The sequence below is a fragment of the Fusarium keratoplasticum genome, chromosome 9, assembly GCF_025433545.1.
Source record: "Fusarium keratoplasticum isolate Fu6.1 chromosome 9, whole genome shotgun sequence".
NCBI classification, from domain to species: Eukaryota; Fungi; Ascomycota; class Sordariomycetes; order Hypocreales; family Nectriaceae; genus Fusarium; species Fusarium keratoplasticum.
In genome coordinates this window covers 1477626-1530198 of record NC_070537.1, presented here as the reverse complement: position 1 = coordinate 1530198, position 52573 = coordinate 1477626, and the positions used below count along the sequence as shown (strand labels likewise).

Below are 52573 nucleotides of genomic sequence, written 5' to 3'. Positions count from 1 at the left end.
CAGGAACCACACGGCAAATCGTGGCGGAGGCCCGGAACGTCCATGTGCCGTCTTCGTCCACGCGGCGGCGGCCGTGATGTTGAGTGCCCAGATGATGATGGTGTATTATTGTATCCGTCCATCAGATGTACATTTTACAGCACATGACGACCATAGTAGGATCGAGTATCCCACTGTACAGCCACCGAGTAGCATAGTCATCCACATGCACAATAGCTTATCCAACCCAGAGTCTTGCGAGTACAACACCAACCTCGTGGCTTCTCTGCAACACCATTGGGCTATTTGCAGTTCTCTTCCCAACTTCGCCTCCCTTCTGGGTCTTGGGTGCGCTGTCTGCTCTCGTCATTGTTGCCCAGCGTCGTCATCCGCCAACATCATCAAGTGTAATCCCTAGTTTAACCCAGCCTCCTTATTGTCCCCAACTTTTTTCTCTCGGCGATACACTGTTTGATTTCGTGCATCCCAACGCTGTCGATTCCCATCCGTCTCCCCATCCTCATCCCTCCTCCAGCCTTCAAGGGTCCTGGGTAGGTCAAGGTCAAGGTCCAGGGCCCGACGGACGGCATCGACCAACACAACGACAACACTTCTCTGTGCTGTGCGCTAGCTCTCCACCAAGGATGCTTGACATCATTCCCCCCCCTGGACTCCAGCCGGAGGCTGCCTAGCTGCTTGCTTCGCTCTTCCTCTTTCCCCTCCAAGAGACGGACCGGCCAAGCGTGCGTCTGCAGATGGATATGAAGATGTGCTTGATTGGGCGCGATCCGGGGCTGGAGGGTCTTGATGGAGTTTTGCTCCTCGACACGGGCAGCAGCCGGAGGAGCGAGCATGCAGAAGCGGCAGCATCGTCGTGATGCCGCAACCCAACCCACTCACCCACGGACTGTCCTGATTAAAAAGGTCAGGGATTCCTTGACGGGAGACACACGGACAAGAGGATTTGTTCGTGCTCCCTCTCGACACCGCTTCCTCGCCGGAACCCGTCGATGATCTGCAGAGCGACAGGTGCTCTCAAGGGGATGTTCCCTGGGGTCAAGCGGCGGAATGAGTCCAGAAGGGGGGAGACCCGGTCACTTTTTTTTTACTCTTCCGCAATCTACAGGTACGGGCGGTGACACATCAAACATGGCCAAACGAGGAATTGCACATTTTCCGACACCGCAATCAATCTCGGATGGAGATGACAGTCCGGGGTGGCAAACCCAACCCGTCAATTCTCAATGATCTTCAGTGTCAGAGTCTGGAATAAACAAGCACAAATCTCGGTTGCCTTGCCGCCGTAAAAAGTCGGTCGCATATTCGGTCGACAGACCTATTGGAGGTTACCGTGGCAAGCAGGCACGAGAGCTGAAAGTAAGAGAAGGGGTTCTTGTTGGGCTTGGGTGATTGTGTGCCTTGAGCCTTGTACCTGTCTGTGCCTGGCCTGGCCTTGAACTCTGCGACCGCCTATTCTCGCGTATCACGTCTTGCCATCCATTCAAATCCCTTGATCCATCCATCTTCAAGCCCACACACACATTGGAAATGCAGCAGGGCTACTCTTGAGAAGCTGCAGCACGCACTTATACACGACCCTCCCAAACCCATCCGCCGACCTGTTGTGTGTGTTGTCGTCGGCTGGCGCCTTTGCCGGTGTCATGATCTAAACAAGAGATGGAAGCCACCAGAATGGATTTGGATGCATCGCTGCTCACCTTCTTCCAGCTCCAGCTTAGAACGTGGGCGCCAACCTGATCTTCAATCCATTCCTGGCATCGCCTCGCATTGCGCCCCCGCTGGGTACTCCATCTTCGTGCCGTGCCAAAGAGCGTCCGCTTCAACCTGGCCAAGGCACGACGTTGCATGTGCCGAGTGCAACTTTTTTTTTTATTCCCTCTTGATCTACCTCTCTCTTCTGCGCCAACTTCGGCCAGCTCAGCAAGCGGAGTCCTCTAAAGGGCGCTGGCGTGTAAATCCTCGCGTGCTCAGTCAGGGCACGATGCGATGCAACAGTACATCACCATCTCTTTCTGTACCTACGTGGGCAGACGCAGGCACGCTGCGACTTCGGGTCTGCAACTGCAACGGCACAGCTCTCGTCCTTGAGGAATATCGGCCCTGAACTGGACTTGGACTGGGCTCGGCACAGCACAGCACAGGCACAACGTGAGATGTGAGGCCCCTCGTGTATACTCTCTGCTGCATCAGAGCCTCTCACACTGTTTGGTCTCTTCTTCTTTCTCCATCCCGTGCCTCGCATTGGTCGGGGAGTCGTGGGTGTGATGCAGGAACTTGACAACGCACAATCGAGATTGGGCGAACAGGCCCTCCTCTTGAAGCGCGCTGTCTGCCGTCTCTCAAGCAAGCCTGATCAACTCTTCTCCTCCTCCAACTGGTTCCACCAGAATCGGTGATCCGCCGTTGGTCAGGCATGGATGCCATCGTACCAGATGCGACGGGGCCTGGCCAATCACGTCTCGCAGCGCAACCAACTCCCTGCGCGCGCCAGACACCCGTCCATCGCCTCAAAAGTCTTTCTATCGCCAGACCGACATTTGTGTGGTTCACAGGTCCATGACTACCGTCTTGTCCTCCGGCAGTCTCTTTTCCAGAGGGGTCAAGAGTAAAAAATCCCCTCATCGCGCGTGGCATGGCATCCTTCACATTGGAGGATGACGGGGCGCCCGCCTTGCTCTTCTCGGTCATATTTCCCTCGGAGGGAGCGCAAGCTGAGTCTACAGTGTGCGTCGTCCTCCGATGACTTCTTTCATGATGCTTTCCGATGAAGCCTTGCCCTGCGCTGCGACATGGATCAGAGGCAGCATGGGAGTTTACAAGAGGCGGCGGACCGTCGTCGCCCTTGAGCGCTTCACCCTTTGCGGCTCGAACCCTCAAGGCCTCGAACCCCTCCCACCTCCATCCAAACCCCTTGCCATTTAGGTCTCAGGTTGGTCAGGCATGTCGACAGGGCCTCCCCCTCCAAAAAGCGCAAGAGGGCTAGGGTCCTCTGCCAGGGGCGCCAATGATGAGACGTAGATCATGCCGTCGCAGGTTCGTCTGATACTGGATACTTGATGGTGATGGACACGGAGAATCTTGTTCCAGTCTCGAATGTGCAGCACCTGACAGCGGTCGTGTTTTACCATGTCATCCGTCCCGTAGGGCCAAGCGAACTTCCTTTCCGCTGAGGACAGATTGATGACATGGGGCACAGTGAGAGATACTCGGGGGCTACATTGACGGGAATTGAAGCTGGCCAAGCCCGAAGATGATGCATCTCGAACAAACTCCGTCCGAGATGAGATGGCCTACACACTCCACTTCTGACAGCCGGCCCTATACTGCGACCGGCGACACCCATCACCATCAGAGCGGCTCTGGAGCGTGCCGTCCGGCTGCTCGGGAATTGCCCCTCAACTCTATTGAGATAGTGCTGAGGCGGGCGGTTAAGCCTGTAAGCGGCCATTGTTGCCGGGCAAGACCGACGAGGCGGCCCTTTGGTGAGAGATGTCAGCAATGGACGGCGCCTCGCGATGGAATGTCTGGATGACAGAGTTTACACCAGGCGAGTCGAGAGCATCGGAAGTTGACGGTATGAAATGTATCTAGAGTTAATTCGATAACAAATGGTCTGATATCGAATAGGTTGTTGACATATGCCGTCGAATCTATTAATTAATATGCTCCCGATATTGAACGATTTTCGATGTCGGGAATGGATTGGCGGATGGTGCTCCAACCACATGGCGTCATTATTGGAGCCTTGCAGGAAGCGAGGAGCGGGAAGCAAAAAGGGCGAAAAGAAAAAAAAAAAAAGCTAGAGAGCCCATGGGAGCTTTCGTTCCCTTCCCCAGGTCTCCACTCAAAGTACCATGGGAATGTCCAGAGCGCAAGCCACTTCGACTGTGCACCAGCCACATCTACAACAGCAACGTCACAGTGGGGGACGAAAGAAGCAGAGACAAAATCACCAGCCACTTCTACCCATGCATGCGCGTGCCACTCAAAATCCCCCGATAGGTCTAGCGCCATCTGGCTCGGCTGTCTAAAAATGGCTGCTGTAGCACCCAAATTTGGGTCTGTTCTAAGCAGCCACACACGGGACCCGCCCCTCTTGGGTTCCCGAGTATCCATTATCAAGAAACTCAAACCCGAGGTATTCTAGCTGAAAAGTTCTAGCCCGTGAACTCTACAAAGTGTTGAGAAATACTGTGAGTACTTGTTCACATATGGGGGCTAGAATACGACACTGCACTCCTTGTGACCACGGAGAGGCTAAGCAAGAGATACCAAGAATTGGGGACCAATGTTTCCAGCGTAGACATTGTCTCGAAGATAGTGCTCGCTACGGAGACGGTTTCGCCCTTGCAAGGGAACCAGTGCCCGGTTTCTCGGTGCGATTAACTACTGAGCGGGGAAAAGACTTGACACTTGACTCCCTGGATGATCGACGGATGTGAAACTTGATGCGCCCAAGGAGAGTTATTGACACAACTATTCCTTTACAAGTTCCAGCCTCCCGTCTCTTGACTCAAGGGAGTCCGAGTACGCGATGACGGCTAGTTTAACGACGATGCCAAGGCTATGCTCCTCCCTGGCTTAAAACAATTGTCCGCGTCGCGCGTGGTCGCTATAGCGTGACTCTACTGTCTCGTCCCTTGCTTCGTCCCCATTCCCGGTTGTTTCAAGACCGGTCTCACGTTCTTAATGCGTCCCCATGTCGATAGCATCCCTCACATAGATGACATTTTTGCATTCTTTTCTACCCCGCGATCCTACGCGACAAAGTTGTCAATGCACAGTGTACTCGACTCTCTTCCGGTTGAGGGAGCTATGGTCAGAGGATGAAACGAAACAGGTTGTTCGGGACACTGCCTCCCGCGGGAGCACGGAGGGGCGCAAGCTTCCGGTGGACTGCGGAGGTGGGATGCTTGATAGTCTGTAGTTGTGGTGGGAGAGCAAGACATCCATCCACTATCGCGGCTGCGCCTACGTCGGGCTTACGAGATGGTTGCTTGTCTCTCTCAGGTGCCAGGATGACAGGTCGGCACAGGGAACCAATGGCAGATGATGCAGCCACAACCTCACGAGCTGAAAATAAATCAAAATATTCCAAAGAATCCTTCGTCGAGAAGAATCCGTGCAGATTTTTCTTCCTCTCCTCAGTTTACATGTCTTGTCGTCCCGTCCGTATTGCGGGGTCGCCGCCGTTGTTACTATTCTCGTCCCCAACCCCGCGGGAGAATGTGCGCTGGCTGGCAAGAAAAGGCCCGGTGCAAATGCAAGCACGTAACACGAGAAGACGAGCGTTAGTCAACGTCGCCACAAGATGAGCCGCACCCAAAAAGCTGGGGTGGTCCCTCGACGGGTTTTTGATTGACGGTCAACTGACGTGCTGTTATTCGTTCATGCTCAAGGGGGGGGAGGCTTGTGCGTGCGTGCGTGAGTATGTGTTGGCAGTGTGGTTGGGGAGAGAGTGTGAGTGGGAGACCTTGGGTTGGTTCTCGGATGACTTGCTTTGGGATGCTTCTGTTATGCTTCTTGGGGTTCTGTTATTATGAGGGCGGCATGCTTGAACCTTGGGTCGTTCAAGGTGCTTACTGGCTTGGTCGCTATTCCTGAACATGTTCTACGTGTTGTTACCAGTATGAGCCACTTCCTATGGACAGTTATGTTACAGATAGACCTCTGTATAAAGATCCAAATAAGTGGCACAGCTCAGGGCATTAAACAAAACACGTCAGGTGATTCATGAAACAAACAACTCAACCCAGGTCAGTCGAGCCTCTGTCCACGGCTTCTGGCCAGGTACAGTACCGGCGGTACCTTGCTTCTCTAGAGCTCTACTTGCATTTCCGAAAAACCCTTCGCATTCGGGATTTCAATATCAGACCATATTATACACACATGACCTTGACGGAATTTTTTTCTTTCCTTTTCTCCCTTGCTTGAGAAAAATCCACCATGTTCTGCAGCATCATCAGCCCACGCAACCCGTGGGTCCTGCAACCCAACAAAAAAGAAAAAAACCATCGGTGCAAACCGAAGCCGTCGAACCTGCATCCAAGAACCGTACCATGTTATTCCAATAATCAGTCCGTCTGCTTTATCCCATGGTGTGACACAATTCGTCGAGAACCTTGGAGCCGCTGATGTAGGGTAAGTTGAGTTTCGCTCACCGACAAGGGTGTCCCCTCCTGCCTGGGATGCACAACAACGTCATCGGGCCGCAAGCAGTTCAGAACTTGATGAACATGAGGGCGATCGACGGGTTCGTTACAGGTTGCACAGAGGGCAAAATCTTGGATTTTGCGACGTGGATGTGATGCAATTGGGGATAAGCGAGGGACTTGACACAGTATCTCGCGAATGCGGATGTACAAGATGAAACAACACATCAAAGATATCAAAGCAAGGCCGTGGCAATGGGAATTGCATCAGCCTAGTACAATTGCGTTTCAACATGGACGGAAGAGACTGAAAGGAGTATACATTGCTCACCCACAGGTGTCGTCATGATACAGAATGAACACTACCATGCCAACACCAACCTTCACTCATCAGAAGAAACACCAAAGCTACAAAGAAATATAGATTACTCTAGGTCTAAGTAATAATCTCCTAGTATCAATCTAGGTCTGCCCGCAAACTCGCCCGCTCGCTAACTACTAACAACACAAATGCAATTCTCCATGTAACTGCTAGGGTATTTTGATTCCAAAAATGCAACCGTCACAAACAAACACATAAAACAGATCAGCTTCAAGCTGTCCCCTGTCCCTCCCCCGTACCCTCAATGTGTACCATCGAAGCTGTCTCCCGCCGGCTCTGCCGAGACTCCCTAGCCGGAGGACCAGGAAGTCGGGAGGGAATGAAAGGCAAGGCTCATACCATAAAGATCGTGAAAGGGGCCCTCGAGAGGATACACCGAGATGAACCCCAAAAGCTGCGTAATGCCGCGTATATCATCATCTCCACAGATCTCGACTGCCTCGAGGCTCCCCTCCACTGCTTTGAGGCCGCCATTCCCCAGATAGCCCACTGCCCGTACTGTCACGATCGCCCCCCTGACCTGGCACGGCTAGGAAGCCACCAGTTCCGTTGCCAACCATGATGCTTCGCCGGGCATCACCCTGATCCCACCCCAACCCCGTAACGTCGGCCGCCAGCCCATAGCTACTGATCGGCCGACGAGACGGGGCTGCGGCAGACCGAATAGGGTCAATCCGAGCAAAGTTCCACTTACCAAACTCGTCACTCTTGGTGAAGACTTCTAGATGATGTGTCGGAGGAGGAGAAGAGGGGCCGCGGGCAAAGGGGTTGTTGGAACTGAAGCGTTTGTTGGAAGGAGGTACGTTGGAAACTGGCCGCTTAGGCGCAAAGGGAGGGAGATTTCCACCAGCTGGCGAGAGATTGAATGCAGGAGTCGACTTGGTCGACGATGTAGAGCCGGAGCGGACATGGCCTCCAGCAAAGGCGGCGTTGGGAGGTGGGAGTCCTTGAAGCTGGTCCGGGAAGGTGTCGTCATGAACATATAGTCTCCGAAGCCTGGGAAAGCCTCCTCCTAGGATAGACGAGGCAAGATAGGTATAATAACCTTGCGTTACGCTCGCAAAGGGACCGGATGAAGCTCCGGAGATTTCGAATCGTAGTGTCTCCAATGTCCTGGATGCAAGAGGACGGATTTTGGAAGAGTTGGGAAACTGTTCGACAACGTTTGTCTGAATAGCAAGCGTCTTGAGAGACGAGGCCATTGTGAGAATCTCCTGCAGAGTGGCAGGGTGAACGCCAGTATCTTTGAGGGTCAGGACCGTCAGAGCCTGCTGCGTCTCCTGCCACGCCAGATACTCAATGAGCCCCCTCAAGGTCACACCAGGCGTGTCCTTGAGCACCAGTTCCTTCATTGGGGGTAGGGTGGGCATCCCGTCTGATGATGATAGAACCTCGTCTGTGAGGCCTGGAGTTTCAGACACCTTTAGAGCTTGCAAATGGGTGAGGTTCCCAAGCACAGCTCGGATGGTCATGGGATCGATGTTGAGATTATTAAGCTCAAGCACCTCAATGCGAGGCCAGACCTGCCCTGTGGCAAGCATGGTAAAGCTCCGCTCGGAACCGCCCACGTATGTCATCTTGCGGAGGTTGGGGCATCGGGCTTGGACTTCAAGGCGTAGGGTAGCAAAGCTCGGGTCGTCGCAGAACATGCCCTCGGGCAGGTCGACGTATTTGAGGTTCGGAAGTACAGCTATGGTCTGGGCAAGCTCGACCTGGGAGGACTCGCGCAGCATGTAGGGCATCTTGAGGTACTCGACCAGCTTGCCGATGCGTGTCGGGTCGTCGCGAACGGTACGGCGGAGGAGGCGCAGACGGGCCTGGGCAGGATCCTCTGGGATGCCATTGCGATCGAATCGGTGTGTCTTTTTACGTCTCTCGGCCAGCCATGCCTCAAGGGGACAGTAGTGGACGGCATCAATGCGGACGCTATGGTATCTAGAGGGAAAGCTATTAGTTACGGTACGTTCAAGACAACTGTCACGAGACTTACAAGACCTTGACGGCGTTTTGACGCCAGACGCGGCAGACCTGGGCGCAATGCGCTAGGTCGCGCAAGTCACAGAGCATACATGTGCTATCGCTTGCGCTCGCGCTACCCTCGCAAGTCTCGTAGCTCTCATCTCGGGCGTGCGGGCAGACAAAGGCGAATATGCGCTGGAGGACGTTGGGCGGGAGGTGAGCGAGTAGGTAGGCAGAGCCGCGAGTCGGAGGGAACAGAGGCGGTCGGCCGGCGCCCGGGGGCCGGAACTCGTCGGGGACGACACCGGCGTCGGAGCCTTGGCGGCCGTTGGCGAGTTTATCCTTCTTGTTCCGGCGCCGAAAAGGGTTCCGCATCTTGGCAGGTGTATTCGATGGGTTGCAGCGTCGAGAGAGGGTGTCTGTGAGCGACTAACTGGGCGCTGGAGGACACAACGGTGGAGGACGGAAGGAAGTTTGAGGCAATAGAATTGGACTATGAAAGGCAAAGAATGAGGAAAAGAGGACGAGAAGGAGGAGGATTCAGGTCCAGGTTGAAGCCGAGGGAGAGGGAGAAGTCGTGGAGAGGAGGGGAGTTGGGCGCGACACGGACGGTGGAGGGACTGAATGATGGAGGGACTTGGAAATAATTGCAGGGGTACCAGCAGGGTACCTTCCTCTTGGAACGCGGGAGGGCACGTGGTGATGTACCTGTTCAGTGTCCTCTTATCAAACAGGAAGGGACCTACAACGTAGTAAGGGGAATTACTGACAGGTTGATGGCAGCTCAGGAGGTCAATCATGCAATAAACGCGCTGGATCCAAACGTCGGCGGGAGCTGCTGAGCCAGTGAATCGTTGCCAAACAGCGCCTGTCGATTCGCTGCCCCGCAAAATCCAGGCTGAGTGGCGTCTGCCCTTGCTTTCTGGAGCCCAAGCGCGCGCGCTCTGATCAACCGGCAGACAGCAGACGGAGTTGAAGGCAGGGGGAAAATGGGGGAGAAGCAGGTGTCAAGGGGGGGAGAGTCTTTGTCTGTCTGTCTGTCTGTATCACGGATAGCCGGTAGTGCTTATCCACGAGGGGTTACCCGTGTATCCCTTGGGTCTTGAAATTGAAAAGGGGCCGATATGGGTAATACACAAGACTACGAGCCTGCGTCCATCCATCTCAGTTAGAGACCAACAGGTGCCACTGCTCCATCGATGTAAGCGCGAGCGCGAATGGCCCCTCCCGGAGCTTTTCCTCGCGTAACCCTTGGCGAGCAACGGTCCTGCAGTGACCGTACGCCAAGACGAGGACTGCCAGCTCGAATGGCTGACACTTGGCCGGCGAATGCATATTCAACACGTCCGGAGCCTACAAAGGTCTCCCCTCCCGGATATGCGGCCGACATTTCCCTTTATAGCAGTTTGAGGGATGCGGATCCATGTCTTGAACCAGCTCCAACGGGTATTGGCAGCCAGCAAATTGGACAGACTAACACTCATTGGAATAGGGATGCCTGTCCTGTCGTCCCTCCTTCACCCTGTCCCTGTATAGCCGACCCTATCAACCCCAGACATGATGTCAATTCATCTCTATAAACTTTGGGATTTGGAATTAAGGCATCGTGCAGTGTTGCAAAGTGCAAGATGGCTTTCACAGCTTGAACGGCCTTGGCACGATGCAGAGAAAGGCTGAATGAAAGTCGTGGAGTGACATCTATGGGCTGAAGTCTTAGACCCCCCTCCCTCGCTAGTACATGCCAAGCCCTGTGATGCCAAAGTAAAAAGGGATATTGGCCAACTATACAATTCCCATTTTGGCCAGTTTGCCATCTGTCCGACCATTGAGCGCATGTGGCCATATCGAAAAGCCAATGGTGAACGCGGTGCACCGCAAACAAGAGTGCCTGGACTTAGGGTGGTAAGCGTTGAATGGCCAATGTTGATGGACGCAATCCATTTATCATTTTCCCATGGGAGAATCAAATAGTGACAATTTTAAAACAAGCGTAACTCTTACACACAATCGCGCTCGAGCCTAGTTCTGTCTCTTGTTCTAATGCAAGCATGTGCCTTGTCTGTGGTGAAGGCTGTCGTCAACGACATCTAGGCTCAGGTGGTAATTTAATCTTGGCCGTGGCGAGCAAGAGAATTATACTTGAAATACAGTAGAAGAGTTTTATCGCCAAGAGCTCGTAAAATAGCGAGCTTTAAGGAAGAATGCACCTATGTGAGAGTGAGTCTAATGGGACCCTTACCATGGGCACCATCCCAGCAGAGGTCACTCAGACGAACATAATAGATTAAATAAAAACACCACACCAAATCTTGAGGAAACAATGCCTTTCGAATGTGCAGGCTTCACCTCCAACGGTGATGTTGGCGAGTTTGCAGTGCCAGTTCCACCATCTATCCGGCCGTCATCACGTCACTAATACCAGGTTCATGCCAGACCAGGTACTGACGTAGCTGGGACTGCTTCTCGATTGCTCCATTGATACTGAAAGTGCTATAACCAATTAGAAACCATGATATCCGCAGGCGTCGTGTTCAACACGTACACCATGTTGTCCATCTAGTGTAGGGTTGCCATGCTCTGGTAGCCTACCCGATCTCCAACCATGTCCTTGCATAGTTCTAAGAATCTGTTTAGAGTATGATCACGCTGTAAGTTAAGCGTCATGTTTTTAATCATGGCTTGAGATAGCTAGAGTTCATATGGTTTGCCTAAGGTGTTCGGTTCCTTCACTTCTCCAAGCCTTTGGCTACCATACTTTGATCGACGAGGATGGTCTCCTTGCACAGGCCCTCATAGAAATCGCTGGACTAAGGGATCCGGGAATATTCGTCCTCTCTGTCCTTGCTCCTTGTTAACTACTATCTTTGATGTTTTGCTCCGTGGATCCCACCCCTTTATCGTCCATCGCCCACTTAGTGATAGGCGTTGGTTGGGGAGACGTCCAGGTAAAACTGCTTTTACTCTCCAACTTCTACCTTCTTAGCAGGTTATAATTTCGCAAGCCTAGAAATAAATCATAGCGTTCATTTAGTGGCCCAGTTTCTAGACAACATCATGACGGGCTGTTGTTGCTCGGCACACGTCTTGACACTTGGTCTTAAATACCAAGCCCGAGCATTATGAACAGACTTGCAAAACCTCTCAACTATGGGCTGTAGGCGTGCACCAGTTCAAGCAGCAAGGAATTGCTTCCTCAGAACTAAGGTCAGATTCAGGGTCTTGGCCAAGTCCAGTTTCAAGGCCAACATCGAAGCACCTCTCAGTCCCAACCTGAGAATCACAAAGAATCTCAAGTTCCTAGGTATTCAACAGTAGAATCATGGCCACCCTTAAGATTATGGTCAACCTCAGGGTCGTGACCAACCTCATGCTTGTTCGGTCATATATAACCACCGGATACCTATGACTCTGGAATCGATTGGTACACTGCAATGTTTCTACAGCGTTCGTCGACCAACGCAGTCATCACGTTCTAAATACTTGGTAATAGAATCACGAAGTGTATCATTGGCCGCTATGGCTCTGGGTCCCTACCACATCACTTTACACTCATGTCATGGCTCAATCTTGGACTTATACATCAATTAGCATCATCTATCACACCCCCTGTTGGCAGTCCCGAAGGGACCATCCAAAATATCTATCATACATGACCCGCGAAGAGTGATTACAAGGGTTCTAGGTAGATCGTCGTAGCCTGGGGCCGACTGCTGCTAGTCGCAACGTCGGCCGAGACTGTCGTCCCAATAACCATGCCCGCCCTGCCAAATATGCCCCATGTTCGCCCGGTAAACACAAAATCCATGAGAAGCCTCATCAACACCCTCCATCATTATGACTGCCCATAAAGACAATATTACTCGTGGCGGATCCCAGCCCTGAAGTCAATCGAGCCGAGATGCCCAATTCGGTAAAAACGAAATCTCCAAACAACTGTTTTATATATGTCGGGGTGTCGCCGAGATCGATCCGGATCCAACTCCAATGCAGATTGCCTCTGGTTTTTCGTACCGCACGCCGCAGCTATACCCTCAAGAACCAACAGGTATTAGAGACCTGGGAAGTCCTCCTGCTACGACGGCGCGCCAGGCTTGGCAGTGTCGTCAGACACCGTTTAAGCCTTGCGAGATCGGGTGGTGGCGCCGTTGGTCTTGGAGCCAGTAGTGGTGGCACCGTTGGACTTTCCCTTGACGGGGGTGGTCTGGACCAGGTGAGGGTCGGGAAGAGGAGCCTGGGACATGCGGCGAAGGCTTTGGCGACCGCTAGGCGCCTTGCCCTGCTTCTTGTATGTGGCGAAGTAGAAGGAGATGAAGAGGACCAGGTAGGAGCTGAGGGTGATGATACCAGCAAAGGCAGCGAACTCCTCGCCAGCGCACTTGCCAGCGTTGGGGATCCAGGGCCAGTAGGTCGAGGTGAAGTAGGTGTACGAGGCGAAGTAGACGAAGCCTGTATTCTGTTAGCCATGCTTTATTTCGCAGGAATATGCAATTGGGCTTACCGAGATCAATGACGAACTGGATGATCTGGAGGCGGGTAACCCACTCCTTCCACCAGCAGCGGATACCACGGGCGCTCTGGAAGTAGTACCAGTACATGACGACGTGGACGGTGAGGTTCAGGCAGATGACAACCCAAGAGACCGAGGTGGAACCAAGGAGCTGAGTGTAGCAGAGGAAAGCGGTGGCACCATGGTGATAGCAGTGGAGGAAGGCTGAATAGGGGTTAGCCAATGTTTCGGGATTTGGTATTAGAAGAACGTACTCAGAGGCTTCTTCTTGAGGAACAGGAAGACGGTGTCGAGGAGTTCGAGGTACTTGGTGAGGTAGTTGAGCTGTGAGGGTCAGTACGAGCGTATGACAGATCCAAACGAGAAGTACTCACATAGTACAGGACAACCAGGGGCTGAGTCCAGCCACCCTCAGCATCACAGATGGCATGGAAGATGCCGCCGCGAACAACAGTGGGGAGAAGCTGCTCAATGAAGAGAGCCAGGAGGATACCGCTGATGGCGGTCAAGTAGAAGTTGTGGATGAGGAAGAGGGTCTTGAGCTTGTAGGGCTCACGGTTGCGCATGAACTCACGACCACCGAAGATGATGGCGTAGTAGATGATGATGAAGATCGAGGTGGACTTGAGGGTCGACATGGGCGTCTCAAACGGCACGAACTTGAAGTCGTTGACCGAGTAGCCCACGACGGCGGTCCATGCCTTGTCGAAGATGGGCCATAGGTGGATGCCGAAGGGTCGGTCGATGGTAGGCAGAGGAAGCTGCTCGTAGAAGGTTGCGGGAGACGAAGACATGATGGGCGATCTAGAGGCTGAACCGACTCGAATGGTGACCAACAAGCTCTTTAATTACAGAACAAAGGCGCCGAGTGACGTGTCGACGTGGCTGATTCTCGAGGCAGTTCTGTCTGACGTTGTGGTAGGACGCGACAGGACAGAGCCGGCGACGGCGGAGGACACGTGAAGGTGCTCGAGCAAAGACTTGGAAGGAATGACAAGAAGTAGAAGGACCTCCGGAGAGAGAAGGGGGAGAAGGAAAAAAGCCAGGCAGGCGGCGATTGGGGAATGAGGAGGATTAAAAAGGGAGAACAAAGGGTTGAAAAGAAGGGGAAGAAGGAGAAGAAGATTTGATTGAGGAGGAGGACGCGGCGCATCAAAAAGGGGAAATTTCCATCCGATCGAGTTGGCTCTCTCTCTCAGGCTCAGACTCTGGGCGTACGTGCACTGCAGCAGAGTGAAAGTGGCACCCTGCACCTGCACCGCGCCTTCCATGCCCAGGTGTGGGTGCTTCGAATTGCGCCGCTAGTACGTCTTTGTAGGGGCATCTTGGCCTAATCTCCAGACAGGCAGGCCCGCCCCGGACCGCCAGCCAGCTGGGCATGGACTACTCACGCAGCAATTGCCCGCCTGGGCTCGTGCGCGACTGCTGCACCTGGCGCTGCCTGCCCTTGCTCCTGGAATTTCTAGCACAACAAGAGGCAGGAGTATGAGGGAAAGGAGGTCACCTTTCACATGTGATTTACCGAGTCCTCCGAGACCGCCAATCATAGCGGGTCCTCCGCCTGGATCTATGTTCAATCTCCGGGGGGGAAGGAACACTATGGCACGTGATTCTCAGGGAATGAAACGGGGTGGTCGCCCAATCCAAACATGCCCCTAGGAACGGTGCTAAAAGAGCGGAGGCCAGGGGTCATCGTTGGGGACGTCTTCCCCCTTGTGCCTGAGCCGTTTATTCGCTGTGTCCCGAGGTTCTCGTGGACGCCAAGACCGCGGTGATGAGGTGGCATTGTTGGTGGTTTGAAGCGGACTTTGATCTACTTCATCCCGACTTTTTATTCCACCAAGAAGAATGGTTTCCAGAGCATGCAACGTTGTTGTCCGGGCTGTCCGTCGTTTGGACCGAGGAACTCCCCGTTGGTGATGCAGCAGAAAAAAAGTTGCCGGCAATTTCGGCGTGGGTATTGGTGCTCCTATCGTCGTGTCTGCGCCGGTTGATTGGTCGTCTCCATATGCGTCTTACATCATTTCAATTTCAAGAGGCAGGCTTCATACCTGACTCGAAACCTAGCATTAGAGCCTCGCAAAGGCCGTCGGAGTTTCAGTAGACAGAACCTCTATAAATCTGATTGAAGGGGTTCACAAACATCGTGTGTCAATCACGCGGTGAAGCAAGAGTTGATATAGGTTGAGAAGTGTAATAATTTGTTGTGGCCAGATATTAGGTCCGTATTGGTAGCTGATTTCACATGTTTCGTCATTGGATGTTTACTGAACAACATAAAACCTGCTACAAAACCCAACACATTCTGTTTTTTCTAAAACCTCAACATGCCTCTATCACAAAACATCTCGTCAACCTCTCTCATCGTCAACCGTGGCCTTAACCGTGGCCGTGCCATGACACCTGTGGCCGTGCATCATTGTGGCGCGACGTTCATGTCAATTGGGCGCCGTAATAAATTAATTACGACCAGGCCATTGGACAGTCTGCATTTTTCTCATCCACGTCCCTGGTCCTAAAGACAGCCTTGCCGATTGAGTGCATGGACTCTCCAATTCGTGCCTCGAGAGGTTCTGCCGTCTTGGAACTGTCGAACTGTGCAATGCTGGAGTCTCGGGATGCAGATCCCACCCTCGGGCACCTAATTCCTCAATCACCAACTCCCTTCGCTCCATGGGCTGCCATCTGACCTGATTGCCGGGGACCTGACGGGAATGACCAATGGAAGAAGTGGTCAAATAAGCTCGCAGGAACTACAGTGCGTAGAGATGTCAAACACAGTCCATTTCTGTGCGGCCGCCCACCAAACCCAGCCCTAGACGACGCAATTCGCACGGCTGCCTCGTTCTGGTATAGCCGGGCCTTAGTCATCATCCCAAGGCCCTCAGCCCATCCTTTGCTCGCCCAAACATCTCTGCAGTCATCACCCGAGCCGACCCCCCCAGCTTGCTCACAAACCTCTAAATCGCCCTTTCGACGACCCATCGCCACTCTTCCCCCAGGAAACCAACTCCTCCCGTCCACAATGTCCGCCTTCCTCCGTGTCGCTCGCGGCGTCCGCGCCGCCTCCGTCCGCCCTGCCGTCCAGCCCCTTGTGGCCCGCTCGGCCGTCGCCCACTTCACCACCTCGATGCCCCGACGAAGCGAGCACGCCGAGGAGACCTTTGAGGAGTTCTCCGCCAGGTAGGAACACCCTCGCGGCCTCAATTGAAGGGGATACCAAGTTCTGGAGGCTTCGCAATGGGATCCTGAGCCCGGCTGCTTTTGCGTGGTTCGCGCCCATGGGCAAAAAAGATGCCGCAAGATGCCGCAAAATGGGCCAGAGCTCTCCCCACGCGATTTTTCCCGAATGCCTTCAATGCGGCCGCACATTGTCTCTGCTTGGTTCAATGGCTAAACCACGACGCTCTACAGGTTCGAGAAGGAGTTTGACGGTGTCCAGGACGTTTTCGAGCTTCAGGTAGGCCCGCCCCACGGGCTTTGAGCTTCGACGCTCTCCGTCCCGCTTCCGAAAATGTCGTATGACTTTTTGGCTTATCACCAAACCATAGCGCAACCTCAACAACGCCTTCGCCTACGATCTCGTCCCCGCCCCCTCGGTGATTGCCGCCGCCCTCAAGGCCGCCCGAAGGGTCAACGACTTTGGCACTGCCGTCCGTATCTTCGAAGGTATGCTTTTTCGTCAATTGAAAGCTAGCCTCGCCGTCCGCCCGACCGACCGGATCCACTTGATTCGTATCAATTGACCAACGTCAACTGCTGGACCCGGAGAACGACGAGCGAGACGGCGGACGCGAGTGCAGCCCACGACGAGTTTCGAGTTACTGACTTTCCACAGGCATCAAGTCCAAGGTCGAGAATAAGGGCCAGTACGAGCAGTACCTCGAGGAGCTCAAGCCCCTCCGGGAAGAGCTCGGCGTGCCGCTGAAGGAGGAGCTGTACCCCGAGGAGAAGTAGACGATGTGTTTGAGCCCCGGGCAAGCCCCGATCAAACCGGGCAAGCCCCGCGTGTACATGTTAGCCGAGACGGAAGGGAAGAAATCCAGTACAAGAGGTAGACGGGGGAGTTTGGTTGCGGCAGCCCCAAATCGATTGTGTTATAGCCCCAGGCGCGACTTGGCGACTCTTGCTCTTTGCTAATCTCCTCCAATGTTGAGAGTATTCTGCATCTTTGTATCACATGGTGACTGAGAGTTGATGTTGTACTACCATGATCCACGGCTCACAACTCACAACTGAGTTGAGAACTCGGCTCTTCGGGATATAGTTGTGCTTATTCGCTTACAACAACCACCTTGATCAGACCACTTTTTTATTCGGTAGACCATATGCCTGCTGCTTTAATCTCACTGTCAAGTCTCACACAACTCAACGCTCAAGCTCGCCAAACGGTTAATCGTTCATTAACAGTTCTCGCTGAAATGATATATATACATCCCTGTATCCCTTTATCCTCAGTCCCATTTCTGACTTTCCTTTCCTGCCTGCCTTGCTACCCCAAATGCTATCGTATCGCTTCCAAAACAAAAGTGGTATTAACACAAAAAGAATCTTGCTCGGCTCCTCATCGTCTACCGTGACCAGCCTGCATGTGCTTCTAACTCAATCATCTCCTCTCCGATCGTCGTCAACTTGCCTAGTCTTGGAGATGATTACCCCATCTTCCGTTCCTAGATTGCTGGCCCATAAACTGGGCTCCGGGTCCCATGAAGCCTTCATGACTCGGCGCTGTAGTCGGGCTTGTTCCTCTGCTAGCAGAACCGGTGAATCCACCTCGACCTGGCCGTGGGCTCATCATGGGCACGCGAGGGCTCCGTGGCACGCTAGTCCCCCGAGTCTGCGGACGCCCATTCCGCAATGTTCGTAGCTCTTCGTGGGCCAAGTTCAACAGGTGCTCTCTCTCATTGACCTGAGCTGTGAGTTGTTTGATTTGGTCCTTCATTGCTTCCCATTGCTGGCTGGCGTTGATTTCTTGGATCTTTCTAAAGTTATCGGATGCCTTTGTCCGCAAGTCTTCGTGCCGACTCTTGAGCTCCTTGTTCTCAGTCGCCAGTTCTGTGGCTTGGCCATCGACCTCTTGGTAGCGGTGTTGATAAAACTCGTTTGTTGTTTGAGCGTTGCTCAGCCTCTTCGTCAGAAGCTCCACTTGACCCTGCTCCTCTCTGAGCATGTCTTCCAGTTTCGACGCTTCAGGGCTTGCTGTCAAGTGCGCGATCTTGGATTCGAGTTCCTCGATGTGCTTCTGTAGCTTCTTTCTCTCTCTCTCCGCTGTCTCTGCTGCTGCCTTTGCATTACTCTCAGCCTTTTGCTTCTCCTTCTCAAACATTGTTCGATCTTGGAGGGCAGTGCGATTTGATCTTTCGATTTTGTTGACAGTCCGTTTGTAATCCTTGAGTTCTTTGTCAAGCCGGTTGATGACGGACTTGTAGTCGACTTCGATCCCTCGCCCCAAAGCAATTTGACGCTTGTATTCGTCGTGCTAGTCATGGTCAGCCCCTGACATCACCTGTTTCTTGTGCGCAAACTTACCTTTTCTCTGATCGACTCCAACTGCGAGATGGGTATCTCGATCGTGGAGTCGTTCTCCTTTCTTCCTTGCCCCCGAGGCGTGATGCTTTCGAGGAATTGCCGCATTGCGAGGGTTAGCGGAGGATCTCGAGTGTCAACTGGCAACTCTGTGAGAGGGAGCACGCGTGATCGCTTGGAATACTCGTCCTCATCATCGTCATCCTGGGACGCTGTCAATGGCTATAGTCTTCTTGCTTGGTGTCATCACTTACATGCTTTCGCTTGAGGTTGTTTCCAGATGTCAACCTGTCCTCGGACAAGGATTGCGATTGAGAGTTTGTCGCAAAAACATCAAGTACGTCGTCTGGTATGCCTTGAGGCTCCCAGTTCACCGCATCAGTAATGCCATTTAGATAATTTGAAAAGATCTCTGCGACTTGATGCGGGTCACCGTAGCCACGTTCCGGATCTTCCAGATAGCGCCTTGCAAGGATGATACTCGCCAGCAATGAATTCTTGCTCTCTAGTGTCGACATGTCTTGCGATTTGCGCAGTGCGATGTGCTCGATCGTGTGTGTCGTCGTGAGCAACAGCACCAGCGGTGGCTTTCGGACGTTTTCTTTTGACAACTGCTTGGCCATGGATGAACTGCTGAAGCCATAATCGTATCCGATGACAACATCGAATTTGTATGGATCGAACTCCTCAGTAGTTAGCGCCAGAGTGATTCTCGTCACTGATGGATAGTCGCTTTGCTTTCCAATGCTCTCTGCTGAACACTCGATGCCCACAGCTTCGGTGACGGCAAAGATAAGCCGCAGGAGTTCAGCACTGCGTGCAATGATCAGGATTCCCGTCTCCTTTTCTCCAAGGGCGGACAACAGTTCAAACAGAAAGTTGAACTTGGGATTGGCATCACAGCAGTATTTGGCTAGGTCGGGGGAAGGGAGTCGTTCCAGGGGGGTTCCGACGATGTCCTGAGGATAGTCGCAAATGTTCAATAGGCGATTGAAAAGTTTGTCGATCTTGTCCTTGAGAGCCTCGCTAGGTTCTTCATCCATGCCTTCGGTAAACATCGAGCCGAACTCGTGGATATCATTCTTGTGATCCACGATGATCGCCTCATAGTATGGTCGCCGACTTGCATGCATTGGGAGAGTAACGATATGAGGCGAGGCATTTTCATACCGATGAGAAGACTGTGATGAGACATCGGATTCTTGCTCGTCGGGAGCCTGTCCCATGGTGATCTCCTGCCCTGAACTTTCATCGATCCTTGAAGATAGTGTACCTTGGTTCGAGAAGTCTAACGTATGTGTCGACTCAACCGCATCGACCGACCTGATGATAGCAGCCGGAGAGATGGTTCCTGGAGGCATCATCTCGGGTTCCTGGGCAATCAAGGACTGTGAAAGAGAGCCTGCCGAATCGCCAAATGACATGTTTACTATTTCTTGCATTCGTTCGACCGCAGACTGGTTGGGGTTGGCCATGATAGACGCCGGCGAGATGGACGGAGCTGGTTCTTCTGGTGTATTGCCCAGAACTTCTGCTTTCCATGGTTCCACCGAGTAGGCCGGCTGAGATTGTATCGGTAACTCGGAGGAGCTCACCATGACTTCCGGGACCGCCGTAGTAGCCATGGGGTCTTCATGGTTCGGCGCTTCTGAAGATGTGGGAGGCTCTGCTGACTCTTCGGCCTGTGTCAGAAATGAATCCTTGCCAAAGTCTATGTAGCGTTTCAACTCATCGACTGCCGAACTCTGTCGTCGGCCGGGTGAGGACGGATCCATTGTGTCGGGTTCTGGTTGCGATGGCAGTGAAGGCCCACCAGACAGCGAGCGTCGGATTATAGCTTGAATAGGACAGGTCGTGAGCTCTTCGTCTTCTGAAGGCTGTGCTCTTTCCGGTTCTTCTTGAGCCACCTGCGATGCTTGGGGAGTTTGAGGTTTGTCGGGAGACCGTGCCCGAAACCCTAGACTAGAAGCAGGCCGTTCGGGCTCAGAAGGTCGGGAGACTTGGGGAGAGTATGAGCTTGGAAACTCAGAGGAATGGCGCAGCGGCCGTGGTTGGGTCAAGAAGACCTGCGAGTTGAATGTCACGTTCGAGGCCAATGGCTGTTCAAGGTTCGCGGCTTCAGTCAAGGGATGGGCGCCCAGATTTGTCCGATCACTTTCTGTTAAAGCCTGGCTGTCTACTGAACCTGATTGTGACTGATCGGGTTGATGGGATGGAATTCCCGAGCTGGTTGTCACGGAGTCTGGGACAACCTCGATCTGCGATGGTGCCGGAGTGACTTGAGGCTGTGACAATGACAATGAACCTTGACTCTGTGCAGCCACAAGCTGCTGGTCCTGGGTGGTTAACGACTGGTCCTGGGAGTCCGGAATAACCAGAGAGTTAATCGAGACTCGGGAACTCGGCGTGGGTTGTTGTCCTGGCCCGGATGCTTGGGATGACAATAGCGATCCCAGAGGCGGAATTGCACCGGCTTCGTTGCTTGGCTTGGAGAAATGACTGTCGTCAGAACTTTCGGGGACTGCAGTTGATTCGGGCTCAGGCACGTAATCGTTCCCAGTATCCGTGTCTTCTTCAGGACAAGAAACTTGTGACGCACCCTGGGATTCAGCGTGGTCAACCAGTGAATCTTGTCTGTCCAAAGAGTCGTCAATAACCCTAGGGCTGCGATCTCGGTTCGACTGTTGCTCCTGTACGTCTTGGCTCTCTTCAAGGCTCTGCTTCTCCTGGGAAGCTCGACTGGTATAAGCGCATGAGCTGTCTACAGGAGACTGGGTGTCCTTTGACCTACCGACGTCGGTCTTTGGGTTTCCTTGGTCCACAATGTCCTGAGTGTCGTCGTCGTCTGCAGGCTCTGGATCGTCTTGAACAATTTGATTGTCTTCAGAACTATCCTGATCCTGGGCGAGTTCACGCTCAGGGGCGATCTGCTCGTCTCCGAGATCTTGGCTGTCGACTGCAGTATCGTGATCTACCTGGGGGTCTCGATCATCCAAAGTACTCTCGATGTAAGAAGAGTCCTGGTTGTCGGGAGCACTATCAACGTATGTGAGCGCGGAATCGCCAGGAATGCTCGCGGTTTCTTCGATATCGGAGATTGTCGAATCGTCAGAGATGTTTTCGAGGTCCAGCACGATAGGGGAGTTATCGGTATCCTCGTCGTCCTGGCAAGCCTCGTCGTCCTGATAGTCTTGGTCGTCTTGGTTGTCCTCTTCAAGCAGAGGGCTGTCTTCGTCCTGCTGGTCCTCCTCAATGGCCTCGTTGTTGTTGGACAGGCGGTCGTCTTGTGTGGATTGACTCTCCTGCAAGGTGCTGGGATGACTGGAACTTTCCTCCTGGCTGGGTACAAACGAGTCTTCGAGTTCCAAACGCTCGCGAGGTTCAGGGGATGTGGGAGCTTGGTGCTGTTCGGGCGGGAGAGATCCGAGTTCAGGAGACGCGGGAGCCCTTGACTGGTCAACCTCTTCAGCAACAGAGGGAGATTTAGGCTCTGCGCGAGCCCACAGGTGACCGGAAAGATCTTGCGAATCGGGGACGGTACCTTGGCTTAATTGCGACGCAAATGCAGCTCGCTGGTCGTTCTCCTCAAGTTCAGATACCTTATGGGAACTGGTCTGGCTGTTGCTCACACTCTGGTACTCGGAGGCGTCAAAGTTGTCGGGCTTAGTGAAAACAATGGCAAGTCTTTGAGCTTGGAGTCGAGCAAGATCGTCCTCGGTTAGAGAATATGTGCTTTCCGCATCCAGATCAACAGATGAAGCTGAAACAATAGACGGGACAGGTTCTTCAGACCCTGCGATTGCTTGCTCAGCCCTGACCTTCTTCGTTGGTCGCGGGTTGGGGTCAAAAGAGTCAGACCGACGTCGGGTCAGGGGTGAAGCATTTGCGCGCTCTGATTCCGTGGTTTCTGTGGTTTCCACCGAGGCTATGGGCTCCTGGGTCCCCTGACGAGCCTTCTTCTTGTCCTCCCACTCCTGAAGAGCGTCGTCGGTCACTTCTTCAATCTATAAGCTGTTAGTATAATGCGCCAACACATCAGCAACACTGCGGAGGGACAAACCCAACTTGGAGGGAAGCTTTCCCCTGTATGAATTTCGTCCTCCCACTGAACCAAGTATTCGACTTGTCCTGCTTTGCCAACCCTCTCATCAAGAACTTCGCGGATGGTCCACCAGCCTTCTTCCTGAGTCACTCTTCGCTTTTTGGACTTGGTCTTGGATTTCTGTTTCGGCTTCGGTTTTGGTTTGAGCTGGGGGGTGGTTGATTTCTTGGGACGTCCGCGCGGTCGGGGCATGGGCACTATCGTACGGCGTCCGTGGGAGATTAGTCGCGCGATGGAGGGAGGACGACAGGAGCTGTGGTCGCTGTCGTATAAGCCGCAGCCTAGGGCGAAGCTGCGGCGGGAGTTGGTCGTCGATGGGGGCCTCGCGACGACCAGGCTCAGCGATCAACGCTGGGTGTAAGTCGGGAGGTTGCGCGCGCGCGGCGACGGGCGATGATAACGAGGCTGCCAACGAGAGCTCGGCTGATGATCTGGGGGGAGACAGGCGATCCAGTCCCACCAATTGCACGTGATTATTGCTGGAGTTCGCTGAAGCTCAGGGTCCAGTAGGGGCGATGGGAGGCAGTGGGGGCAGACTTTAGCGGGTGGGTGGGTTGTAAGGGAGCTTGGTGTGGTGATGTTGGTGGTAGAGAGCTTGGTGAACGTTGATCAGCGAGAGAACTGTGAATTTGCATTAGTTGCACAGAAGATGTCTGTGGGATGAAAGAAAGAAAGATTAAGCGGAGGTTCTTCTTTGAAAAGAGCAGAGATTTTTTATTTACCCGAAATGGATTTCTCCTTCTCGATTGTTCCTCACCTTGAAAGTGCCGTGCAGTGCACACGACCCCACCTCCTCCCGCCGCCAGGTTCGGAGCTCGCTCTTGAGGGACAAAGAACAATCATTCGAATGCCGGCAACCGTGAGAGAACTGGCGCATTGGGATTAACCCATTAAGATCCCTGCTCTGAGTTACAAGACTCGGTTGAGTGGTAAAGAGGCGCCTCGGAGCCAATGGAGATGCAGTATGATTGTTTGCTTGGGTGCATATATATGCTGTTGACCGTCGACTAAGGCAGCCCATCCCATGCGTTTGACGTTGGCGGCATGTTGAGGACGGGAATCAAGATGGCACAGTGTGTCAAGTAGTTCAGGTCTTCATCTGGCTACACTTTCACCTAAAGATATTTCTACGGGATGGAAGTGGAGGAGTTGTGTGTAACAGAGCTCTATAGGTACGGGCACTCTTCAACATCGAAGTCTCTCCAGATTGGATACCAGTAGTCAACTACTACCATACCTAACCAGGAATTCTACAACACCGCTAGATATCCACTTCTATTCAAGGTTATTCTTCAGGCCCCCAAGGTGGTAACCAGTGCGGCTGATCATGGAACGCTGTGCCTGCAGCCACTTAAAACTGATGGCCCGCCAACTCGCTGCAGGTCCCCGTAGCGTATCACCGTACATTCTGCAGCACCTGACCCTGACCGGCCGGAGCACTCGCGCGCCAGCTTCAGCACGTACATTCACATTCATCCATTCACACGCATCCTAGGAGAGACATTTTGTCGCCGCCAGTTCTTGTTGCAGATTCGGCGATCTCGATAGTGACAGGTTAAATTGCCAAGTAACCCTTGCATCTTCAGTCTTGAGCCCTAATTGAACACGACATTGGCCGCCATCCATGTCGGCGTCCTTCTCCATCCAGCCCATAGGCCGCTTCGCTGGCGAAAGCCAGGCTGTCAAGAGACCCAAGGTATGTATCCGTGTCCTTCATCTACTCACTCGTCTTCCCATATACTTGCACCGTCATTTGGAGCCAATTGCATGCTCATGTTCTCTAGGAATTTGCCTGCTTCTCCTATGACGACAACCATGAGTTCCACCTGGACGCTTCATCCCTCAAGTACTACTACACGCCACAGCTTGGCGCAGACCTCTCCAAGGGCTTCGACACCTTTCAGAAGCAGGATGATAGCGGTGATGAGCACCTCGACAGCTTGCTCAAGACCATCATCGCCCATGAAAAGGAGACGGGCAAGAAGATTGATGCCCATCTAGTCACTTGGAGAGGCATGATGACCAAGGTTCGAGTCTAAGCTCAGTTTCTCAAAAGTCCCCTAAAAGCTAATAGCCTCACAGATCATGGCAGCACCTTTTGAAGATAGGGACGGGTAAGTCCCTGTTTCGTCAGTAACATACAGTCCTCTGACTGACTGGCACACAGCTTCGAGATGAATGCCACGCTATATCAAGTATGCCCAAGATGACGACCTCTCCCTCCCCGTCTAGTTCAATCCACTGACATGTATACCTCATCAAGGACTGCATGTAAGAAACATCACCCAGCCTTTGGCTGAGGTAAACGCTGACCCAATAGCTTCATTGAGGAAAATCACGCCTACAAGGTCGCCTCAAGGGCCAACGAAGGGAACGGCAAACGCAGAAGAGGCCCCCCTCTGGAGGTGATGCAATTTTGGGGTAAGAGCTCCACCATTATCAACAGTTCTTTTGATCCATTTGTTGATGGCTGTGTAACAGGATACAAGTTTGAGACGCTGTCAACACTGCCAAGTCCATGGGCAGAGACTTCTCGCGAATTTATCGAAAACCGCGAGAATGAAATCGTCAACAACAAAGCCCAGTACTGCTCTGTTGTCCGTACAGGTATCGGCAAAACAGTCATGTGCCTCGGGGGTGAAGTCGATGCCAGTATGTTTCTTCCAATTCCTTCTAATTCCCTGGGCCGAACACTCACTTACCCCTGACAGTCTGGGATTCAAAGCCCGAAGAGCCAGGCAAGCCCATCAACTGGGTAGAGCTCAAGACATCTGCAGAGATCCGAAACCCCGGCGACATGGAGGGCTTCAACCGCAAGCTCATGAAGTTCTGGATCCAGTCCTTCCTTCTCGGCGTCCCACGAATCGTCGTCGGTTTCCGCACCCGTGACGGTGTCCTGGTCAGCACCCAAGACATAGAGACGCACAGGATCCCCGAGACGGTCAACGCCCAGCCGAATCCCAAGTGGAACGCCGACATGTGCGTCAACTTTGCCGCCACTTTACTCGAGTGTATGCCCCCTTTCATCCTGTACAGACAAGGCGTTTGACGAACTAACTTTGTTTGCCAGGGCTAACACAGAACATCAACGACGAGGGCGTCTGGAGAATACAGCGTCGCCCGCAGTCGCCAACTATCGAGCTGTTCAAGGTTGAGGAGACGGGCCACGGGGATATCCTGTCTGACGAGTTCAAGAACTGGAGGATCAAGCTGGCTCTTGGCCCAAGCGATGAAACGTAACACAGCATTGAGCGAGTTTTTGCATCTCAAACAAGCAAACACAGCACACTGTAATACCAGCCCCCTTTAATCAAAACTAAGCCTACACTTGCACACTACTTGTTCTCGTGCGTATTACATCTCAAACTTGATGCTCAGAGTACAGATACTCGATTTGTGATTCTAGATACTGCCTATATCTATCTATCTACGTGCCAAATTCCCACACCAATGCCCATGCCAGTAGAAACAATCAAAGCCAAATATGCCTCCCTCCCATCCCATCCCAAGTCCAAGTCCAAGTCAAAATGCAATGCCTTTGTAACGCCTCCTAGCCTTGGCTCCAAAATAGCAGAAAACAGACAACATGTGCAAGTGGCAGAAGTGAGAAATAATAGGCCAACCCAGTAAGGCCGTCAAAGATGTCATGAGCGCCATGCGAACCCAGGATCTCCCGAGCCATCGAAATGAAGATGAAAATGCAATGAGTCATGAATCAGCCTCGATACCTTGCTTTTCCCTTGTAAAGCACAGCCAAATGCAAAATGGGGAGTACAAGTATCCTCGTACAAACATCGTACAGCCGATCGGGTAGAGCACGAACCGTGACCAAGTCGTTCGTGCTGTGCCATGGCGTTATCTCATGATTCCATAAGGTGTAGGTGGTTCCGTCTTAGACAGCGGGCCACCGGACGTGAAGATTATCAACCCAGCGGGAGTAGAGGACATCAGACAACTGCTTGCAGTGCTCCATGCCAGCTTTGGCCTCTTGACCAGGATACTTGGATTCGATGGTCCCCTTCTGCTGGTCAAAGTTCTTCTCGTACATGCTAGGCGTATCAGCATGGCGGCGTCGGTGGCTTCGGAGATGAGGGTTGTTGGAGCTCATCATCAGTTTTGACGGGCTGCTCACAGGGGTGGAGCTCTTGACAATCACAGTACCCTGAGGAGTGCCGTCATCGGGGATCTTTTGGGCAGGCTGGCGGAGGAAAGCAGCGCTCAGTTTGTTATCCTGGGACATGGACGACATCATGCTGCTCATGAGATGGTAGGCTCCCTCGGGGTCAACCGCGTCCAGGGCTGCAAAGGCATCCGACAACTTCGCCAGCGCTTCTCGCTTCTGCATCGCAGAAGTTTGAGCATGCAGCTCGGCGAGCGAGGGCTCTACAGCCTTGGTGTATAGTCGACGGCCGAGAACGGCCTCCTTGCCGTAGGGCTCAACAGGAGCCGCCATAGATGGTGGAAGGTTCTCATCGCAAAAGACATCATCAGGAGAGGTGGGCCTGGTGTGGTCTGAGCCGCCGGAGGGCACTCTTCGGAAGAGACGCATAGTCGATCCCGAGTTTCCAAAGGACATGTCCGGCTGAAGTGGTTTCTTGGGGAGGAGGGATGATCGGGGCGAGCCATTGGACCGCATCGATGTGTTCTGGGCGAGGGATGGTGTCCGGCGGACAGTCGACTTTCGAACAGTGGCCGGGGCGGGCGAAGTTCCTCCCAGAGGTCCGTCCTTAACATCCAACTTCCGCATCGCCTCTTCGGCAGAGAAGATGGACGAAGGCTTTCGGTGGTGTTTTGTTGAGGGCTTCTTGGGTGGCGGCGCGATCGACTTGACCGTGTCGAATACCCACTCCTGTTGCTCGTCCTTGGGAGTCATGGTCTGCAGAGTTTCCTGGTAGTAGATGGGATGTTTCTGTCTGTTTTGATTGGCCTCCCACATCTGGCGACGGGCAATCAGCTCCTGGAGGGCCTCGACCTTTCCGGCGTTGCGGATGAACCGGTGCCGTAGCAACTCCCTGGCTGTGGGTCGACGGTCATAATCCTTGGTGAGACATTGCGCAATGAAATCTTTAAACTCCTTACTGAAGTTGCCTTCCAGGCGAGGGGGAGGGTTCTTTGGAATGTGGAAAAGAACCTTCATGGGGTGAATATGGCACAGAGGGGGCTCGCCATTGGCCATCTCCATTGCTGTGATGCCGAGGGACCAGATGTCGGCCTTGAAGCTGTAGCCATCTTGCTGAATGACCTCGGGGGCCATCCAGAAAGGTGTTCCGACAAAGGTGTTTCGCTGCGACTTGATGTTGGTCAGCTGAGCGGCGACGCCAAAGTCGGCCAGCTTGACTTTGCCTGTCTCGGAGAGAAGGACGTTGGCGGCCTTGATGTCTCGATGGATTTTGCCCTCATTGTGCAGGTACTGGATACCGAGGAGAAGTTCACGGCAGACAATGGCAATGTGTGTCTCACTAAAGTTGGCGGGTTTCAACTATGCCTTGTCAGTAGCTGAGCTTCCGAGTCGCAGATCGGAGGGGACATACGAGATCCAGGCAGGATCCGCCGCCGAGATACTCCATGACAATCCATAGCTTGTGGCCTCGAAGGAAGGAACCTTTGTATTGGGTGACGTAGGAGCTGGCGCAAGTGCTCAGCACAGCGATCTCGGCTTGAATATCTTGAATATCATCGTCGTTTGATTCGAGGTCGATCTAGAGGGCGCGGTTGTTAGTCTGACTGGTGGACCCGGCAACCAAGGACAAGAAGGACTTACATGCTTGATGGCAACAGTCTCGCCCGTCGCCTTCTCGATTCCCTTGTAGACGACACCAAAGCTTCCCCCTGGAGGCGAAATGTTAGTAAATGCAAAAGAAAGAGCCGGCGCTTAAAGACTTACGGCCAAGCTCCTCAAGCACCTGATAATGCTCAGCAACGCCCTCGTCGGCCATTTTGCATTGACGTCATGCAATACCCAGACGTTTTTATCGGTTTCGGCGCGGCGAAGAAACGGGCAGGGGCGCAAGCGGATGAGACGACGTCGAAAGAGTCTGAGGATGAAGCTGGATCCGGAAGATGCGAGAGAATTGATTGATCTTGTCTTGAAGGAATGAATCGAGAACCGTCGAGGCGCAGAACGAGTGCAGCAAAGCTGGATCCTCCGTTTATTAAAGTCTGCGGGCACTCGCAATGTTAATGTCAAGGTAGCGACGGTTGTCAAGGACAGCGGCGCCAGGGTCCCTGGGAAGCCTGAAGCTAAGGCCCTCAGCGCTGGTTTGTTTACAATTAGCCCGATTGGGACAGCTCGATAGCGACGGGCGGACAGCTGGGGCGGGGGAGATTGGCAAAGGACGAGGCGATTGCGAATGATAGAATGGAGGAAAATTCGAATGTTCAAGTCGATATCTTGAATTCAAGCTCAACGCAGTGTTCCAGGGCTTTTGGAGCGAATGCAGCGTCGTGGAGTCTATATACAGTCGGCGCATACCTCCAAGACGGCCCTCCCAGGGCCCTGGGTTGAATGGAGGCAAGGCCCCATGACCTGTGCCGCTTGTGCTCAGAGAATGGAACTCGACCCCCAGTCATTTTCGCTACAGGCGGGTGGGGCATCCCCTGGTGCATTGCCTAGCGCTATGGAGCGCCTAATGTCCGTCCACTGGAGCCCAGACAATGGGCCGAACATGGGCAAACAATGGATGACCTTGACCAAGTTTTGCTTGCGATTTACGAATAATCCATGTATAACTTGAGCTATCTCGCATCAAATGCGTCTCTCGATTAATGCGCAATGTTCTTTCACCGTTATTTATCGACAATTGCTTAAGCACCTGGATGTACCTCCCTTAGTAGGGGAAGTATCCGTCTTCACATAAGGCTTAGGTAGGTTGGTCCTAACCTGAACCACAAGACCCAATTGCCCCTTCAACCGCTTACTGCGCCCAACAATTGAGACTTTTGATGTCAACGATTGCTCAAGAACGAAAGGCAAGTCTCAGAAGGGAAATGGACGAGAACACCACCGAGAGACGGGTCCATTAATGGTCAGATCAAAAGAAATAATACTCTCATCACTACTTGTCGTGGCGGCCGTCATTCTGCGTTGCCCCAAGAAAAGAAATAACTTCTCGCAAAAAGTAACCAAGAGGAGACGCCCAAAATGCAAATCATTTTCGTGCATCCCGTGCAACACAATTCTCATCCATATCATCATCATTCCGCACTTGGCTCGTCAGCTCTCGTATCCCCTTGCCAGTCACCGTCATCCACCGTGAGAAGGCGTCCGGGTCACCATGATTCATGCAAGGTCCCCGGCCGAGTCGAGATGGGGTCCGACAGGTGCTGCAGCAGCCTCACCTCCAGCTCCCAGGCACAGCAGGGTCAGCTTCCCGTCAATTGCGCACTCGTCAGCCTCAGGCACGCCAGGCTCGAATATGCCCAGTCCAGCCCTCGGTTGGCTGCCCGCTAGACTGTCTCAGCGCATGTTTTAGCGCTCTAGCAGGTTAAAGCACAGCTGTCGTGGGCGGGACGACCACTAGCGCTGGCCAGCCACCCCGGAAAGCTGGCAGATCTCGTCCGTTGCCGTGGCGACTGCTCCCCTCTGTTTTGTCACTGGCCAGACTTCTCGGTGAGGCCAGAGCTCAGGGCCAAGACTCCAGCGCCTCGGCCGCCTACCGACTTTTTGACAGGCGACCTCAAGCCTCATCCCATCTATCATTTCTTCCCACCACCCGACGCTTCTGTATTTTCTGTCTCTCATCCCATCCTACCTGGCGCTTCATCACAAGGCCATTGTCTCGTCGCTGCATTCCTCCCATCGGTTCGCGACGACGCTTGCAGCTGCTTCGAATTCCTCGCCGTCCTCGGTCACCGCGAGACCCTGTCCACATCGACGCTCATTGTTTCCCACTCTTTTTTTGGTGTCTTAGCAGTTTGTGTGTCTGGACCAGCTTTGTTTGACATGCCTGTGTCTGTCGCCCTGTAAAGCTTCACCTCTGACGCGCCTCGATCCTTCGAGACAAGCCTTTGCGCCTTGTATCCTGTCTAGCTCTTGGCCTCATCTCTAGTCCTTCATTCTTTCACGATGCCACCGGCTCCACCACCGTTGCCGACGCGGTTTCCATGCTGGTGTCGAGCTGTTTACTCTTGGGGAGGAGAGGTTTGTGCCATTTAACTCTCGATCAATCTGCCGCTGACATTACGCCACAGTCGAAACGCGATCTAGGATTCATCGAGGGGGATCTGATAGAATGCTTGAATGCTGGTGACGGTTCATGGTGGGTGGGCAGATTATATCGAGATCGAAGAACCGTCGGGTCGTTCCCATCCAACTTTGTCGAACTCCTCCCCCCCGAATTCAGGCCAACCACCAAGTCTGTCCCTTCGCCAGCAAGCACATCCCCAAGCAACGCGCCCACCAAGTCCAGGACGTTTCGAAAGCCATTCGAGGCATACGCCAAGGCTCCTCACTACACCAGCGCGAAGCAGCCTGAAGTCTTCAAAGAGACCCCCAAACCCCGAGTACGACAAGATTCAGGTGCTTCCTTCGCACACAGCACGCACGAGGTTGAGAGGGGTCCATCGCCTGTTCCTCCTCCTCAAGGCTACCATTCACGAGGACCATCGCCTGCCCCCCCTCATGGATACGATCACAGGGCCCCATCGCCTGCTCCTCCCCGTGGTTACGATCCAAGAGCTCCATCTCCCGCTCCTCCTCACGGTTACGATCCAAGAGCTCCATCTCCTGCTCCTCCTCGCGGATATCATTCACGAGGCCCATCTCCTGCGCCTCCTCGTGGATACGACCCCAGAGCCCCTTCTCCTGCACCATCACACGGCTACGGCTCACGAGCTCCGTCACCAAATCCAATGCACGACTACCACTCAAGAGGCCCTTCGCCTGCGCCTCCTCATGGCTATGGCGCTAGAGGTCCGTCTCCTGCTCCCCCAATGCACCATAGCCATGGCTACGGTAGCTCCAGAGGTCCATCACCCGTCCCATCCTTCCATCGAATTTCCAGCTATCAAAGTCAAGGACGTGATAACTCTCCGCCCCCTCCAGCACCGCCTCCTCATAGGCAAATGACGCGGGCTGGTTCGAAGGATCTTCAGAGGACTTCTCTTGAAATGTCTCGCCATGGATCTAATGCCTCATATAACCACTTTGCTGGCTCAAGGCAAAATTCGAATAATTCCTACAGACCACCACCTCCCAACATGAGCCATAGGTCGCGGAATTCGTTTGACGACAGGTCCTACAGGGCGTACACACCTGGCGCTATGTCTCCCGCTCCGCCATCACCTGCAGGGGGAATGACGCCCTCGCCCCTCAGAGAGGCTATGGATGGAGTAATAGAGCAATTGGGTGTCCTTGAAGGTAACTCGAGAAGGCCTGGAGATCGCGGCTCCCCGGAGCCAAACCACGACCCGTGGTCCCCGGAACAATTCGATATGGTTTCAACTCAGCGTTCTAGCAGGAAGACGCAAGAACGATCCAGACCTAGAACATCAATGGGCATAGCGCAACAAGACGAAGGTTATGAAACGTGGAGCGGAGAATCTTCACAGGAGGTGTCTTATCAGAGCGGCTCCCGTGATGAGAAACTCAGCAGCTACGTCGAGCGCATGGAGAAGCAGTTTCAACAGCTGCACCGGCAAAGTTCGAGAGTAGAGGACGATATCGACGACCTTCCGCCTCCGCCGCCCCCTAAGAATGTGCCTTTTGAGCGGCCCAAGTCGTCGATGGGACGGTCTGCTGATCTACCTCGAAAGTTGAGAGCTCGCAAGTCAGCTTATGAGATCGGTCGAGGCGTTGCCCGTACCCTAACAACCAAGACGAATTCGACCAACGCCTCCTCCGGAAACCAGAGCAATAGCAGTTCTTCGACCCAGAGCAGTTCCAGGACTCTGTGGAGTGGAGCCTCAGCAGGCGCCTTCAGCTCAACCAGCGCAGGAAGTCTTGCTAGGTCCGGGAACCGTGCTCAGAGTGCTTTGGGACTGAGAGAGCCGGACAACGATAGACCCGACTCGCCCTTTACTGGAGTCACTTACCACAGCAGTCATGCCAGTAACGCCCCTGCTCAGCAACTGCAACGGCCGCAGACTCAGGTTGGCTTCCATGACGATCCAGCCTTGGGACTTGGAGGACTTGTCCAGCCGAAACCTCCCAAGAGGAATATCTTCCGCAAGATTTTGGATACTGCAAAGACCGGTGTCGCCAGCAGCCGAGGTGGACTTGTGTCAGGTGGAATGGGCATCGACTCTCCAAAGTCATCGCCCTTTGCCCGTTCGATGCCACCAGGATCCTCTCCCATGGGTGGTTTGGGCAGCACGCCTTCTAGCAGAGATATTGCGACTGAAATGGGCTTGTCTGGTGGCGTTGATTGGGTCCAGGTTCGTCGTGATGTGAACCGTTCGAACTCGCTCAGCACAATAGAGTTGACTGAGCGCCGAGAACGATGCCAAATGATGGACCACCCGGCTCTGAATCCCGTCGACGAGCTCTACGAGAGTGTCGAGGGAGACGAAGGCGTAGATGGAGAGCCGGTTCCCGAGCCCATCAATTATGGAGCCATCAACCTATCTCAGGTCGACAAGAACTCACGCTTCATTAGCGGCCTTCCTCCTGCCATAACGGCTATCCAGCTGGCTACCACTTACGTCTGCCGCCCATATCGAAGCGACGTACAGCGCCTACGGGCCATCTTCACATGGGTATCTGAAAGGATCTGCTGGGAGGAAGATTTCGAAGGAGAAATCGATACACGGCGGGTGATCCAAGCCAAGAGAGGGTGTGCTGAGGAGTATGCTGTTTTGGTTATGGAAATGTGTTCTGCCGTTGGCATTCACTGTGAGGTCGTGCGAGGCTATCTCAAGACTCCTGGAGAGGTGTCTGAGATCAACATTATGCCTCGACCCAACCATTGGTGGAACGCTGTCATGGTGGACAATGAATGGCGTATGATCGATTGCTGCGTCGCCAGCCCTTCATATCCCCGGCGAGGTCTTTACTCGAGCGCCAGCAACAGCTCGGCTGACTCTTGGTGGTTCCTTACCAGGCCGCTGGAGATCTGCTGGACTCACATTCCCGAGCATCACAGCCAGCAGCACATCGTTCCCCCGGTTGCGCATGAGACACTTCTCAACTTGCCGTGTGCGTGCGCGCCCTTCTTCCGCAACGAGATCGAGATGGTCGACTATAACACAGCTCTGACCCGAATCGAGGACTTGGAAATGGTGCACATCAAGTTCAATGTTCCATCCGATGTCGAAGTCGCAGCTGAGGTGGAGGTGCGAGGTTACTCGCGAGACTCTGACGGAGATGTGTTTGAGAGCGGCGACATTGTCAAGAAGAGGGCTCTGGCTCAGGCAGAGTGGTTCAACGGAATCAAGCGATATACCATCAAGGCCCTGCTACCAGGAGACGAGGGACAGGGGACTCTGAAGATCTACGCGGGCAAGCGAGGTTTGATGCATAGCATCAAGGACATCCCGCATCCGATGGCGTTTGCGTTGCCCATCGTTCACACGGGTGAAAATCCGCCTTACGAGTTTGTCACGAGGCATCCTACTCCCCATGCACAGCGACACGACATCTACGTGGTTCAGCCACAATGTCAACGACTGGCACTGAACAACACGTTTGTCTTTGCCATCAGACAACATCCAAGCTCGCTATCGAATGGATCTGCCCTGACGCCATCATCAAACCCAGGAGGCACGAGCCCTGTCCCATTTGCCCGACCTGGTTCCGCGCTGAGCATCAACGCCTCGAGTGCTAGTGGCTCAACCCCAAGCTCAGCTACGGGAACTGTGGCTGGGAAGAAGCCTGCTAAGCTCGCGATCCAGACGCCCGGAGGAAAGATCCTGCGCCTTATGAGAAAGGAGGATCGTAGGGGCATTCATGTTGGAAGCGGAAGTCTCTCGGGCGGCGGGACCGCTAGCGACGGCGGCACCTGGGAGACAATCATCAAGTGTTCAGAGAAGGGTGTATGGAGAGGCCTCGTGCTGGCAGATCGCACAGCACGGTGGTGTGTATTCGCTGAATGGGTCTGCATGGGTTGAGCGCGCTCTGCATGGAAACATGCTTATGATGGATGAGCAAGGCAAGACATTGGTGGAGTTTGCGCGTTTCTTTTCTTGTGTTTTATTCTAATACCCGATGGGGATGTTGCATGCCCTGGCGCTGGGGACGTTATCGAATATCTTGAAGATTTTCAAGATAGTATAGAAACGAGCATGGGCCTTGATTTTGTTGGTTTTGTTTGCGTTTGGGGGTTCTTGATGAAAAGTAACATTCATGTTTGACGGCATAATAACAACGTATCTTTCAGCCAATGTTTGAGTATTTGTATAATGAAATTTAAACGTGAATTTAAGATGATAGAGTCGAAGTTTGCATTTGCCTTTGTTGAGATGAAGGGAAAGGTACCCCTGATGTTGAGGCTGAGGTCACAACTCAAGTCCGTACCTATGCATAGTCTAAAATAGTCTCCCCAGCTGCCATTGAAATCCGACCAATCAGAATGCCCCGCGACACGACGGGATCCAACCCGTCGCACTCGTGTTTCCCGTCCTTCACGCCCGAAAACCAACCACATTAAAAGTCGACGAGACACGAGGCCAAGAGATCGAACGAAACCGAGTCGCGAATCGCAAGCCGACACGGTCCGACGAATCGAGGCGACGCACGCACGCACGAGAAACCGGGAGCGGGAGCCCGAAGGAGCAGAGAGGAACCAAGTAGGAGCGAGAGCGCCATGCCATGAAGCAGAATCGCGCCGGCCTGCGCCCCGCGACGACGAGACATATATCGGATGCTGAGAGACGAGGACCACTCTGCATCACGGAGAGCGAGAGGCCATGAGCTACAGGCCCTATCACGGTCAGGGCCAGCAGGGCCAGCAGCAGCCGCTGCCGACACAGGGCATGAATTCATCTCCGTCATACGTCGGCGGCGGCGGCGGCGGATATCAACAGTTTTCGAGTCCACAACAACAGCAGCAGTTCTACTCCATGCCCCAGCAACAGCAGCAGGGGCAGCAGTCATATATGCCGACACACGCCCAGCAGCAGATGGCGCAGTTTGGGGGGATGCCCACGGCGGCGTATCAGGGATATGAGACCAACAACCAGGCGTTTGGAGGGCATCAGATGCAAGCAGCTGCCGCGCAGTATGTCCCTCCGCCTAATGTGTGGCAACAACAGCAGCAACAGTCGCCTGGGGGTCAGAACATGATGTTTCAGCAACAGTTTCAGCAACCGCATCATCAGCAGATGTATCAGCGACCTGTCGCCTCGCCGCAGCAACAGCAGCGCTTTCAGCAGCAAAGCCAGGTTCCTTCACCACGACAGAGGACACCGTCGATTCCCCAGAGCCAAGGATATCGATTGCCGCAGCCCCAACAGCAGACACAACAGTACTCGCAGCAGCAGCAGCAGCAGCAGCAGCAACAACAACATCTGCAACAGCAACAGCGCCAGCAATACCAGCACCAACAACAGCGACAGACCCATGTCCAGCAGCAAGCTCAGATACCCGTCTCCCAGCCTTCGCCGCAACCTGTTCGAAAGCGATCTCAGCCACAAATACAACAGCAGCGGCAGCAACCCGTTCAACATCCACCACCCCAGTCCTTTCAGCAGCAGCCACAACAAACTACCCAGCGACCTGTCCAAGATGCTGCTCCTGAGCCTACTCCTGAGCCTGTGCAGCATCACCAACCTCCCCAACCTGAACCACAGCAAATGCACTATGTGAATTTGCAGGATATTCAACAACTACCACCTCTCCCTCCAGTCACGATGGGAAACCTGCAGAGCTCTTCAAGACATGAGCCCCCCAAACCTCAACCGCCGCAACAAGATACTATCACTGTGACACCCATGGAGGTGATGCTGGGAAGTCCACAATCTCAACATCTCCCTCCGCCTCAACCACAACCTCAACCACACCAACAAAGACCTGGCGCTGCCACACCTCGAATAAAACCCAGCCCTCTTTCATCCGTTGGCAACTCCCCGGCTCTGACTGCGCGCTCTCCGAGCCTCACCAAGAAGTCACCTGCCACCACACCAAAGGCTCGGCCGCCGGAGACTGTCCACATCATGGTAGCGGTGGCCGAGGAGTGCTTCGACAAGGCTCGCGCTTCCGTCCACGATGTTGCCATGTCTCTGAATGATACCCACGTAGAGGAGTACCAGAAACTGATATCTACGGGCCTGGCATGTTTGGAGGCATCATTACAGGGCGGCCGGCTATCCCCCCGTCAAGAGGCGAGGATGCGACTACGATACGCCGCTGTACTGTTAGAAGAGACGGAGAATTTGATGGAGGCTGAGACAGCGCTCGCCAAGGGTATCTCACTGTGTGAAAAGGTGAGTGCAACCTCAACGTCCCAGCTCGACACAACTAACCAATGTGACAGCACCGCATGTCTGATCTCAAGTATTGTATGCAGTATATCCAGTTGAAGCTACTATTCCAGCGAACCCATAAGGCTGCCCTGACTGCCGTCGACCGCCATATTGCGGACTGCGAGACGTGAGTTGTCTCAGACGAACACCCATTTCCCAGATCTTCGGTACTAATAGTTCTTCAGATACAAGCATGTACACTGGGCGTATGCATTCAGGCTACTGAAGAATTCGTTCTATATGGAAGTCGGCCAGACCGCTGACGCCAGCGCCCTCGAAAACATCCGCTCCATCCAGGTCCTGGCCAACTCACGCGGCGACAATGCCATCAGTGCCTTCGCTTCGCTCCTCGAAGGGCTCACCCTCCTCAAGGCGTCCAAAGATGGCAGCATCGAAAAGGTGCAGCAGTGCATCGCCCAGGCGGCCAAGTTCCAGTTCGACCCTTCGGTTCACATCATGCAGCTCGACATGCTCATGCTGCTCCTCGACCTTGCATCGAGCATCAACCATCAGAGCCCAGATGTGACGACTCAGAAGATGCGGGCGGTGCAGAATCGACTGGACGAGTGCGGCGACTGGCATAACGTAAAGTCGGACTTTCTCATCCCCGTCAAGAAGCAGCCCTCGACGGCGCACACCATCAGCAGCGATACAGCCGCCATTATCCGTCATGGAGATGGAGATGCTGGGCCTGTGGATTACTTGGTCATGTCGTTCATGACCAAGATTGAGCTGACTTCTCTTGTGTAAGTTGATCCGTGGACAGTCTTGCCTGTGTACGACTAACCAGGAGTCAGTTTCACATTTAGCGGTTTGGCGAACTTGCACAAGACATCTCAATCTCAACATGTTCGTCGACCCGCCTCCGATTTCTGGCGAGAGGGCCTGAAGATTCTTGATTCTTGTAAGTGACATACACGTTGAACGCAATGAGCGGGCGCTAACCGTGACAGGGGACAACACTACTGCCGGAATTCGCTATGGTCCTTCTGTCTCACTACAAGAGGCCATTCAACAACGCGAATGGCGCATGGAGGCTCAAGCATACCTCAACATCTTGCTCGGCCTGTTTACAGCTAGTCACTGCCAATGGGACAAGGTGAAACAATTCATCGTCAAGCTCGAGACTCTTATTACTCCGTCCACGCAGGGCATCCTCAGGCTACTAGCCATCTATCTATCTGGTGTCTATCACCAGGGCACAGGAGACCTCCAGACCGCCCTCGACATCTTCCGGGCCCCTTCGTTCGACATTGCTCAGCGCGGGACCGGCGTCAAGGCGGCGCATCGAGAGCTTGCCATGCTTGCCGGGCTCAACAGACTCTGGATTATGCAGCACCACTCGCAGCGGGATGACCAAGAGACCCTTGACTTGATGGAGCAGCTGCAGCCCCTTTGCTCGAGCCATCACAATGTCGATCTGCGCACGGCTTGGCACAACGTCATGGCTGCCATCACCACGGATCCTCCACAGCAGCTCAACCAACAGAAGCAGCACATCCAAGCCGCCATGGGCGGGTCCAAGTCCACTAACAATGTGCTGGGCGCCGCCGTGACGCTTGCCATCATGCGAAACCGGCTGTTCGAAAACGTCATTGGCGAGCAGGCTCTCAAGAGCGCGCTGGCGGCAGCCAAGCAGGCGCACCGCAGCGGCAACGTCCTATGGCAGAGTGTCGCGGACGGCATGCTCGCGCAGTCGTACGAGGTTCAGGGCCAGCATGAGGAAGCGGCTCGAGAATGGGAAAAGGCGACGATGGAGGCAGGGCAGGCATTTTCAGGGCGTTGCTGAATAGGTAGGGAGGGGGTAAGAAGAGGAGGTTCAAAATCCGGCGTTGGAGCATGGTATTTGGCCGCATTTTTTTAAGAGAGGAAGGAATTCATTTTGATGATTTGTATACCAATTCGGGGGAGGGGTCTTTTTAAGGAGGTCTGTACGATACCTGACCATGGACGTCCATGGTCTCTTCCTTTGGTGGTTTAAGGGGTAATTAGATGCACGACGCGAGGTCGTTTGTTTGACCGTAACAACGGTCTGGTCAATGGAGTCTACGACTCGATCGAGTCTTTAAAGCTCAGATGAGAGAATATTATGCAAGACATGGTCCTTGTGATGTTTGTGGAGAGGAGTGTGTTCACCGACGGAATCCAGGAGGCGGCTGGAAGCCAGGGGGAGGCATGAAGCCTGGAGGAGGAGCACCCGGAGCGCCAGGAGCACCCTGTGGAGGAGGTTGAAAACCGGGTGGAGGAGCGGCCGGGTATCCTTGGGGCGCGGGGGATCCTGAGGGAGGTCGGAAGCTGCCAGGGTGGAAGTCGGCCGGGTTGGTGAACCCGGCTTGTGATTGAGGCGGCCGGGCAGGTAGGCCAGACGGCGCTGGGGGTAGAGGGCCCGAGCCGCGAGGAGGAGCTCCAGGAGGGGGAACGGCGCCGGCGTTATACGGTGATGGACCGCGCTGCGGAGGAGCGAAGCCACCTGGCATGCCTTGTGGAGGAGCACCCATAGGCATCCTACCCATTGAAGTCGGGTCGAAGCCAGCTGGGGGCGCGGGAGCTGCGGCGGGCGGTGGTTGAAGGAACGCTTGAGGAACAGGCTGGGCTTCGGGGACGATGTTGCGCTTCTTGGCCTGGGCAGCCAACTCTCGCTCGGCCTCATCACCGTGTCTCTCTCCCTTTCCGTCCTTCTTGAAGGCGTACTGCACTGATACCTCCTTGCTGAGAATATACTGGCCGTGCAGGTTCGAAATCGCAGCATCACTGCTCTCAAAGTCGGCAAAGCTGACAAAACCAAACCCCTTGCTAGCACCCGACTCCTCCCTCGCGACCTTGGGCAAGCTCAGCAGCGGACCGAAGCGGCTGAAGGTGTCGTAGAGGATCTTCTCGTCCACCATGGGATCCAGGTTTCCGACAAACAGCTCGGCGCCGACCTCTGCGGCGCGCTGCTTGTCTGCGCTGGCCTTGTTGACGCGAAGCGACTTGCCGTACAGCTTGACGCCGTTCATGACGTTGGCCGCGTACTCTGCGTCGGTGGGCGTGCGGAACTCGACGAAGCCGAAACCCTGGTGCGTCTGGGTGACGCGGTCGCGCGGCATGTGGATGTTGTGGATGGGTCCCATCTGGAGCATGATCTCGTACACCATGGCCGACGTCGCGCGCTCGTCGATGTTGCCGATGTAGACGGTCGCCTCCTTGTCCTGCTCCCTGAAGCGCGTGTTAGCTTGAAGAGTGTGAAGCCTTGCGACTGGGTGACTTACCAATGCCTATTTTGCGCCATGATGACGGTTTGTAACAAGGAGCTTACTCCTTCGCGATTCGTATAATCCCTGGATAAAAGAGCGCAAAAGCAAGAAAATCCAGAGTTTTTGATGATGGTGGTGAAGCTTGGTGTCACCTTTAATCCTGGGGGAGCTTTCCTCTGGGGGAAATTTTGGCCAGAGGTTGGCATCAGCCTTGTCACCAGCCACACGCCACAGCGAGGCAAAGGTTTCAAGAATGTGGCTTGCCGAAGTTGACCCGCCCTGCCCGCGAAGGAAGTTCGGAGGTGGAACATTTTTCCAGGACCCGGCCGAAATTTTTGGGGGAGAGAGAACGTCAATCCAACGCCCGCCGCTTTGCGATCCATCAGCCTCGAGCGTCCTTAAACGATTTCCTGCGCCCATTGGAGATTTACCTCGTCGCACGCTTTCTTCAGGTTTCTACTCTTTGTCTCGACTATAGTCCGCTTTCAAGATGTTTGCCCTCTCCGAAGAGTCCAAGGTATGCGATAGCTCGAGAGGATGGGTATGGAGGCATCGCTAATGGAGTTGTGCAGGAGCGCATTGCCAAGCTCATTGACATTTCTCGCGTCGCCATTCACTAGTACGTTGATTCTTCTATTGTTACTTGCAGTGTTCAATATGACTGACTTCTCCAGTGGCTACCTTCCTCTGATCCTCTACCTCGGTACGAAGACGCTCGAATAACGAAATGCATTCACCCCGACGACAAGACTAACTTCCTTCGACAGGCTACACCCGCAGCGAGCCTCGACCCTCAGTCATCCGGTATGCCCAAATCCCCACGAACCGTTGATATCTGAATATCCCACTAACATGTCCCGACCAGCCTCCTCTCCCCTCTCTCCTAAGCGCAGAGCAAACACCATAAACAAACCTTACAATGTACATTATCTTTTAAAGAGGAAAGGATCTGAAGCAGCAAACCACCAGCATTCACGGGCGTTGGGGTTATGTCGTGTATAATCGATGGCCGGGAAATCCGACGCATGCTTGAGAGGGAGGGGGGAAAGGAGGGGTTGATTGTACGAAATGAAATCCATGTATCATGCTGAGAGTAGGACCCGAGAAGTCCAGGACGAGAAGAGAGAAAGAAAAACCACTCTTAATTCTTTTACTTCCGAGTTCCTCTTGTTAATCGGCGTCTTGGTTCATGAAGCCGAAACAAGGCGCCTTGTGACGTCGAAGCTCGGCATAGCTTCCGTGATAGCTCCGCTCCGGACCACCAGAAAAAAAAAAAGATTATGTCAACCACGTCTAGTATCAAAAACTTGCCATCTTCAACAACAACGCTCTCTCTATTTTGATCTTGTTCATAAAATGTGACAGTCTCTTGTAGATTAAACTTGTCCCCTACTTTATGCCCGACCTCAACCATGCGGGTCTCTCCCCCGCAGCCATCGAGTCCATCGCCGGCCTCAGTGCCGGCACCGTCGCGACCTTGGTAGTGCATCCTCTCGACATAGTCAAGACTCGCATGCAAAGTAAGGCCCTTCCCTTGTACATACATGAATATTTATAACTAACAAACTCTCTTCAGTCTACCGCAGCTCTGCGTCTTCTGCCGTTCGCCCTACGACAGTCTCGCTCCTCCGCTCCTTGACGTCTAACCCCAGACCCCTCGCCTCTCTTTACCGCGGTCTGACGCCCAACCTCGTCGGAAATGCTTCCAGCTGGGCCTCCTTCTTCTTCTTCAAGTCGCGCTTTGAGCGCGCCCTCGCCGCCTGGCACAGCCGACCCGGCGGTTACCCCTCGGCGGGAGACTACTTTGTCGCGAGCGCCTTGGCCGGCGCATCGACGTCGGCGTTGACGAACCCCGTCTGGGTCCTCAAGACACGCATGGTGTCCTCTGACCGCGGCGCACATGGCGCATACCCTTCCATGATCTCGGGCGCCCGCTCCATCCTCAGCACTGAGGGCATCCGTGGCCTGTACCGAGGGCTGGGCGTCTCGTTGATAGGCGTGTCGCACGGAGCGGTACAGTTCGCCGTGTACGAGCCGGCAAAGCGGTGGTACTACGCGCGGCGGCAGGAGAGGCACGGCGTCCCCAAGGATGCTCCCATGACGCCCGAGGCGACGGTCGCCCTGTCGAGCGCGGCGAAGCTCGTCGCCGGCGCCGTGACGTACCCCTATCAGGTGCTCCGGAGCCGGCTGCAGAACTACGAGGCCGACGAGAGGTTCGGACGGGGCATCAGGGGCGTCGTGGTGAGGATCTGGAAGGAGGACGGGCTGAGGGGGTTCTACCGTGGGTTGATGCCCGGAGTCGTGAGGGTTATGCCTGCGACTTGGGTGACGTTTTTGGTGTATGAGAATGTCAAGTATTACTTGCCGCGGTGGGTTTAAGGGCATGGTATGGTTTGGTATCCATGGTATGGCGTTGGGAGGTCTGTACAATATGGCATGGGTTTGGTCAACTGAAATGTCGCTTCATTAGATATAGACTGGAAGAAGAACTGGATGTTCTGGGGACGACTACAACGCTCATAAGCCACTACAATCTCATCATTCATTCATCAAGCAGCCCATCCCCTCAGCTCGTACTGCACCCGGACTGCTCCATGGCGTCCTTCTCGGCCTGCCTCTCCTCCTCCTCCTCCCTCTTCCTCCTCTCCATCTCGCAGACGATGCACTCATCGGCGGGGACGTAGCTCGTCTCGTGCTCAAACTTGGCCTCGCATGTGCCCTTGCGGCCGGCCCTGGCTCGCTCGCACTCTTCGATCCACTTGTCGTCGCGGACGCGGCGCTGGCACTTTGTGCAGTCGTACTTGCGGTAGATTAGAGTGCACATGGCCGTGTTTGTCTGTTGTTGTTCTGTTTCTCGGGTCTGCTGTTTGGTGTGGTGTAGATGATTGATGATATCTCGAGTCAGGGGAGGAGAGTTGCTCTTTGGAAAGGCATAGGGCTTGTTGGACGTGATTCAGATACTGGTGATACCTTCGGTATTTCTATTGTCTCTTTTCGGCAATTCATCTTGGGCGTTTGCATCGTCATGTTGGTTACACAATGGATGAAGGACAGCTTGTCAGACATGGTGTAAACGTCAGCTGGGAGTTGACGATCTCGACAGCGGCCTTAATGAATACGAAACCACACAAACTAGACACACATATACACAGACAAAAATTATACATAACCAAGTACTAAATCACTGTCCATCCCCTATCACAGTGATCGAGTGTCAGTCATGATGCTATTCCAACCCGAACTCAAACCAACTACCCTATAGCCCCACCCCACAAACAATCATGACTACGACGACTCATGATATCAATGAAATAAAAACTAGCCAAAACTCGGTTGTTTTTTGCCATTGGCCCTTCTAGACAATATCAAACATTCATCAACATAATCTACAGCCCCCAAGACCCCATCTTCTCTCAATAACTCACCGTGGCTTACTCTGTCTAAGCCCTCATCCAGCCCCATCACCATCATGACCAAGCACTTACAGACAACGCATTACACATCATCAACCACGTCAGTTGAAAAAAACCCCAGCTTTTTCCTTCTCCAGCCGAGAGCAAGCAACCCCTGAGATCCAGATTCACCTATAGACCATTTGACTCTTAACACCCCCCCTCCCTCCAACCCTCAAAATCCCGACGCCCAGCAGAGTCACACCACAGATTGCCTGAGTCTCTTCCGATCTTCTCCGCTTGCTCGCCCTTTTCTGCTACACCAGACGAACCCGTTACATCCGCATCGTAGCCGCCCCTTACCCTGCCACGCGATATACCCCAGGACTTTGAAAAAACGGCCGTAGAATTTTTCTCCGAATTGGACTTCCCCTCTTTTCTTCTAGACCAGGACCCGGCTTGACACAATTCCCGCCTCCTCCAGCTTCAGCTCCTGCTAGCCCCAGGGTCTTTGCCGCACGGGGACGCACATGCCCCCTTGAGGCCCCGACTCGTGAGCCATGACGAGAATCAGTCCATTCACATCCATCATGTAAAGAAGAGAAATCGGGGTGAAAGCCCTCTCTCGGGTCCGAGTGCCCTTGCTGAGCTGGACGTCAGTGTAACGCACAGCACAGACCAGAGTAGAGGAGACGATGGATATTCCCAACCTCTCTTGCCCCGTCTCTGCTTATACGTGTCCCTCGACCAAGACGTTTTCGTCCACCAGCTTCAGTCCAAGAGCCGCAAACTATCGCAGAGCTCGTCTTCAAGTCCCACAGCAAGGTCACCCCAGCCAGTAAAAGGGGCTGGCAGCTGAAGAGCTCGCCCTCAGGCCCAAGGAGAGGCCCGTCTCAGGGGCTGCACGTAGGCGGCGAGAAACTTTTCTGCGCCGTTGATGCGATCCATGACGCAAACGGCATGGCAGGTAAGCGCCGACTTCGACGACTCTCTGCTCTAGAACTGTCCGCTTGGCCCAAGCAATCCTGGCAATGTTGAGTGAAGGACCTGCATGTCGTTGAGCGTCGCGCGTCGTCCTCTGTCCTGTACGAGCACGAGCGAGGAGCAAGGCATGTAGTCCCCATGCTCCAGTGCGGAATTCTCGCCTGCCCTTGACCTGGCCTGACTCTGTGAGCATCAATCAGGAACTCATCCGGCAGAGGTTGAAGGAGGAAAGATGGAGGGTCCCACTGTGAGCATGGTTGGATCAGCGGTTCAGGTTCCCTCAAGAGGAATGCGTGCTGGGATATCACGGCCTTGTGATGGAGGGCGCTCGCTCCCGATCGATGTGATGTGAGGTAGCGCCGAGCATCCATGATCGAGCATGGCCAAGCGAGAGAGCATGATCACTCACAGTTGCAATTCTTCGCATAGAGTAGGGTCAGGGACGAGAAGTAAGTAATCAACCGGGACGTTGAACGGTCCCAGTTCCCCATTCCCAAGAATAGCCGACAGACTTTCGGCAAAGGATGCTGTCACCGGATGGTCGGGCCCCAAAGGGGCACCACACCGGACCACAACAGGCAGAGCTTGCGAATTGGGAGACGGGACGAGCCGAAATATTGATAGCTCAGGCCCAAAGTCAGCGGCCGGCCTTCCTCCGCCAGCACTCCCCGGATCCCGAGTGCTCGGGCGAGGACAACGGCTGTTCAGGTTCCTGGCCATTGCCGGCCCTCCCCCCCTGGAGCTGGAGATTCCAGGGGCGCAAGACCTTGCCTTGCGATCCTGTTGACGGGGTATTCGAGGCTGGAAGAGGAAGGCCGAAGGGGACAAGCGAGGAGGAGGACGTTGGGCTTCCACTCTATCCTACTCTGATCCCGACGAGATGGGCGGAACGAGACCAGGGTCGTGAGAATCGAGGTGTTTGAACCATGCGATTTCAAAAGAGACAAGAGGAGATATCTCATATCGCATTATCGCGGCTCGCATCACAGCCTCGGCGTGTGTGCGGTGCGGTGCGTCGAGTCGAGGTGAGGCGCGGCCCGGGGCACGCCTATGCCTACCCAGGCTGGACTGGGCTGGACTGGGTTGAATAGTAGGTGCAGACGCAGGGGACCGAGTGACCCTCGAGGGCGGGGACGACATTCTCTCGGTGGACACGATGTCACCTCGACACCTGCTCAGACCCTGGCTCGATGGGGCCGACGTCTCCCACAAGCTCCAAAAACGCACCTCCACAATCGAATCTTGCATCCGGTCTTGGGGGAGAGGCACCAGTGGCTCTGTTTGGCGCGAAGCCACAGCACCCATCGGCCACCGCAGCGTTGGAACCGAAAAAGAAAGCAAACGACAAACCACCAAGACAACAAGAGATCTGACAGAGACCACCGGAGACTCAATCCGTGACCGAGCCGAGACGACGGAGGGAGTCAGCATCTTCTCCTTGGCTTCCTTTCTCTTCCCTTCTCTTCCCGTGGCTTGCCCGTCTGCACATGGCCTATTCCGGCCCCGGTACACACCATCAACCCCTTGCGTCCGCACTTGGTCGCCCGACATCCAAGAACCTTCATCTTGCATCACATCGACGTCGGGAAGCAAGCAAGGCCTGGTAAGGATGGACGAGACCGACGCTTTTCGGGGCACTCCCTCCCATGTCCCAGGAGCGGCCCGGCTTTCTCTCTCTTGTCGCATCTCACAAAACGAGGATGCGCATCTTGCAAAGAGACCAGGGGTACCTTTTCGGTGAGCGGCTGGACCCTTTGGGACAGGCCGGATGGGATATCATCCGCCTTCCGCTGTGACGGGGAAAAGATGAGCGCTCACAGAGACAAGAGGGCGCTGCACATCATCCCTGAGGCTGTGTCGCCTCTGCCTGGGATCGTTACCATGGAGTTGGGTCAAGCGCTACGGTCCTGTCGTGAGAGTTGGGCTTTTATCGCCCCATGGTCATGGTCCATCGCCTTGCCCATCCAAACCGTGCCGCACATTCGCCCTGCCAAGACCGCGTAAAGGTCTCTCTGACATGGGAAAGCAGAGAATGAGGCTTTTCAGGATTTCCATCCTGTCTCGGTCAATTGGTCGACACGCTGTCGATGTCGAGCCGCTGGGAATAAAACCTGGATCGGGTCATCGCATCGCATCACAGGAGTGCATGGAAGCCACCATCGCAACATGCCTGATCCTCGATTTCTCGTCTTTGTTTTCGTTTGAGCAAAAGACATACGCCCCTCCTTGCTCAATCCCCCCAAGCATCTTCTGGGAATGTGAGAAGTGATAGAGAGAAAAGAGCTGAGCAGTAGTGACTGTAGCAGAATTTAGCAGCAGCATTAGTTCCCCCCGTCGGCCGCGGTTGATGAGGATGAGAGAAGAGACGAGAAGGCTTCTTTATCTTTTTATTGGCCTCTGATTTCCCCCCCTAGAGGTGCTTCATCCATGGACCGGGGGCAATCAGCCATGACTTGGGGTGTTTGAATCGCGATTCGACCTTTTGATCCGTCTCGTTTGTGGTGGTGTAAAGGGAAGGAGATGGCGCATCCATGTCTCTGGGTGGGCTATGGTGTGCATCAGAGACACTCAGTTTTTTCACCTGTTGTTTCTTTTTGTGCCGTGTGTTCGCTTGCTTGCTTGCGTTGAGGGCACATGTGGGTTGGGGGAGAGGTTCACAAACGCACTCCCTCGTCACATGCGGTGGCAGGTTCTGTTCTCGACGCGACTCGTCATTCTTGTGTCTTGCCGTCTCTTTTCGGAGAGGGGATCTTGAATGTGGGTTGGTTGGTTGGTGGTGACCCATGATCGTCGATGAGATGCGGGGCAGGGGACGTACTCGAGAGAGATCTCGCAGCCGATTTGAGCGATGGGATGAGATGGCAAGAGATGCATCATCCAAGGCAGCCCTCTTTGCTCTGTCAAAGCCGCTGCCAGATCCAGCAGCAACCCGTCGATGGTGGAGGAGGGGTTTGAACCCACCTTTCCAGTCTGATTTTTTTCAGCTGGTGATGGTTTCCTGCTGTTTGTCTTTCAAACGGAGTGAGCACGGACGAGTCATGGACGGATCTCTCTATGAAACACTGCGCCGCGTCTGAGCGATGAGATCTATCATCTTTGGGGGCGACCCACCGGGTATTTCTTGGCCGGTGGTTGATAAGATTGGTGCAAGTTGAGAATGAAGTACGTATCGCAATGCACACAGCAGCTGAGTCCTGGGTGCACGACAACGTCAGAATGCCTGTGCGTACCTGCTCCTCCGAGGAAAACGATCCGAGTAGTTGAACAAACGAACAAGTGGGCGAGCCGTCCGTCTTGTCGGGCCATGGATAAGGTCTGTGTGGTTACAGTAGTGTCGCCCTCTCAGCGATCGATCTCCCCCTCTCCGCTCCGTCGGCCTGGGAGATTAGGTGCAACCAGAGACGGCGCCGTGAGAGGCAGAGAGCAGCCAGCCCGAGCAGGGCCCCCGGCGTGGTCCGCCCCCCTCCATCCGTCTGCCGTGCGCCTCGTGCCGCTCTGGAGGGACGAACCGTTCCCCTAGGGGCCGTCCTCTGTGGCTCAGGGCGGCCTCTCGGCGCCACAGAGGGAGGGGGAAGGGGGACGACAACCCGGCCAGCGTCTGTGTGTAAGAGATGCAACCACGGAGCTTGGGAGGGAAAAGCTCCATCCTACCCAAGGAAAAACCAAATAATCCTGCCCCCCTAGGATGGGATTTGCTGTACGCTCAGACTGCAACCCATCCTGCTGGGTTCGCTGGCGCTGCCTAGCACACCCGTGGTTCCCCCTTTTTTTGCTTTTTTGTTGTTTTCCCAAGTCTGGCTCTGTCTTGCTTTATCGATCGAATTGCAGCAGCGCCAGACGACGCCATCGCCACGGGTTGGGTTCGTCCACGAGCCAACTCAAGGGAGGCTGGATCTTAGGGGCACGGGATGATTACAAGCGCCCAGATTTGCGGGATATATCCCACGAACGAGGGGGGGGGAAACGGCTCATCCATCCTCTAGCTTTGGCTTTCGGAAGCGGGATGGAACATGGTGGTGACCCAGCAGCGTGGGAAGGGGTGCTACACATCATTTCGACCCAAGCTGACGGTTCATGGGACCTGAAGTGGCGGTGGTTGGGGGGTTGGGCAACTACTCTGTAATACGGAGGAATACTCAGCAGATTTGCTCTACCATTCAGCATCAAAGCACCTCCACCCCCTGTTTGATCAGCTGAAATAAACTTCACGTGAATTGAAACTCAAATCGCAAACTATTGATACAACCAGACAACGAGCACTCTCTCATCTCATCCCTTGCCGTGGCTTGGCAAAATGTCCATGTCCTACGGTGCAGTGTCCGCAAGCGCACAGTTTCCCTGCTGCGAACTCCTGTTCATCCATCTCAACGGGTTGGGTTCACCTCAGCCTAGACCTTTTGGCATCCCGCGTCTTCTGTAAGGCGTCATCAGACCCCCCGTGCTAACCATTATCCCACGCTACCGACCCTTTTGTCCCACCCGTCTCTTTTATCTGTTCATACGCAAGCTGTCAAATCCCACGTCGAGTCTTGTTTAGTGCCCGTTTCTCCCGACCACCGGTGCGACGACGGCGTCGGGCTGTTGCCCCATGAGGGAAATAAGAAGACTTCATGTATTAAAAACGCTCGGGGCAAATCCGAAATAGCAGTACCAAAAAGAAAAACTAAACGGCTCGCAAAAAAGCTCACAAGGTTCTCCGTTCTGTGACAAGGCCAAAAAGCAAAAGCACGCGCGGGAACGGCCACACGGCCCCAGAGTTAGCCGCCCGTTCCCGCGCCCGCCGCCGCGCCAGACGTAAAAAAAAGAGCGGATGATAATCCAAAGAGCTAGAGTGAAAAAAGGAGGTGAGATTTGTCTTCAATTTCCAGATTAATTTCAATCAGATACGAAAACAATGTCAACCTTGCAAATGCGAAAAGAGAAAACAAGAGAGAAACCATCTAAAGAGGCAAGAACCGCATTTGTGCAGCTGAATAGCCGCGCCGCGCAAGACAATTACGGTAGTTGGATACAAATCTGCCTAGCCTCGTTTCGTAAATGCTTGCTCGCACTTTTCCCATTCTAAAATTCAAGGTTTACGGACAGGGCTAATCATGGGGAGGGGGGGAGTGTTTTTTGGCTTACAAGGCCCTATGCGACCTGTTATTTGTCCATCTCGAGCCCATCTCATCTCCATGCCAATCTCTTCGACCCGGTAGGGTGGGCCGCAAGGGGTGTATCGTGGCTCGCTCTTGTGATGAGAATGATCTCCGATTACGGTACGCAGTAAATTGATGGGAAGTAAGGGGACGAAACACACGCCGTGGGGAAGAGGAAAAAAGGAGGCGGATGAGGCGAGATAGGTAGGGGCTGGAGGAGAAACAGCATGGCATCGTTGGCTGTGTTGCGTGTTTGGATGTGACTTATCGCACAAGGCTACCACCAGCCACAGATACGAATTGCGACATGTTGTTGTCTCTGGTCCCAAGACAAGACAAGGCACGACATGGATCATATCCTAGACAATAGGGGTCGTGGGGAGACGACGGTGTACCGGAAGAGGTAAACCCGTTGACCGCGACGGAACTAGAGCAAGCCCCAAGCCGCCTGGTTGGGTCTGATGACGAGCTATCATGACGGGCTCTCTTCTCGCATCAACAAAAGGACCCAGTTGGTGAGCACTACTGACGTGGACGGCCAACCAGAGAAAAACAAGGACCAACGCTGTCTGAGACGAACCACGCCCCAACCGTGTGCCCTTGCAGAATCGGTATCCGATCCTGCGCTCTCAAGCAACACACAAAGAAAGCATTCAAACATGTCCTTGCTTTTGAGCGATACCGAGGGCTACCCTACAACTAAGCATAAACACCAAAAAGAAATAGATTGTGTGGGGGGCCAAACAGGCTTTCACTGCAAGGTACCACTGCAACCTGGTCCAGTGAGAAAATAATCTCCCCCGCCCGGTGGTCGTCCCCAAAACCCACGCTGAGAATCAAAGGTCACCCACTGCCAACTGGTTTCCTTTGCTTGCGTGCGGCAATTGCGACGCTGCTGTCCACCACAGGGTTACATTGCGCCTGGTGCCCATCTTTGGAATCTCCGAGCGAAGATCTCAGATTTGGGGGGAACCCAGGAAGAGGGGCGTCGGGAATGACACATCGCAACAGAACCAGCTGCTTGGGCTGTGCTAGCTGGGGTTGTTCAGCTCTTCTCTCTGCTGATAGGACGAGAGAAGCGAAAAAGGGCAGGGCGACTTGCAGCGGGTTTTGAGGAAAGATGAGGCGGAAGCTGGGCCATGACGACGACGATGGCCACATGGGTACTGTTCCTGCGCGGTGAGATGAACAAGGCAATGAAATGCGATAGCAGCAGGCCTCTTTTCTCGGTCTCGGTACACCGTCATTCATCTCTGGTCAATCTGGCATCTCGTAGACCACACCGACAGCTCTTGGTGTGCCAATCCTTCGATTGCAACGTCCAGGGTTGCTTCCATCGTCGTAATGTCGTCTCGAGACCAGCCTAGGTCGACTTTAACCAGAGTTGGTTGGGTCAGGTTGTGTTTGTTAGTTGAGCGAATTGAGTTTCCCCCTAGGCTCAGCCCGCGCCCGCCCGTCTCCCCGCGTTGAGCTTCGCTGTAGTCGCAGTCACAGTTACAGTTGCACCGACCGTTTCGCGAGCCGTGGAATCTCTCCGTTTTCCATTCCGTCTTTGACGAGCTCTGGTTCCCAGCCACCGCGGCGCGCGGCATCACCTTGACTTGCCCTAAAACTTCCCCCTTGCACAATGGAACTCGTAATGGCTTTGACCAAGTCGGCCAATTGATGTCATAGAACCCATTGAACCATCGCCGATGCTCCGCTTCTGCTCTCCCAGATAGCGTAATCGCTATCCATTCGCACTATGCCTCTTTACCTTGGACGCACAGCTGTGCAGGCTCAGGTGTGAGGCCCCCTACACCGGCGGTCGGATAACGCGCCCTCCGCTGCATGTTCTCTGGCAATGCTGAAGATCGTCATTGCAGGGCGACCTCACCTCTGCCAGCCCAGCCCAGCTACCTGCCCTGCTGGGGGGTTTGGTCCCGACGCAGCGGTGGAAGAGCATGGACCTGAGAGCGGCCTCAACTCTCACGATGCTACCTTGCTAAACAAACACCCGGACGGCCCAAATTAATCCCGACCGCCGGCCCGCTCCCAGGGCTCTTCGCGCGCACTGCGGAGGGGAGAGGGGAAAGTTCCAGTCCCAATGGAAGCCATGGATGACTGCCCGAGCCGCTGGGCTGGCTGAGCTCTAGCACGGCGCTGAGGGCACCAGACGCTCCATGCATTATCGCCGACGACAGCCACCACAGCCGGCGCCCTGTGCGGTAAGACGTAGAGGCGGCGCACAGCGCACAGAGTGCACACGGCCAATGGAGAGAAAAAAAACATTCCTTGATGAGAGGCTCGGTTCCTGGGGACGAACACTCCCTCACGGGCGCGGGGAGGGCCGTCGGTGAACCGCATTCCAAGCCCTCGCTCAACGGTGTCGCGCCAATTGATTCTCTGCCCATCGGTTCCGTCCGAGCTCCCGCTAGAAATGGCCCGGCCCTTTGCCCGCCGCTGTGCCGAAGCCTCGGAGCAGGTTTTGACGGGGCTCCAGTTCAACGGCCCAAGAACACCCGAAGCTCCGTCCGTCCACACTCTCCCACCAGCCCCGACCCATCCCAGCCTGGACCATCAATTGACCACTGCCCTTTCGCAGCATGTATGTATGCACTGCAAACGGCGCATCACACACAGTCACCGCACTGACGATGACCCAAGGACGTGTGGCTGGGAGCAATCGCGGGTTGGGTCTGAAAGCACGGAGCATCGGTGGGTTGGTTCTTCAACGTTTGCTGTAGAAGCAAACATTTTTGACGCTGTTGAGGGAGGGGCCGTGACAAATGGCGCACATGTTGTTCTCATGGAGGATCGTC

General features: G+C 54.2%; 11 protein-coding genes and 1 pseudogene across 12 annotated transcripts, besides 1 other annotated feature; 6 read left to right on the top strand and 6 right to left on the bottom strand.

The window, feature by feature from the left end:
- Positions 1–6950: 6950 nt before the first annotated feature.
- Positions 6951–8868, bottom strand: NCS57_01135400 (F-box domain-containing protein; the record flags this gene model as incomplete). The annotated part of the gene is made up of 2 exons (XM_053061071.1): positions 6951–8469; positions 8525–8868. The coding sequence occupies 2 exons, from the start codon at positions 8866–8868 to the stop codon at positions 6951–6953; spliced, it is 1863 nt and encodes a 620-aa protein (XP_052909457.1).
- Positions 8869–12607: 3739 nt separating this feature from the next.
- Positions 12608–13794, bottom strand: NCS57_01135300 (Elongation of fatty acids protein; the record flags this gene model as incomplete). Its single annotated transcript, XM_053061070.1, has 4 exons — positions 12608–12939; positions 12992–13204; positions 13255–13324; positions 13375–13794. 4 exons carry the CDS (start codon positions 13792–13794, stop codon positions 12608–12610), a joined length of 1035 nt encoding a protein of 344 aa, XP_052909456.1.
- A 1964-nt stretch (positions 13795–15758) lies between these two features.
- NCS57_01135200 (Cytochrome c oxidase subunit 6, mitochondrial) lies at positions 15759–16957 on the top strand (the record flags this gene model as incomplete). The annotated part of the gene is made up of 4 exons (XM_053061069.1): positions 15759–16183; positions 16415–16460; positions 16552–16669; positions 16839–16957. Exons 1-4 carry the CDS (start codon positions 16026–16028, stop codon positions 16955–16957), a joined length of 441 nt encoding a protein of 146 aa, XP_052909455.1. The 5' UTR covers positions 15759–16025.
- A 679-nt stretch (positions 16958–17636) lies between these two features.
- NCS57_01135100 (Chromo domain-containing protein) lies at positions 17637–22820 on the bottom strand (the record flags this gene model as incomplete). The annotated part of the gene is made up of 4 exons (XM_053061068.1): positions 17637–18479; positions 18530–18730; positions 18781–22530; positions 22587–22820. 4 exons carry the CDS (start codon positions 22818–22820, stop codon positions 17637–17639), a joined length of 5028 nt encoding a protein of 1675 aa, XP_052909454.1.
- Positions 22821–24252: 1432 nt separating this feature from the next.
- On the top strand, positions 24253–25868 carry NCS57_01135000 (Decapping nuclease; the record flags this gene model as incomplete). The annotated part of the gene is made up of 8 exons (XM_053061067.1): positions 24253–24324; positions 24413–24655; positions 24711–24742; positions 24796–24823; positions 24892–24899; positions 24949–25280; positions 25340–25639; positions 25699–25868. 8 exons carry the CDS (start codon positions 24253–24255, stop codon positions 25866–25868), a joined length of 1185 nt encoding a protein of 394 aa, XP_052909453.1.
- Positions 25869–26520: 652 nt separating this feature from the next.
- NCS57_01134900 (uncharacterized protein) lies at positions 26521–28564 on the bottom strand (the record flags this gene model as incomplete). The annotated part of the gene is made up of 4 exons (XM_053061066.1): positions 26521–28107; positions 28160–28327; positions 28390–28457; positions 28513–28564. The coding sequence occupies 4 exons, from the start codon at positions 28562–28564 to the stop codon at positions 26521–26523; spliced, it is 1875 nt and encodes a 624-aa protein (XP_052909452.1).
- Positions 28565–30693: 2129 nt separating this feature from the next.
- On the top strand, positions 30694–34673 carry NCS57_01134800 (SH3 domain-containing protein; the record flags this gene model as incomplete). Its single annotated transcript, XM_053061065.1, has 2 exons — positions 30694–30768; positions 30819–34673. 2 exons carry the CDS (start codon positions 30694–30696, stop codon positions 34671–34673), a joined length of 3930 nt encoding a protein of 1309 aa, XP_052909451.1.
- Positions 34674–35471: 798 nt separating this feature from the next.
- On the top strand, positions 35472–38814 carry NCS57_01134700 (uncharacterized protein; the record flags this gene model as incomplete). The annotated part of the gene is made up of 5 exons (XM_053061064.1): positions 35472–36986; positions 37037–37152; positions 37211–37771; positions 37823–37929; positions 37979–38814. 5 exons carry the CDS (start codon positions 35472–35474, stop codon positions 38812–38814), a joined length of 3135 nt encoding a protein of 1044 aa, XP_052909450.1.
- Positions 38815–39157: 343 nt separating this feature from the next.
- Positions 39158–40293, bottom strand: NCS57_01134600 (uncharacterized protein; the record flags this gene model as incomplete). Its single annotated transcript, XM_053061063.1, has 2 exons — positions 39158–40220; positions 40274–40293. The coding sequence occupies 2 exons, from the start codon at positions 40291–40293 to the stop codon at positions 39158–39160; spliced, it is 1083 nt and encodes a 360-aa protein (XP_052909449.1).
- Positions 40294–40915: 622 nt separating this feature from the next.
- NCS57_01134500 (uncharacterized protein) lies at positions 40916–41145 on the top strand (the record flags this gene model as incomplete). The annotated part of the gene is made up of 3 exons (XM_053061062.1): positions 40916–40961; positions 41026–41062; positions 41124–41145. The coding sequence occupies 3 exons, from the start codon at positions 40916–40918 to the stop codon at positions 41143–41145; spliced, it is 105 nt and encodes a 34-aa protein (XP_052909448.1).
- Positions 41146–41633: 488 nt separating this feature from the next.
- On the top strand, positions 41634–42637 carry NCS57_01134400 (annotated as a pseudogene). The gene is made up of 2 exons: positions 41634–41778; positions 41835–42637.
- Positions 41634–42637: a sequence feature.
- Positions 42638–42824: 187 nt separating this feature from the next.
- Positions 42825–43324, bottom strand: NCS57_01134300 (uncharacterized protein; the record flags this gene model as incomplete). Its single annotated transcript, XM_053061061.1, has 2 exons — positions 42825–43121; positions 43295–43324. 2 exons carry the CDS (start codon positions 43322–43324, stop codon positions 42825–42827), a joined length of 327 nt encoding a protein of 108 aa, XP_052909447.1.
- Positions 43325–52573: the final 9249 nt, after the last annotated feature.